This window comes from Artibeus jamaicensis, unplaced genomic scaffold (genome assembly GCF_021234435.1).
Source record: "Artibeus jamaicensis isolate MK-2021 breed Jamaican fruit bat unplaced genomic scaffold, CSHL_Jam_final contig_466, whole genome shotgun sequence".
Lineage (NCBI taxonomy): Eukaryota > Metazoa > Chordata > Mammalia > Chiroptera > Phyllostomidae > Artibeus > Artibeus jamaicensis.
This window is the reverse complement of record NW_026521844.1, coordinates 13323996-13396084: the sequence shown is the minus strand read 5'-3', so window position 1 is coordinate 13396084 and position 72089 is coordinate 13323996. Positions and strand designations below refer to the sequence as shown.

Below are 72089 nucleotides of genomic sequence, written 5' to 3'. Positions count from 1 at the left end.
TCTGGCCTAAAGCTGAAACACAACTGAGGCTTAGTTGTTATTGCTAGGGGTCGATGCTTAAGGGAGTGGCTGTGAAAGGGCCCTTGAAACGGCCCTTGAAAGGGCCTGCATGGGAGTCACATCAGGTCACTCTTCTGCCCCTCGTTCCTCCTCTGAGGGATTCTGACTAGCAACATGCCAGGGCAGGAAAGTCAGGGGAGGGTCTGAGCCATATGACTGGGGATATGAAAGGTGAGAGGGTCTAAACCACATGGCCATCAACATGCTATGGGAGATTACGGGTGAGGGCAGGGGGGCAAAGTCTGTTTTTTCCCAGTTTAGCTGTGGCTAGGTACCCAAGGCTTTCTGCCCAGGTAACCTTCTGTACTCGTCCCATCATCCTTGCTCTGCTCACGTTTGTCTAACTGTCTCCCACACTGTAACTCATACAAGGCAACTGGGGTCCTTCCCTGGATTTTATTTATGGACACTGAGAAAGACAAGCTCTTTTTCCTCTAGAGTTAGTAAGCTGAGATAAATAAATCATTTAAGTGAGAAATTGTTTGACACTGTGCATTCTGCCCACACACTGCCATATGAAGGAAGCTCATCTGCAGTAAAAGAAACATGGCCAATGTGCCAGGGGTTGCAGAGGCAGGAGATGAGAGGGAGCAGGAGAAAGAGAAGTATGTATACAAGATTGTTTGAGGTCTAGAGTCCCCTGAATTCATTGGTATTAGAGTTGAGTTTCTGTCATATTTAACTGAGAAATTCTCTGAGACCTTTTCTTCTGTATGGTATAAAAAGTGTATTTCATCTCTGTCCAAGATTCCAGGCACCCTTGGAATTTCCTTAGTGAGAGGAGTATCTTCTGTTATTCAAAATAAGCCCAATTCTGTTACACTTGAGTTTACGCTAACAAAGAGGCTTAGGGTGAGTCTCTTAGCCTCAGGATGGGGCTGGTCACCACAAAAACCAAATGATCCGCAGGTCACCTTTAGCCCTTCCCACTGACTTCCAGGAAGTGAAAGGCTAGAGATCAAGCTTTGTAGAAACTCTTGAACAAGATTCAGTGAGCTTCCAGGTTGGTAAATATATCAGAATGCTAGGAGGGTGGTACACCCCGCAGGGCATTAATGCTCTGTGACCACCCCCTGCACTTTGCCCTATGTGGCTGCTTCATTCTAATAAAAAACTGGTAAACATAAGTAAAAGGTTTTCTTGAATTCTGTGAGATATTCTAGCACATTTTAAGCCTGAAGAAAGGGGTCATGAGAACAACCAAATTACTCTGAAGTAGGTACAGTCTTATGGGACTGACCTCTTAAATCTGGAGAATTTGACACTAACTCCAGGTAGTTAGTTACAAAATTGAATTGTATTGTTGGACACCCAGCTGCTTCCAGAGAATAGAAAAATGGGTGGTCGGTGTGGGAAAACACCCATATTTTCTCACAACATGTCTATGCTGGGTTTCATTTGCTTGAGATTTTACTTTTACAAAAAGAACTACACAGCTACTCTGTGCAGGAAGTAAAGGTGTGAATGTGTCAAATCCCAGCCATCATATTTGCATTGCCTGCCTTCCCGAAACCCATGCTAAACACATAAATGGGTGCTGCCACTCTCCTTCAGATGGATAACAACCCCATCCTAGAAGTCTTCCATTGTATCCTTTTCTACACAACCCCCAACTTTCTTAGATGTAATCATTATTCTGATCTCTGGTAATCATTTCCTTACTTTTCTTCATAGTCTCATTATGCAGTGCATTTCAAAACACTATAACTTAGTTTTGCTTTTTCACTGGGTGTGAGGGGTATGTAGTATGTATAGTATCATACCAAAGAGGATTTTATGTGGGAAGTGTTTCTCGGACTTGAGTAAACATTGGCATCACTGAGAGCATGCATTAAAACACAGACGACTCACTGTGGCTCCACTTCCACATGGGCGTTTGGAGGGCTAGAGTGAGGGCTCAGAATCTGCATTTCAAACCATTTCTCAAATGATGCTGATGATGCTGGGCCAGGACCACACTTTAAGAACCATGGACTTGGGGTATGCAATACTATATCCAGGACTGCTTTAGATACATCTTTGAATAAAGCAGGCTTCTTACTTCTATTAATATTTTTGAAATCACCACCCAGAAATTTACATTGTATTTGTTTATTCTTCCTGCTGTTCTCGCAGGTGATAGTTTGTTTAGCTGGTTCCTTGTGCCTAACCAAGGAGCCTGGGTCAGTGATACCATGAGCTCTCATTACTACACCTCTCATGTGGTACCAACCACTGCTCTATATAGGTCACAGCACTAAGATGGCTGAGTTCTCTTGGGTGACTATTCTCTAGAGTGTGGATGCATTTCTGTCAAAAAGAGATCAGTAAAATTGACACAGATGCTGGCCCGCAGTGTCCGAGGCATTATGGATGAGATACGAGGCAAATTTACACGGACTACCGAGTCTTGTGGAAGAAAAGGGACGGCCTGACCACTCTCTCAAGGGCAGAGCTCACTGACCCTTGCCTTGACAAGCTTTTATTGAGTTTGTTTTGCACAAGAATACAGGTAAAGCTCATTAATCATTATCAGGCAGTAAGGATCAAACATACAAAGAACTCTCAGGGCCTATTTTGAGTCAGGGTCAGATGGGTAAAGAGCCATAAAACTTTGAGGAACAAACTCACTTCTTGCTTGGACCCTTATTATTTAATTGAGAACATTCTAGACAAAGCAGGTTTCACAGGATTTTACATATTCTTTCTTAGGCCTGATCACCGGGGGGAACCGCCGTTTCCAGCACAGGGCTGCACCGCCCTCTGTCATTGTTTCAGGCTAATTCACGCAGTGGAAATAAGGCAGCCAAGAGATTAAGAAAGCTCTTGCAGACAGAATGAGGACTCTGGCTATGTCAAAGCTGAGGGACGAGGGTCAATCACCCCCTTTTGCTATAACGCCCCAAGTCCTTCCTTGGGGTCTCCCCCATGATTGTGCCTATCTTAGGTCATTCCTCATTTGAGGAATCTTACCCGTCATTGGCTAACCAATCAAGCATTAGAGGCCAGTTATGGATAAAGTAAAAGGAGAGGAAGCAGCACTCCTGCCAGGGAGATAAGCTTTGTCTCCCTGGTGGCTTATGGTCCAAAGGTCGCTCACTCAGCCTTAGCCATGGGGGGGGTTACAGCTTCTGAAACCAGGCAGGGCAGTTCCCAACATAAAATCCTGATTTTCCATTTTGCACATAAACCGGAAGGAAAGCGTTCTATCTCCAGCTATACCAAATAGTCAAGCACAAAACTGCATGCCATTCTCACTATACCGCTATGCAAACTGAAACCATGAGTTGGATGGTGCTATAAACAAAAGTGCAGACTCAGTCTCTTCCAACAGAATTTATATGAGGTTAAAAAAATGTAGTATATGGAGGAAAAAACTAACATCTATTTCTTACCTTCTTTTTGTCACTTGGTGTGTTGGCTGCTGTGGTAATAAGTTTCCAAGATGGCCTCTGTCCTTCTTGTACCAGGGTTGGTCAGTGTGACCAGTAGAATGTGGTAGAAGAGATAGTATACAGCTTCCGAGATTAGGTAGAAAAGCACGCAGCTGCCAATCTTCTATCTTGGGTGATTGCACGTGTGCATGCTCTCTCTCACTGTCCCTCATCATGACCCTCAGAGAAGCCAGTGCCTTGTTGTCAGCAGCTCACTGTGAAGGGCTGCACTGCAGGGACTGAAGGCTCCTGCTGACAGGTACATGAGTGATCTGGAAAGAGCAGCCTTCACCCCCAGTCGAGTCTCAGCTGACAGAGGACCCAGTTGACATTTTGGCTGCTGCCTCATGGATAACCCTAACTTAGAACCTGACTTAAATTGTTCCTGAATTTCTGACCCCCAGAAACCATGAGAAAAACAAATTATTGCCTTAAGCTGCTGACTTTGGGGGTAACCTGCTGTGCAGCAGTAAATAATGAACACAAGTCATTTTCCAATGTTACTCCATTTAAACCTCAAACGACCCCAAGGGATTGCTGTATTTTCACCGAACCTAAAATATCATCAATTGCAAGATGCCCCATTTATTCTATGAACCAGTAAGAAAAGAAAAAAAATGCTGTTAATCAAACTCTGACATGACTCCAGTTGTAAGATGCACTCCAATTTTATGTATGTTATGTGTGGGAAAAATGTGCATCTTAGAATGAATGAAATGTGTTGTCTGCATCTTTGGAGCAGGGATTTCTTTTCATGGGCTGGGAAAATTAAAAAATTGGGGTTTTTTATCCCCATTATTCAGCTGGTTATGGAGCACACAGTATATGTCTCTAAGAGGTTCTGTCTTAAATAGAGAAGTCATCTGGATATAACCTGACTTCTAGGGCAAACCTGGATTCAGCATGGGTCTTCTTTTTAATTATACATTAATATGGGAAACCTTACAAATTTCTCGTGTTAGTCAAAGAAAGGCTCCTTTCTGTGTCCTTGACCACCAGTATCCTGTACCTCTCCTCTTCCTAAAGTGCAAATGTACTGCACAGATGGCCCTTTAAGTCAGCCCGAAGGTGTCCCCGGCTCCTTAGAGTAGCTGACATTGAGTGTCTACTACTCACCAGCATTCTCACATACATTATATGAGCCAGACATTATCATTTCCATATGGGAATATGAGGCAAGTGAAGCTGATAGACATTAAGAAACTTGTTTAAGATCACAAAACTAGGAAGTAACAAAGGCTTGAGCTCTGCACATCCCTGCTCCTCCCACACCTCTCTGCCTTCTCTGAAGAACGATGGTGCAGACTGTCTCCTGATTTAAATATATCTACAGCAAAGCAAAAAAGGCAGCCAACTCTTGTGAGTATTTTTGGTGGCCCCTAAATAAACCTTTCACATGAATGGCTTATTGTCTTTCATCCGGGGAATGCAGGGTGTTTTATCAACATTATCTCATTATTCCTCATCGTGTCAGATATTTTCAAACAAATGAGTTAATGTTTGTAGAAAGTCCTTGAGATTTGAAAACTATAGGCCTGGCATGAAGGTACAACATTGTCCTAGAGCCTGAACAGCTGTCATACTCTCACAGCCTTTGAGAAGTCTCCTGTGAAAGTGCCAGACTTTCTAAGTCATGGAGATAGAAATAGGAATGGGGAGAGGAAGTTCCAACAACACTGTCCCTGGTTTGGAGCTGGAGTAAATCTACAAACCAGAGATGCCAAAGAAAATTCCACTGGCAACTCTGATCAATTATTGATATCTGCCTGGTATGCTGACTGGAAAAGGATCCTATGGCCATATCTGGGCCTATTGGGAAGAGCTCTGGAAATGGTTAGTAATTCTGCCATGGGTGCAGGGCTGGAAAGTTCAACCCATACTCATGAATTTTACCTTCTTGCTACAGATCAGTGATTCTCAACCCTGGCTGCATATTACAACCATCAGAAAATCTTTTTAAAAATTTGAGTGCCATGGCCTCATTCTAGACAAACTGAATCAAAATTTCAAGGAGTGGGGCCTAGTCATCTACATATTTTTTAAAGAGCTGGGCAATCCTAATTGGCATCCAATTCTGAGACCCACTACTGTAAGCTCATATCCTTCTTAGAGCAGTGGTTCTCAGCCTTGACTGCACATTGGGATTACATGGGTTGTATTAAAATTTCATTGATGTCCAGGTTGCATTCTCATTTGTCCTGATTTAATTGATCTGGGGTGTGGCCTAGAAAGTGGGAATTTCAAAGGTTACCAAGTAATTTCTTTTTTTACAGACTTTACTTTTTAGAGCATTTTTATGTTCACAACAAACTTGAACAGAAGGTATAGTTTACTTTCCATATACCCTCTGGCCCTGTGCATACATAGCCTCCCCATATCATCAGCCCTCATAGAGTGAAACATGTTACAATTGGTGAACCTACACTGACACAACATTATCATCCAAAGTTCATAGTTTACAATAGGGTTCATCTTGGTGTTCTACATTTATGGGTTTAGGTAACTGCATAATGACATTATAGTATCATACAGAGTAGCTGCCCTGTTCTAACCATCCTCTGTTCTCTGCCTGTTTACCCATCTCTTCCCCACTCCCTGAACTAGGGCAACTATGAAAAGATCCCATTAGGGATATTTTTACTGTCTCCACAGTTTTGTCTTTTCCAGAATGTCATATAGTTGCAATCATACAGTATGTAGCCTTTTCAGATTGGTTTCTTTCACTTAATAATATGTATTTAACTTTCCTCCATTATTTATCATGGCTCAATAGCTCACTTATTTTTAACACTGAATAATATTCCGTTATCTAGAATATAGATGCACTAAGGTTTATCTTTCCATTCACCTTCTGAGGAACATCTTAGTTGCTCCCAAGTTTTGGCAATTATGCATAAAGCTACTGTAAACATCTATGTGTAGGTTTTTGTGAGAATATAAAATTTTAACTGATTTGGGGAAATACCAAAAAGCACAATTACTGGATCGTATGATAAAATCGTGTTCATTTTTCTTTTTTAAAAGATTTTATTTAGTTAGTTTTAGAGAGGCAGAGAGGAGACATAAAGAGAGAGAGAGAGAGAAGCATTAATGTGTGGGAGAAACATGGATTGGTTGCTTCTCGCACACCCCCAACTGGGGGGACCTGGCCGACAATCCAGGTGTGTGCCTTCACCAGGAATTGAACTGGTGACCTTTCAGTGAGCAGGCCAGTGCTCAATCCACTGAGCCACACTAGCCAGGGCAAGTTTTAAAAAAACTGCTAAAGTATTGGTCAAAGTCTTATTCCCACCAGCAGTGAATAGAGTTCCTTTTGCTCCACATCCTTACCAGTGTTTGGTGTTGTTAGGGTTTTGATTTGGGCCATTCTAATAAGTATGTAGCAGTATCTCCTTTTAATTTGCAGTTCCTTAATGACTTCTGATGTTGAGCATCTTTTCCCATGCTTTTGCCATCTGTATATCTTTGGTGAGGTAGCTGGGCAGGTCTTTTGCTCATTTTAAAATCAGATTATTTTTCTGTTGTTGGGATTTGAGTTCTTCATATGTTTTGGATGAGTCCTTTATCAGATGTGTCTTTTGAATGTATTTTGATCCAGTCTGTTACTTGTCTTCTCATTGTCTTGATGGTCTTTCACAAGAAGTTTTTACTTTTCATAAAATCTAGATTATCAATGATTTCTTTCTTAGATTTTGCCTTTGGCGTTTTATCTAAAAAGTCACTGCCATAGCCAAGGCCGTCTAGGTTTTCTCCTATGTTTTCTTCTAGGAGCTTTACAGTTAGGCATTTTAGATTTAGGTCTGTGATGCATTTTGAGTTAATTTTTGTAAGGGGTGTAAAGTCTATAGTCTAAAGTCTAGCTAGGATTTTTTTTGCTTGTGTACATCTACTTTTTCCCATCACTATTTGTTGCTTTTGCTCCTTTATCAGAGATAAGTTGACTATATTTATGTGGTTTTATTTCTGGGCTCTCTATTTTGTTCTATTGATCTATTGGTCTATTTGTTTACCAATACCCCACTGTCTTGTTTATTATAGCTTTATAATAGGTCTCGAAGTCAAGTAACATCAGTTTTCCAACTTTGTTCTTTCTTTTCAATATCATATTGGCTATTCTGGGTCATTTGCTCTTCATATAAACTATGGAATCTGTTGGCTAGCCACAAAGTAACTTGCTATGATTTTGATTTTGAGTTGGATTCAATTCAATCAATTTGGGAAGAATTAACATCTTGATACTATTGAGTCTTTCTGTCCGTGAACATGAACTATTTCTCTATTTACTTCGTTTTTCTTTGATTTCTTTCATCAGCGTTTCATAGGTTTCCTTATATAAATCTTCCATGTATTTTGTTGGATTTATGCCTAAATCTTTATTTTATAGGTGCTAATGTACCTGGCATTGTGTTTTTAATTTTAAATTCCTCTTGTTCATTGGTGGTATGTAGAAAAGCAATTGACTTCTTTTTTCAACTAAATCAGAATTTTCATTTTACTGGTATCTATCTACACACAGATCTTGCTACTTAAAAAATATCATAACTGGTGGAAAATTTAAAAGCCTATACACATAGAGGTGAGCCTTGCATAACAATTATAACTTAACATGACTATCCCATTCACACATTCTTTAGTTCTTATAACAGATACCCCCTAAGAGAATCTCCCATAAATTAGAAATGACTTGTCTTGAAACACACCACAGCTTATTATAGCTGCTGTGGATGTTACTGGCAGCCACTGATACAACCAAGTTCTTACCCAATCTGAGCTCTACAAAGTTCCCGTACCCTGTCTTCTTGCCAACCTAAAGCTGGGTCCCACCATTAGAGCCCCAGAGGATGCTGAGGAACCAGAGAGTCAGGAACAGTGTGCACTCCTTCATGCTCTGGGTTTGTTGGTCAGTTGTCCTTCATCCTTCTCCCTACTAGGAAGGTCATGATCCTACGCAAGAGAGTGTCTACACAAAGAGTAGCTTCAGGCTTTAAACCTCTCTTCGACACTAAAGAATGCCCAAATTAACTATAGTCAGAGAAAGGTAAGCATCATGTTTATGTTTCTATTGTATCTCCAGAGAATGAAAAACCATAGGTCATTCTTGTAGTATTTGTAGCCTGTAGGTCTCAAGCATAAAAGGATATTTTGTAACCTGGTTCGGCAGTGCTCTGGGACTCAGAGGGGGCAGGTGTAATCCCCTCCCAGAAGCACGAGCTCTTTTCTACCCACCCAAGGAGCCAATGGGTGTCAGGAGCCTAAGTGGAGCCACTAGTGCTGGCCCCACCCTCGACCTGGCCCAAAGCAGCAATCGACTTGTATATCAACTTTGTATATTGCAAAATTACTATAATTGCTTATTAGTTCTGGGAGATTTTTGTTGATTCTTTTGGACTTTTACAATCATGTCATCTTTGAACAAAGCATTTTTTTCTTTTTTATAATCTTTATTATATTTTTTCTATTACCATTTATTCTCCTTTAAACTCCCCTCCCCTCTAAAAATCACCAGAACAAAGACATTTTATATTTCCTTTCCAATCTGTATACATTTATATCACTTTTTGGTTGTTTATTGTATTAGTACCTCCGGTATGATACTGAAAAAGAGTGGTTAGAGATACTTTCTTTTTTCTTGATTTTAGCAGAAAAACTTTTAGTTATTCACCATAAAGTATGATTTTAGCTGTAGACTTTTTGTAAATGCTCTTTATCAAGTTGAGAAACTTCTTAGTTTGATGAAAGTATTTTTTTGTTAGCATGAATGGGTGTTGGATATTGTGCATTTCTTGTTGACATGATCATGTGACTTTTTTTGTTTAGTCTGCTGATGTGATGAATTAGTTTATTTTTAAATGTTAAGTCAACCTCCCATACATGGCATAAATCCCATTTGGCTGTGATGTACAGTACTTTTCATACATTGTTGGATTGATTTGTTAATATATTTTTGAGGATTTTTGCATCTATGTTCATGAAAGATATCGGTCTAGTTACCAAGTGATCCCAACATGCAGATAGGGTTAAGAATCCCTGTTCTAAAGATTGAAAGGGAGAAGAAAGTATGTGAATTCTTCATATGTTAGGTTGCAGATGAATCCCAGAGTTCATGACTTGGGTGAGGAAGAAGGTGAGGCAAGAATTAATGAGAGTAATAATATAATAAAACTACTGTTCCAATATTTTTATTCAAGGACAGAATAATATATTTGACACAAAACTTTATATTTTACAATGAATTTTTGATATAGAATCTAATTTAATCATCCTAATCATGGTAGGTAGTTAGACTTATTATTATCCCTACTTTACAGGTTAGGAAATTAAATCTCGGAGAGAAAGACTGACTTGTCCAAGATCAACAACCATAACCCAAATGCAGGGTTCTTGAGTGAAACCCAGAACATTTTTTATGGTTCTTTTTTTCAAATTTCAATCATTCTTTAGTTACTCAATTGTACTTATTAAATAATAGTCCAGTAGTCATTTAATTCTCTGTGCCATTAAAGGAAAATGACTTCCAAAGGAGAGAGAAAAAAAAAAGGAGTCTTCAAAAAGGCAAATGGAGAGAAACACCCAGCTCTGGTCTATGGAAACTGTTTAGTTTGCTTTACCTTTAGAAACAGAGCTGATTGGAAGTATAATGAGTAGAGCCCTGTAAAGTATGGTGCTCAGGAAGGGTCAAGGGAGCCTCTGAGGCCCTCCTCATTCTTTCTCTCTAACTCCAACTTCATTCTCCCATCTGGCACAGCTCCACAAACCATCAATGTCTTCACCTACATAGGGAGCCCTGACAATGTGGACACAAATACTTCTCTCATAATATAAGATGAGACTTGCTATTACCTTTAGTGTGATACTTCCCAGGGCCAAAGAAACACACAGTCACTCACAGATTACTTGACTCACAGAGCACCCTGAACCTCTAGCTAAGATAAGGATGCTAATATTAAATCAACCAGCTTGTCTTTGTAGAGACTGGTTACTAATATGTCATTTTGCTTCTATCTCTTTCCAACCTCAAGCTTTGCCGGTCCCACACCCACCTTATGTCCTTGTCCCCCATACCTCATCATCTGTGCACAAGAGTATGCATAGGCAAGTGAGGGTGAAAGTTGCTTCTCAGACTTGGCAAGGGTTTTTAGTTTACATATACTACTGCTCAAACTCACATGATAAACACACTGGGACTCAGAAATGGAGTTGTGGGAGACTCGGCATAACACTAAATTATGGAGTGATGAAATGTCTTGTAATTGAGTAGTTATGTCTCTGAAATTCTGTTGTCTCTCCACTCAGAGAACTCTCCCACTTAGGGAATAAGAGAACTACAGTAAATTTTTTTCTTAACATTTTGACACTGGAAATCAGGACTTCCTCCCAAACCTAGGGAGCTAGACTGCTTAAAGGGCATATGGTGTTCCCTAGAGAATTGAAGAGAGGATCACAAAGGTGGTAACCCTGGATATCTATCTGAGAGCAGGACATATGGATGAAGCATATCTGAGTTCCTGTCCATTAAATAGGCAGCAGCTAATTATATTGAGAATTTTCTTCTCTCATCCTAAATTTCTGATTGTCATTGAAGGACCCTTCTGACATTTATCCTCTATTGTCACTTAATGAGTTTACCATGTTTCCAGCTCTGTGCTTTTCTTATCTGCTGATCACTTTCTTTCCATAGCTGCAGCCCCAGGGTCTGACAGTTAATTAATTCGGGAAGTTTTGAGTTAAACAGGTTTTTACAACAACATTTCTCAGGATGGAAATGTTATTGGAATGTTATGGAATAACATTTATGGAATGTTAATGTGTGTGGTTAATCTTCATGAAGATTCGTATTGTGTGTATTATTTTCCAAACTTTTCCAGAGGCACCTCACTGAGCATCCATTCAGTTTAGAACATGCTGATAAGTCTCAGACAGAGACACCATCTCTTCTGCTGCACGGGTTGCATTGTGTCCCCTCAAAAAAGGATGTGCTGAAGACCTGCTACCCAGCGACTCAGAATGTGGTCTTATTTGGAAACAGTCTTTATAGAGATAATTGAGTTAAAATGAGGTCATTAGGCTGGGCCCTAATGTGTTATGACTCGGTATTCTTGTAGAAAGGGGAAATCTGGGCACAGAGACAGATACGCAGAGAAATAAGCCCATGTGAGCAGACACAGGGAGAAGGTGGTCTTTTCCAGGCCAGAGAATGCCTGAGGCAGTCAGGGGCTAGGAGACAGGCCTGGAAGAAATCTTTCCCTGGCACTTTGTGGCCCTGCTGACATCTTGATACCAGATTTCTGGTCTCCAAAACTGTGAGACAGTAAGTTTCTGTTGTTCTCAGCTACCCAGTTTGTGGCATCTCATCACGGCATCCCTAGGAAACTAATATATCCCTGAGTATCTCTATCTCTAGCTGGACAGTAGGCCAATTAGGTTCACTTATTTTCCTATCTACTTCTGAAAAATACCTTGAAATTTTTATAATAATTAAAAAAATAACACAAATACCCTTTCTTCTGCTCTTCCACTGAAATAGAAGTATCAATTATTAACTAGAAAAGAGGCTAGTTAGACAAAAGATCATAAAACTTTCTATGAAGGGCCAGAAAATAAATATTTGAGGCCTTGTAGGACATATGCTCATTGTCACAACTATGCAATTCTGCCATTGCAGCAGGAAAGCAACCATAGACAATACGTAAACAATAAGAACGGATGCGTTCTATAAAATTTAATTTACAGAAACAAGCATCAGACCAATTCTGGCCCATGGCAATAGTTTGTCAACCTCTAATCACTGAGAAGCTCTTGCATGCCAGACACTGTTCTAGAAACTGGAGATGTCATACTGAGCAACATAGTCAAGGAGCTTGTGGAGCTTGAAAAATCTTGTTCATGGCTGAGTTCTAAGCACCTCATGTAGTGCAGGACACACAATGAGCAATCCAGAAATACTAAACCAGTAAGTAATTAATGGTCTTTGGGACTGGAAGAAATGAGTCAAGCCTTTTGGGTTAGAGGCCAAGGGAAAACTCTGAGCCCCCTGGGATGCTGACTAAAGCTCAAAAAAAGAATCTCTGTTGGCAGTTTGATTCGTTAGAAAGGCAAAAACAAACAAACCAATACCAGTCAGTTCTTATATACGCCACAGAAAAAAACCAAAACTGAAAAAAAAGAACAAGCCCACAAGAGTGATCACAGCATCATAGCACATATTTGCCAAGATGCAAAAACTGGAATCCAAGATATCCACTAATAAAATAGTGGGTAAATAAAGTAGTAACTTTTAACAACAGAATACTATACAGCAAAGAAAAAGATCAAAGTATGATTACATGAGATAACACAGATGAATCTCAAAAATATTGCACTGAAACCACCCACTCCCACATCCAGCTTGGACACTGAAGACTGAAACCATACACTGCCCCGCAGCTTTCTGTCCTCATTATCACAATTTTGTTATTCTGTAATCTTCATCAACATAGCTTTGCTATTTCAGAATACTTTTTTCTAGGCAAATAACTTTATTGTTCATTATAGGAAGCTCCTGAAAGACCCATCATCCCTTCAATAGAGAACATCAACAGTTTACATCTCAAGAGTCTTTGAACCTCTCTCCTCAAAATCCTTGCCTTGTTATTTCCACCAATGAGAAACGATATCATAATCTTCACCAATCCTATTCAAGCCCTCACATTGAAAGACTCACTTTAAACCAGAGTCAAAATCTCAAATTCAACTTGTTCCTTCCCCCTGCAACATACTACCACAGCTCTTTCAAGGTGGCGTCTTGATGACAGTAAGCAACACACAGCTTTCTCTTAGGAACAGATTGTTCTGGTGATATTTTGGGAGCCAGATTAATGTTTATTGAGAAATGTTTAGTGAGAAAAAAACAGACACAAAAGAGAACGTGCTTTATGAATCAATTTATGTAAAGTTCAAGAACAGGCAAAACAAATCCATGGTGATAGAAATTAGAACCAAGTTTACCCCGAGTGTGCATAGTGGTGAGGTGCATATTGATGGGAGAGGATGAGAGTTTTATGGATGCTAGAAATGTCCCGTATCTTGATCTAGATGATGGTTACATGGGCATAAACATGTAAAAGTTACTGAGCTGTACATTTTTGTGCACGTTATTGAGGTAAACCATGATTTAAACAAAAGTTTTCTAAAAATTTAAAGTTAAAAATTTAATGAGTGTCAGAGATTATCAGAAGAGCTGACTGTAACCCTGGCTGGTATGGCTCAACCTTGACTGAGCACTGGCCTGTGAACCAAAGGGTCACCAGTTCGATTCCCAATCAGGGCACATGGCTGGGTTGTGGGCCAGGTTCCCAGTAGGGAGTGCATGAGAGGCAGCCACACATTGATGTTTCTCTTCCTCTCTTTCTCTTTCCCTTCCCCTCTCTCTAAATATAAATAAATAAAATCTTTAGACAAAAAGAGCTGACTGTAGTTTCAGAACCTTGCTTTAGTCAAGGGCTTGCCTTAAACAATATAGAGTTAGGTAATTGGAGAGATCCCGGCTTGGCTACCTTGGTTTTGTTTTCAGACCCTTCCAGGCATTGTCTTCATCTGAGATGAGAGCAGCTGTTGCACGTGAGCCCTGCACCTGAATCAGTGATATCTGTACACATGTGACGGAGAAGGGTGTGGTGCTAATTAGTAAGTGGCATACTTGATATAGAGTCTAATTTCCACCGGCAGGATGGGACTTGTGCATCTAGAACGCTTGACACTGCCCTTCTTGGGGAGCTATTATAGTATTGCTCCGATTTAAAGAAGAACAGTGTGTGAAATGTTTCAGAAGGAGGTTCACCACCCCTTTCTCTCTTTTAAGGATTTAGCTACGTTAGTTGAGATTACATTTAGAATTCTGTCAAAATTGTGGGAAGGGACAGTGCAGATGGTTTCCATTCTCATTGTTTATAAGCTTCACCCAAATTGTCTCATGTAGTAATAGTTTGTGCTTTATGATTGCTGTATAGTTGGGAAAAGTGTGTATGTGTGTTTGTGTGCGAGAGAGAGAGAATTGATTAATTGCAGGAGTTAGCATGAAATTCACCTCCAGAAAGGCTTAACAATCTTCTTTAACTATAGTAATTAAAATATGTATCTACATTCACACACACACGCACACACACACACACACTCAGATATTTCATGTTAGAAGGGAAGAAGGAACAATGTGTGCTAGCCTAGGGTGGGTGACTCAGTTTCTGTACGTGTTAAAACACATTGGATCATCTTCACATACCAGGCCGGGCCAAGTCCTATAAACCCATGCTGTTGTTAACCCTCCCTTCATTTCAGAAGTGTAAAAGGAGAGAAATTCAGGTACAAAAAGCCTTGATAAAAGGCCAACGCTTAAAGGAATTTTGTTACTTTCATTTTTAAAAAGGAAAACAGATGAGGTAGTTGATATTTAAAAAATCTTATTTAATAGCTAAACTAAGTAGATACAATGAACTTACATTTCCCAACAAAGAGTGGGAATAATGACCTTCTCATAATAATGTTTTTAGCCTGTGGTTACTTTCTACCCCAACGGGCCCACCCTCCACCTAATCGCTGGCTCATTTACTCTTCACTGTTGACTGTAGAATGAATCCTCTGTTTGCCAATAAAACCAATGGTTTCTCATACATTTGGGATACTTTCTTTAAAGACTGTGGACTGCTCCCTGAATGATTTTAGAACTAAATCTTTCTTTTGTAATTTTTATATTCTTTCCAAAAGTAATATGTTTATTATAGAAACTTTAATAAGTACAGGTAAGCAAATTAAGACTGAAATCACTCAGCATCAGATTAAAATTACATTTTAGTTTATACATATTAAATATAGATATAATTTTATTGTGCTGACATTTTATCAAACTAGTTCTTTGCTGGACTTTTAGGTTCTTGTCATTTTTCTTGGTATAAACAATACTCCCAAAATTATTCCTGGAAACTGAGTATCCTTGATGATTCTCTTTAAAAGAATATCTAAAAATAAAAATATTATGTTAACAGATCTGCAGACTTTATAGATTATTGTTTTTCTAAAAAGTTGCATCAAATTCTATACCCATTCCCACAGAGGGTAAGCATCAGAGGGAACATAATCAAAGTATTCCCATACACATCTAAGAAACAAATTGTGATGAAGGTAATACCCCATCAATTTTCTTAGATTTCAGTTCAAGAGATTTCCTTTATGCAGGCAGTTATTTGTAAATTTGGTCACCATGGTAAATTTGGTTACTATTCCCTATGACCCTTAGATTGAAGTATCTAACCTTGAGGCCATGGGTATTATTCAAGTGATTCAGATTCTACAGCATTTTTATTAGTTTTATGCTGCCAGGTGATAATAAGCTGTTTTATTATCCCTGAGGGAATTTCCAGCCAAATTGAGGGGTTTAGAATATTACAGATTCAGAGTGTAAGCCATAAATATAAAAAAAACTAAGATAGCCTTTAACGTGGGTAAGCTATTTCCTCTTGGCAATGGCAGTGTCTATCACCAAAGAATTTACAGGGAAAAGTGAATCACTCAAACTGGGGCTCTGGGGTAGGGATGACTGAGTGCCACGGGGGCTTGTCAAAGTCCCCTTAGGCAAGAGAGGAGGCTGAGTGTGTGCTGGAGGAGGTACCAATCCCAGCACCTGGGCAGGGGCGACAGAGGTGGAGGCAGAATGAGAGAAAACGAGAAGCCTGGGTTTTTGGTTAGACCTGGATTGGAATCATAGTTTTATCTCTTGTAAAAGACATGGCCTCGGGCAGATTTCTTAGCCTCTCTGAGTTTTGACTACAAAATGGAGATAAGAACCATCCTCTAGGGCTGTTGAGGGATTTCAGTAAAATTATATGCATAGAAGCTAAGTGCTGCAACTGACATGGTTAATAATTATTACTGCCATTTCCTTTTAGGGAACTAAGACCATTATACCAGATCATTATGCCTCTTTTTGGATCTTCTATTGCATAGGTTCTTAACCGGGCCTAAGAACTCCCAAGATGCCCATGGATAGATCGCCCATGGATAGATACCTGTGAAAAAAACTATAAACTTAGATGGGAAAAAAGGTCATTATTTTTATTAACCTGTAATGAACATTTAGTGTTTCCTTTACTATGGTTGCATGCAGCAATTCAGAATGGCAGCAGCAATACTGATCCTGCTTTGATCAACAATCCCAAATTACATATTATTTTCATATCACATTAACATTCTTGCAGATATCTCGAAATTTCTTTTTAATTGGAATTGTGTTTTAAAAGTACAGTAGTTCTTAGTCCCACTCATTAGACCTCTGCTGGATCACATGTGATGACTGTTTTCCTTTCCACAGATATTGATGTGATGGAGCTGGCCATCAAGATAACTGTATTATAATTTTCAAAAATATTTTGATGAAATATTTCAGTACATTGATTTACTTTGCAATTTTATGTGCTTTCTTGTATTCACTTTTAAACAGTATCCTTCAAAGCAGTCTGTAGGCTTCACCAGACTGCCAGAGGGACAGAGGGATGACAAAGACAGAGCCCTTCAGTCGGGAAACCGCTGCTGGGGGCCCCGCAGGCAGCAGGAGCCCTGCTGTCCAACAGGCAGTGAAGCTTCTTTATTAACTGCTGTCCGTGGCCTAGGCAAAGAAACACCTGTGTAGCCATAAATGTGAACAAAACCAACTCCATCTCTATGCCCTGGGTATCATTTCGTTTTTTAAAATCCCCACCCATATACTTTAATCGTTTTTAAAGTATATGTTTATTGATTTTAGAAAGAGAGAAATGGGGAAAGAGAGAGACATTGATGTGAGAGAGAAACACCAATCAGTTGCTTCTCTTACGCTTTGTGACCGGCAATTGAACTGGGCAGCCTAGGTCTGTGCCCTGACTGGGAATCAGACCTGCAACCTAAGGGACAATTCTCCAACCAAGGGGCTCATTTCATTTTTTGTTTCATGCTGTGACCGCTGACCAAACTCACTGTTCTTGGCAAGCATATCAAAGATTTCTAGTTGACGATCATCTGTGTACCTTAAAATGTAGTCATAAATATTTTTGTTAGGAAGGCATGAAAACTAGAGATAAATATCAAACTGGCGATGGTATCGATTACAAAAATTAACTTATTGCCAGACGACTGGGAGGCATGGCCCCCATCCTGCTACTGCTTTCTTTGTCCCCCTGTCTTGTCAATTACTAGGACCTGTTATACTATTTTAAAAAGTATAGTTACCAGAGTCTGCAGCAGAGAATAATCTGTGCAGAATTGTTGGGTCGTCTGTTCTGCTCTGACTCAAATTTAATTTCCTGTAAGTAAATTACCCTGTCATAAATTCTGTTACGTTCTTTCTACTCTGCTTCACTTGTCGGTCTTAAGATACGTTCTTGTTTCAGTGGTCATTACAGCTTTGCTACATCGTCAGACAATTTTGAAATCAGAAGATTTCTGAAGACAATTCCCAATAAATAGATCGGGGGATCCTGTCACTTGAAAGAGACTAATTCTATACAACTGACATAAAATTTTGAGAGAAAAATGTCTGGTACTCCTTCCCTTCGTGAGCCCGATGCCTGCAGCACCTCACAGAAAGGAAGGTTACCTAACTGGGGCCAAGACCACAAGAGATAGCGTAGCAATGGCGATGCCAGAAGGTAGGAGAGGAGGGAGAGAAAGTGGGATAAAGGAACCAGGAAACAAAGGCCCTGGCAATAGGGGGGAAAAGGGGGGTAGGAAAAAGGAGAACCTTTAAACAAAAGACAATGAAACTAAACAAGAAAAAAATGGTACAGAATACTTTATTTGGTTGTATTTAATCAAGCAAGTTTTGGGTATTTCCTTGTGGTCCTCCTACCCCATCTCCCTCTTCCCCCATTTTCTTATGATGCTGATCAATTGCCGTATTCCGTTTCCCATCTTTCTTCCCGTCTAAGTATCCAGGCCTTTCTCTTCTTAAATATATGACCCTCCGTACTTGTCACTGAAGAACAAAAAGCTTTCCATGTATTAGGAAAATTTAGGAACTGATGATGCTCGCAGCAACTAGCAGCACTGCACATTTCGACGTGTTCAGTTGGCCTGGAGCATCGTCAGTCAGTCCTCCCACTCTGGGGGAGGGGCTCTCTCTCCCGGAAACCAAGACAGTTCAAAGAGGCCCGTGTTAGAGGTCTGCAGGTGTACGAATGGGAAACACCATATAGGCAGTGAAAAAACATCTTTTCAAGTTGTTGGACTTTCTCCTTCACGGTCTTAAAAAAAGCAACTAGAAATCTTTCCTTGAATAAACGTTAGCACACATACTCAACAATAATCGGGACATGATATTTATCTTTGTAATATTTCTCAAAAATATTACTTCAAGGCAAAGTTACCTCGGATATGTTGAGGACAGTCACTCAATCTGTAAATTACCTCCAGTGCACATTTTCTTTTCTCATTCCTTAAAAAAAATGTTTGTTTGCCAGGTGCAAACACTGACAGCACATGAAGATGCCAGTCTCTACGTACATTTTTAAAGGTAGAATATAAGAAATATGATACACTAATACAAAGTTTTACAAATTAATACAAGTAAAATATATAAATTACAGTGAAATGAAGATTGTGGTTTTTGTCTTGAAGTGGTTCTCTTAACAGTCATATTGCTGTAAAGAAAATGAAATATGCATAAGGTTACGATCTGGCTGAACAAACAACGGTGTCATTTCAGTCTTTTAAACTCCTGTTTTACGAAAACATAAAGCAGGCTGAGCTCGACTTCAGCAGAGCTTTGGCCAACAATACTGAGAGCTGAGACAATGCTCCCCAAATGTTTCCTAAACAAACCAGACAGACCCGTTGTCCTCTCTGAGCAAAAGCTGCAGAAAGGGGCCATGGAAACTGTAGCTTACCAAAGCTGAGTTGGCTTTGAGCGTAGTTGGCTTTGAGCGTGTTTGGGGCAGGTTTTTAATCTCGGGGATTTCAGAGATAATGCCCTGGGACTTGCACGCGGGAGTGGGCTCAGTGTGGGTAACCTTTCCAATTAAATGCTACCGAGTTACAAACTTGACTCATCTATGCTAAAAACCCTGCCCTTTGAAAGTCACTTTTGTCTGGTAACAAAGGTAACTAGATCTGCTGTGCAGTGTTTGAAAAGAAGCCTACTGTGATTCAGATGGGAAACCCAGTGGGACTATTTGCTCCCTCCCAGGAGAGAGTGTCACTCTGCTAAACCACTACAGTAACTTTGGTCATTGACATACTATGCCTGTTCCCAAAATGTACGAGAGCTGAAGTCCAGCGGGGCCTTGCCAAATTTAAACTTGCCTTAGATGAAGCTCCAGGCTAAAAGTAGGTTAAACTGTAGGAATCCTGAGAGAATTATTCCCTGCCTCTCCCAAACCCTGTTGCCAGGAAACAACTCCATGTTAAAGGTTTCCCACTCTTTTGTTTTCTTGGGAATTTGGAGAACTCCCAAAGAAATTATTAACCTTGCTGTATTTGCCTGATAAAGAAAACTAGATTTTCATTTTAATTTTCCCTCAAAAATTATAGAACGTTTCCTTTCATTTACAGCAAAGTTTTTTAATGGTAACAATGGGCTTCTAGTGTTCACTGGGTTTTGTCTTATTTTAAAAGTTATGAGACCTTGAACCAGAAAATTAAATGGTTAGGAAAATATCAATTAAATAAATTTCTGGTTACCTAATCCTGTTTTATAGAATAAGACATAAAACAACACCCCCCCCCAAACTAGACCACCGCTGAACTTCCATCAATTCAATAATATATGATTTCTAAGGGGGTTATAGAAACAAGGTCTTTTCCCACTACTAACAAATACATATTTCTCTCCAAAATCATATCACCAGGAAACAAGTGCTTCCTGGTTTTCTTTCACAGTGAAAGGCTATGGAAAGGCTACTAGAGATTTTCTATGCTTAGCTGTTTGGGCTTTTGTGACTCCTTATTAGGAAAGAATTATTAAAAGAAAAAACAGAACAGTGAGTATTGATTGCATACAGGTTAAGAGCAGGTGCTGTGACATAAAATGACCCAGGGTTTAAAGCCTGGTACTTCCTGCCTGACTAGGTGATTTTAGACATATTGCCTAACCTCTGAGTCACAGTCTCCTCTGAAATATGGGTTTAGCACAATGCCTGGTGCAATGAATGTTGGCTATTATTTGTCAAAATCAGTGGGGAACATGAGAGAAGCAAGAGAGGACATTTCTTTGTGTCTGCATCCAGAGCAGAGGTAGTAAAAGGGGCAGTGGGTTAGCTCCTGAAGGGGGCACTTTATCCATGGGTGGCATTTTCCTGTATTCACACAGCCAACTACACAGAACCAAGGTAACTCCGTGACTGTGACATTCATGGAAACTTATTATTAAGAGCAAAACTGAGTGCTGTAAATGCTTTGCCACAAAGACAATATAGGAATAAATGCAGAACAATATTTGATTTTGCCTTTTTCTCTATGGTGAAAACAATGGAGCATCATGGTAACTGAATCTAGGAGGGACGTGCTACGACCGTTTCACACAGGCTCTTACCTGATGGTGAGTGCAGCAGTAGCCACAGATGCCTCCAAGCATTCCGTTTATTACTTGGACGAGACACAAGATGAATTCAATTCCACCAAATGCCAAGAGGATAGAAAACAGAGAGATATTCCATTCCACAGCATGCTGGGGTTCAATGCACTGAGACCACGTGGCTTTATCTAGAAGGTATCTGTGGATAAGAATGGAAACTTCTGACACACAACCACATCTGAGGACATGTCTCAAAAGCTACTTTGTGTGTCATTCATTGGCCTATCTCAGATTCTTCGAATCCATGTCATTCCACAAAATGACAATTTAGCCCAGATTTTGTTGCAGTGATAAATATATTGAGTACTTAGTGTGAGTGAGACATTGAGCCAGGGCTGGGGATACAATAGTGAACACAGTTTAAGAGAGCAGACAGCGGGCAATCTCAATGCAACAAGTACACTAATCCAGTAAACCACGTGTGGAAGAAACACAGAGGAAAGTCACCCAAGGCAGGCCAGGGAGAACCTACTTATGTAGCTTTTCCGTAAGCCTGAGCTTCACGAAGGTAGAAACTAGACTTTTTATTATTGCATATCCGGCCTCTAGACCAGGAGTGTAAAACTCATTTTCACTGGGGGCCACATCAGCCTTGTGGTTGCCTTCAAAGGGCCAAATGTAATTTTAGGACTGGGTAACTGTAAGTGCTCCTTTTTAAAAAAAATATATTTTATTGATTATGTCATTACAGTTCTATTTCCCCCTTCGTTCCCCTCCACCCTGCACACTCCCTCCCCCACTGTTCCCCCCTTTAGTTTATGACCACCTGTCTCAAGTTCTTTAGATTCTATATTTCCCATACTATTCTTGCCCTCCACGCTATCTATTTTCTACCTACCATCTATGCTACTTATTTTCTGTACCTTCTCCCCCCTTCTCCTTCTCCCACTCCCCTGTTGCTAACCCTCCACATGATCTTCATTTCTATGGTTCTGCTCCTAATCTAGCTGTTCTCTTAGTTTGCTTTTGTTTTAGGTGTGGTTGTTACTAACTGTGAGTTTGCTGTCCTTTCACTGTTCATCTTTTTTATCTTCTTTTTCTTAGGTAAGTCCCTTTAATGTTTCATATAATAAGAGCTTGGTGATGATGAACTCCTTGAATTTGACCTTATCTGAGAAGCACTTTATCTGTCCTTCCATTCTAAATGAAAGTTTTGCTGGATAGAGCAATCTTGGATGTAGGTCTTTGGATTTCATGACTTGGAATACTTCTTTCCAGCCCCTTCTTGCCTGTAAGGTCTCTTTTGAGAAATCTGCTGACAGTCTGATGGGAACTCCTTTGTAGGTGACTGTCCCCTTATCTCTTGCTGTTTCTGGGATTCTCTCCTTCATTTTAATCTTGGCTAATATAATTATGATGTGCCTTGGTGTGTTCCTTCTTGGGTCCAACTTCTTTGGGACTCTCTGAGCTTCCTGGATTTCCTGGAAGTCTATTTCCTTTGCCAGATTGGGGAAGTTCTCCTTTATTATTTGTTCAAATAAGTTTTCCACTGGTGGCTGTTCCTCTTCCCCTTCTGGTACCCCTATAATTCAGATGTTGGAACATTTAAAGATGTCTTGGAGGTTCCTAAGCCTCTCCTCATTTTTTTAAATTCTTGTTTCTTCATCCTTTTCTGTTTGGTCATTTTTTCCCTCTTTCTGGTCCACTCCTTTGATTTGAGTCCCAGTTTCCTTTCCATTACTGTTGGTTCCCTGTGCATTTCCATTCATTTCAGTTAGTTTCGCCTTCATATGTTCCTCTAATTTGTGACTATAATCAACCAGTTCTGTGAGCATCCTGATCACCAGTGTTTTGAACTGTGCATCTGAAAGTTTGGCTATTTCTTCATTGCTTAGATTTATTGGCTCTGGGGCTCTGAGTTGTTCTTTAGCCATGTTTTGATCTGTTCCTGCCTGTTAGGTATGAGGAGCGGAGCCTTAGGTGTTCACCAGGGGGGGGCCACCCAGGTCGCTGATTTGTGATGCTGTATGTGGGGGCGGGGTCAGAGAGGGACAAAGGCGGTCCCCTCTGCCGCTTCCTGCCACTGGGGCCTGTGCGATCCGTCTCACCGCTTCACTCCTTCACCAGTTTATTTGCACTCAACTGTGTGACTTTGGTCAGCCCTCAGTGAGTCCACTGCCTTGTACCCTCAGTGGGTCCGCCTGCTACTCCACACTTGGGATCTGCCTACAGCTGCCGGTGTGCCTGGGTTGCGCATCCCGTCGGTCGGGTGGATCTTTCCTGCTGGACCCTGCTCTGCTGCTGGCTCTGCCCCTCTTACTGGTTTGGCTGAAAGGTTGGTTGTTGTCAGACTTCTGTGTAGTTCAATTTTCTGTGGTTTGGTTGTGTTTTTGTTGCTAAAACTTTGTTGTTTTTAAACCTGGTTGTGTGAGAAGGTACAGTGCTTCCACCTACACCTCCATCTTGGCGGAAGTCCCCTAAGTGCTCCTTAAGAGTTAAGCAAGAGCTCGGCACTGCCACCAGGTAGAAACAAGATGCCAGGCTGGATAAAACAAGGTGGAGGGCCGGATTCAGCCTGAGGGCCTTGTGTTTGCCACCTGTGCTCTAGACACATAGTAGGTTATCAACACATTTTTAAAGTAATTAAATGTTATATAACAATCCAAAGTCACTATGAGAAATGTTAGGAAATAATGTTAAGGTCGTATCTGAATGAATATGTGTATCTTAAGAGATTTTCCAACTAACTGGATATTCATACAGTCTGAAAAATTCTCTCATTTCTTGCCTTTAATTTTGACCTTTGCTATATCATAGAGTACTTTAATACTTAATGAACTAAGATTTAATACTGTGGGGAAATCTAGGATTGACTCAATTCCACAAAGAGGTCTGGTATGATTTGTTCCTTATCACTTCTTCCTACTACAGCAAGATAAAGGGGCTGGGAATTAGAGACCTAACTTGGGAATGGCTCACTGAGGCAATCAGAAATTCCATTTGTTTATTACAAAAAAGTATGTCCTTCTGGCCCTGCTTTTTTGCATGTCACTGAAACAAAAACCTGTAATCAGAACACAATGTAAAAAAATTCTCTGGGCCCACTTGGCCATTGAGCAACCAATCATTGGCTTGTGACCACTAGCTATTCCCCTGGTTGCAATTCCTGGAGGTGGTGAAGCAGAAGATTTCCTATAGGAGCTGAAGGGAATCATGGGTGGGAGTGGAATCAAACAGCCATAGAAAAACATTTAGTGATAGCTCTCACCTCTCCTTGCATTCCAGCCATGTTAGTCATAACTTTATTTTTTGGAGATGGGTTTCTGCAGTAGTTTTGTATGTCTGTGCATGCATGAGTAACCTATTTCTACTAGTACATTCAGTAAGTACTGAGCATAAAAAATCATAATTTTTGAACACTAAAATTTTATACTCCTGTAAGTGCTAATTTTCCTTCAAAGGCTAAGGTTGGGCTATATTCATTGTAAGCTAGGAGATGATATTAACAGCTAATGGTGGCAGTGCTCACAGTGTGTCCGCTCTGTGACATAGTTTACCTGTGGTATTTCATTAATAACTGCCAGTGGTTTTACTTTACAAATGAAGAAACTGAAACGCAGACAACTCAGTTCACCTTTTCCTGCCAACTTAGGGACTAAATGCAGAGCTGGGATCAGACTTAGGTTTGCCTAATTCCATACTTGACCTTATGACCTTACTCTATGCAATACAATTCATGGGGGACAGTCTTCATAATATGAAGGCAGTTAACATTCATTATTCATGTTATTTTTACTCTGTTCTCTCACCAGATATTCCTGCCAGCATTCTAAACCTTTCAAAATTCAAAAAGATGTCATTCATTTGTTATAATATATAATAAATAACAGTTTCTATCAGCTGTTTCTGTTCTTTTCTCAATAACAGAGAAGAAATGTCAACATAAAACAATGGAACATTTTAAATTATCCTGATGTTAAAATTGTGAAGAAGACCTGTCTTATGTAGCCTGATCACTTTAGGTAAGGGTGCAACTTACAGTTATTATGTTATATGTGGGTGTGTGTGTGTTGGGGTTTTCTATGATCTCCTTAGGTTTTGGTTAAGTTCACATAGTTTCCATCCATGTCAGGATTCCATAATATTGTTTAATAAAATCAGTCAATTGTTTTGAAATAGTGTACATACCATACATAAACACAAACTCTACAGCCAGACCGCTGGGGTTCAAATCCTGAATGCATGTCCCAGCAATGTGACTTTGGGAAATTACTTCATCCCCCTGTGTCTGTGTTTCCTCATCTTTAAAATGAGAGCGATCGTGACAGTCACCTTGTAGGGTTATCATGAAGACCGAATCAGTGTATTTGTTAAAGAGTCTTAGAGCTTCTCCAGGTCAGGGACTGAGCACCAGTCCTCAGCACCCTAACCCATGCCTGAGTCAGTGCCAGCAAACCTGGCTGAGTGGATGGATGAATGCATGAATGGTGCCTTTTTCGTGTGATGAGTTTGCCAATATACACATGTGGAGGGTAAGAATGTGTGGTCTGTTAAGGAACGATTACTCACTGTCCTTCAGTGTCCAAAAAGGTATAGTTCCACTGGTGGTTGGAATCGAGACACACTGGTCCTGCAGCCAAGCCCAGGGCTGCCACGATGACGCAGTAGCCAGAGCCCACGATCCCGATGAGAGCCGCCAGCACAGAAGACAGCATCTAAAGGGAGCGAAAACATGGAGAATGAGCGACGATGTCCCAGCGACGATGGGGAAACCATCCTCACCAGCAGAGCGGAAGGACCCACCGCGCATCTCTTGCCGCAGTCCTCACTGCCGCAGCAGCCGCAGCAGTCTTCCTGTTCCAGCCCGATGAAGACGAATGCCGGCAGGAATATCTGGTGAGAAAAACAGCAAGTCGGAGTCATCGTCCTTCCCCAAGCTCATAAGGATCAGGTTAAGGGTCTTTGGTGAAACATATTTCTTTCTGGCATTGTTGACTGGCTTTGGGTTAAATTGATCAAGTATCTCAAATAATGTGAAATGGTGAAGAGGGAAAAAACTCTTTAATGTAGTATCTTCTTGTTTTCATGTAATGTGTCAAATCATTCTTTAGGGTGAGGGTGTGGTTTGGGAGGGCTAAAATAATAACCTTTGAATGTGGTTATTCCACCAGAGCTCCTGACACAGTCCCAGCTGCAAACGCTGTTTTGGAACTATTAAACTTTGCCTTTAAATCTGTTTTTCATTGTAAAACATAGAAGATACCCACAATCTTTAAAAGAATAACTGAATTTTTTTGTGTGTGAAAATGGATCAATGAAAGCACTGTATAATAAAAGTGTGCTGCTTTTTTCCAGGCAGGATTGTATGCTTTTAGCTCTATGATAAAGCTTTTTAAATAAAGTAAGTATGAAATACTTTGAGATCAAAAGAAGCTTTAACAAGTGCACTATTAAGGACAAATGACTGCATTAACGTGATAGCAATGTTTAAATTCAAAGCAGATTTATCAAACCGTAATTAGTGGATCAAAGTTTAAATGTTTTAACACCATTTATTTGACTAAGGAAACTATTTTGTCCAGTGCTAGCAATTCCATAAAACTTCTTTTTAAAATTCTCAATCCCAGCATTTTAAAGTCGCAAACTCGAGTTTGTACACATTCTTTCCATGCTGTGGTTAAAGCTAATATTTTCAGCTCCAAAACTGGCAGACAAATTCCTCTCACTTCAATTAAAAATAAACCTTGGAAAAAACAACACATTCCACTACTTAGCTTCAGACACACACAGACCCGCTGTGCACGGTAGGGTTTTTCCTAAGCACCACACCCCGGGATTACAGAAAGGAGAAAATTTACAAATCTTTCTAAGTAGCTATGCACTCACAATTCATATTTTTTTCTATCACAGATGCCTGAGATCAAACAGCAGGGATTTTAGATCCCAAATTCTGTTAATGTAGACAGAAAACCAGCCCTACTTCTCCCAGCTCCCCAGAGCAAAAATGTTCCACGACTGCCGGCTTTAGGACTACAAACTCGTCACTCAAATCTGATTTAGAAGCTACTACCTATTTCTAGTTGTAACCTAAGAAAGTTTAGCAAAAAGGTGGTTCTTTTCGTCGAAAGAGGATTTTGAAAAACAACATCCAGTAAAACTAGTACATTATACTTATCTCAACTTTTGTATAATTTACTTTCAAGAGAAGAATCAACAAAAATCACTGGATTTGGAATTTTGCATTATAGAAAACTTCCCATGAAAACACAAGAAAGCATCATATTTAACAGGAGAGAATTTTTAAGGTTGTAATAATTTTAAATGACTTACCAGCAAGCCCCCTCCTAGGATGCCGGAAAAGAACCACACGAACTTGCTGAGGTGGTTTTCAGAGGCGTACTTTATTTCCCCATTGGGAAAGTAAAGCAAAATGTTAGCTACAATGCAGAGAACGGCGAGCCCCAGCAGAGAACATCCGATGCATCGTGCACACTTGCCGTAGCACATGGTGTCAGGGAGTCTGGGGATTTATTTCTTCCCCCTTCACTTGGCAGCTCAGTGATGGTCCAAATCAAAAGAGAGTGTGTCTGTCGGCACAGAAGGCAAAAGCTAATTTTCAGCCCATTCCCACAACCTCTTAAATACTCTGAGTTCTTAGTCACTGGGTGGATGAGATACTCTGTTTTCATTGGTCCTGACTGCAGGCTCCAGTAGGGGTTGGGAGAGGAATGTCCCGCCCTTCAAATGAAATCCTGGGAGAAGTGAAACCAGGGGCAGGACATGAGAAACAGTCATAGGCAAGAGAGAAAATGATTAATCCTCAACAAGGATTAACTCTGCAACTTCTTTCAGGGTAAAGAGTCAACAGGAAAGTCTGTTACCATTTAGCAGAAACTGTCAAGTATAAGTGTTCACACCGTGACTACCCTGCTTAAGGTTTTAAAAGACAGTAGGCTGTGATCCTGCTTTATGCAGCTGTCCGGACAGCTTTCAGTCTGAGAGCTCTGGGTGCACTTCCACCACTGCACTGATGTAATTGGAGACCCTGGGGCCAGTCTCCTGAGCTCTGAATTTCCTTGTCTGTTAATGGCAAGGTGTCCAAGCCATCGCCCACGGATCTGAGGAAGCTGCTGGGAAAACTACACAGCAGCCTTCTTTCTTCTGCCATACAGCGTGCTCTGCAGGCTGTGGCCACTGTCCAGCCTTCTTGGACAGCTGCCTCCAAGACAAATCCCACACCAGATAAAGATGGGATCAGTCAACACAAAGAGGTCAGGCAACTTTTTACTCCTCGGTATGTCTGTCAGGCAAAGCGATACCAAGGAGGGCCAATAAAGGTCTAGAGTATGGAGGAAGGGTAGAAAGAAGAGGAAGAAAAAAGGGAAAGGAATGGAAAAGGACTTGGCAAGCTGAGTGGGGACACAAGGTTGAGAGAACCTGGAATGAGCGGGAGAGTTACAGTCATTGATAAGAAGGCAGAGTGAACTGTGGTCTCCTCAGTCAGACTGTGAGATGAGGTGTCACAGTCTCGCATGTAAAGGCAGAGAAAGGGTGTCAGACAGACCAGCTTTCTCATGTGGTTATCTGGCGGGAGGAGTCAGACTCCGAATCTGTTCAGCTCTTGAGTAGCAGGTTATGCCAGCCTGCTGGGTGGCCTACTGGGGCCAGGGACGTAAGTTCCTTGTCACCAGGGCAGAATACAAAAAACAGAAAAGATGCCAGAAGCAAAGATGATAAGTTTTCAGTTCAGAAAAGTAAAGGGCACAGGGTTGGTGAACCCAGAAGCTAAGGCCCGAGTCTGAAGAATCTGGTCCTAAACTAGAGGGCAGAACACATACTAAATGTGAGGAGCCAGCTGGGGGGAGTGACATGGAGTCCAGATTAGGAGGAGGACCCAAGAGGACGTGTGACCTGAACATACTTGCAAGGGTGATGTCATGATCTAGACTGGCTGGAGGACACAGACAAATGGAAACTGAGTGCAGGCGGGTAAACTGGGCACCACCCGCCCGCTCAGGTGTAGTGAGGCAGACCCACACCAGTGCACTGCTCCGTCACCACCATGCATCTGACAACAGGGAACAGATGCCATCTGTCCTAGCCGGAAGTTCCGCTGGAGGCAGGATTCCACAGGTGTCAGGTCCTGGGGTGGCAGTAGAGGTGAGTGACTGGGTCCTTTGCTTAGGCATCCTCATTCTAACTCTACTGATCTGGCCCACCTGAAGCCAGATCCTTTGATGATTCAGCCCCCCGGGTACTTAACCCCCTTCCTGCTTCTCTCTACCACCCTTGCTATCAGCAGAGGAGGGAGAAGAGAAGGGGAGGCTTGAAAAGAGAAAGTTGGAAGAAAGAGCCCATGTCTGCTGTCTTCCCGCTGTGTGGATTGGCCCAGTTGCGTTCCCGGGACTCTCTTTCTGATTCTGTAAGACAAGGGGCAGGACTAGATCAGTGGTTCTTAGGTTGTCGAGAATCTTGTAATGATATGGACCTTCTCCCCAGGAAAAGAAATGTACATATATGCAAACACACACACTTTTCATTCCATCCCTAGGGGTTCACGGGCTTCCTGAGGCCTAATATTGGCTCCTTTGGCACGTTTCTCAAAGTGCGGCCTGACAGGAGAGCACTTGCATCACAGATGCAGGTTCCTGGTCTCATCCTTGACACAGATGAGTGGGGATCTCATATGTTTGCTAGATTTGAGGATCACCGACCTGGTCCACAGCACAGGGAGGTATCACTTGTACTAGATGTTCTCTGAAGCCACTCATCACTTACGGCTCCTCTGCTCTAGCCAGGCATACAACCCATGCACAGGTTGTGGGGGACACATTGCAATTCAATGCAAGGCACTTTCAAGCTTGATCTGAATTTTCTTGTAATAGAAAGGTCCCTGCCCTTTGCCCACCATTCTGTTGTTCCATGTGGCCCTTTCTGCTTTTACCCCTCAGCTGGTCAACTAAAACAGGGTCTTTCTGGTTTGGGCTCCAGGTTTAAAACCAGATACAGTTTTCTGGAAAATTTCTTTAACTACTTGGCTCTGGTCCTAGCTAGGCTTTGCCCAACAGATCACCATGGAGTTTCTCCTGTCTGTGAACTCTCAGCTTCCCACGTAGAGCTGCCATTTCCACTAACACTTTCTGTTCATTCACCAACCCCCACTTCAGATCCATCCCCGAATGCTGCCTCCCTATCTTTGTTCAGAGTCTTATTTTTTCCTGAAGCTTCACACTGCAGGAATATCCTTAATCATCAGCTCAGAGAGGTCCTCTCCAAGGTCCCTGTCTAACGATGCTATGCAGCCCATCTAGTTACTCTTTATCACATCACCCTGTTCTAATATCATTCCAGAATTTATCATCCCTGAAATTATTCTGTGTCTTCATTTATTTCCTAGTGTCTGCCTTTACCCACTCCCCTCTGAGTGCAGGTCACTTTCTGCTTTGTCCACCATTATTTTCCTGGTACCTGAAACAATGCCTAGCACATAGTAGGTGCTCAGTAAATATTTGCTGAATAGCTGAGTGAATAAATGAGTCGGGGATTTTTTTAAGCCTGTTCTTACTAGGCTGATGTTCCAGTCTCTCCACCCTCAGTTCTTTTATTCCTCTCTCTGAGATCACCATTTCAGTAAAGGCCCTCTTAGCCATTCACACCATTGCTCCCAGGTCTGCCACTCCCTGGCTGTTTGGTTTGGGGCAAGTTATAAACCATTCTGTACCTCAGTTCCTAGCACTCATTTATTCACCAATACTTAGTGAGTTCCCACTATATTTTCTAAGTGTTAGGGAAACAGGCAAAACAAACACATATCCCTGACTTTAAGGAGAGCCCATTCTAGCAGGAAGAGAGTGACAAATAAAAAGTACTAATAAATACTTTTTAAGTACCAATAAATACTTTTTAAGTACCAATAAATAAAGGTCCATTGTGTAGTAGGTGGTGAGAAGTGCAAGAAAGGGGAGTAAGCAAGGGAGGGAGAGAGCTTCGTGACTAGCAACCTACCTCACAGGGTTGTGATGTGTGAAGTGAGTCAAGGTGTGCAAAGCCTGAAGCACCTGGCATTTAGCAATCACGCAATAATGTTACTTATTATCACTTACTATTTCCATCAACCCAGTCTCCCAGGTAAGATGTCTCTACTCCATTTATAAGTCATTATATCTACTTCTCTGGGATCCCACTGCTCCAATATGCATCGGATCCTTTTATTATCTTTTGTGACTAATTTTTAAATACTGGAGTTTCTCCACAGTTGTACTAAAGGCTCACTTTTATCTTTCTCGTTCCCTCTGAATCAGCCTCGATCCATGAATGCCTTTGGAAAGAGTGGCTTTTATTTCATTACAGAACTGGACCCTGGTTCTCAACCGCATGTGTTAGATTCGCTGTCTCACTGCCGGAAGGGCCCCAGACCTTTCCTTCCTGCCCCAGACTGCCCCCGCCCCAGCTACGCTCCCCTGACTGAACTCATCTGTTTTTCCATGACACCTACCAGCGCACCCCTGCCTGCCTCCAAAATCTGCCTATAACTCCCACTTTGTCTTTGAACACACCCCCATCCAGCACCAACCAGACCATGGTGCCCTGATGTGTACCCTCATCAGCCACCAACTGCGCTAAGTTCCCAGAGAGCAGGTTATCTTCGAGGGCACAATAGCTAGCATAGTGTCAGGTATTTAGCTGGCTCTGAATAAATATTTGCTAAATCTTATTCAAATAAATAGGGGGGTTGAATATGTTCATTTCTTAGGTTATTTGCTTTCAAGCAAAACTAAAATGTCTTATGAAAAGTTAGGCAAGATTGACATTTCAATTTGAAAATTTTCAGTTTTGTCTGTCACTCACATGAGCAGCTGGTTTGTGGTTCTTATGGTTAGCTTTTCTATCATGTGGTTTCAAGAATAATTCCAGGGGAGATTCATTTTATTATTATCAAGTGCTGTATAAACATAGGTTTTAAAGTTGGAAGAAGCCTCAATAGAGTGAATGGTTCAATTCCTACTCCTTCACGGAATCTTTATGGCTATTTTGTAGTTAAGCACACAGGGTTAAAAGAGCATCCCCTACATCATGTAGCCAGTGAGCAGTGGCAGTGAGTTACCTTTAAGAACAAATGTCTGTGGTTCTATGTGGTTGTGGGATTCTAAAAGGAGGATCTCAGCTCAGATCAACTTCCTGATTGCTTTCTTTCACAAGTATTTTGTCTTCCTCTTTGGGAAAACATTAGTTTCTCACTTATTTGAACATGAACAATAGAGTGATTCACACATATTAGCTGTACTCATTAGAACTTTTTTTGATTAAAAGCAACGGAAGCCAGTTTCAGCACCTTAGTCAAAGGGGCATTAATTTTGAACACCATGGGTGAGGATTCAGATGGGACTCATGGATGAGAGGAGCCATGGCGTCCTCCTCACTCTCTATCTTGCACCTTTGACTTCTCGCCATAACTTCATTCTTCTTAATGCAGACTTGTTTTCTCTCTTTCACAGTCTACACAGAAGAATATGGCTACTGATAAGTCCCAAGTCTACCATTTTCTCTGTTCAAGAAAGGTCCATCCCAACCCCAAATGCTGAGGGGAGGGAGTTGGCACTGGGCAAAACTGTGCCCACTCCTGTCGGGGGATCGGGGCGGGCAAGATAAACGCCACTGCCAGGGCCATCTCTGCACCTAAGAAGATGGAGGAGCAGTCATTCCCAGATAAAGGTGAATGTAGGAGCAGGTGGAGAAGCCAGAAGCTGTCTTGTATTTGGAACCAAATGGTGGCATTCAGCCACAGGAGGAGGGCAGCAAAGGCAGCAGCAGTGGCAAGCCATTGTACTTACGGCTTCCTGGCTTTCCTCTCCCTTTTAGATCACAGCTCAACTTGTTCTTGGGTTCAAAGTAAGCGTCTTGGCCCAAGACTAAACCATAACTCTCTTCTCCCTCATCCCACTTGGTAGTTTTAGTTCAAAATCTCCCTCATCAAGACAGGGAACTTCCCAGGCCTCATTGCCACTGTCAGACAAGGCAGCCCCCAGGATACCTGCTCCATGGACCAAAACGCACAGTGGGGTCTGCCTTTCCTTTCCCAGGGACCTGCTGTTCAGAAGGACTGGCTAGCTTTTTTAAGGGATGGATAAGCTGACAAGCAGCACACAAATACTTTAAGGGAAAATGACTCTTGTTTTCCAGTATGAGTACCATTTCCTTAGGTTTTGTACCAGAGCCTGGCATGTGAGATGGTGGGGGGCTCCGATGACTATCTGAGTGTCAAACAAGAAATATTCTGTGGGTTTCTAAAACCACACACACTGACAAAGCCCAAGTGAAACGGGGCCTCTGTCAATGTGGGGCCAGGAATCTGCACTTTAAGAAAGCTCCCTAAGTGATTTTATGAACAACCAGAATTGAAATCCACTGGCGTAGATGGTCCAACTCTCTAGTTCCATAAATGAGGCCGCTGAGGTCCAAAGTGGTTAATTTCAGTTCAGAAGAAAAGCCACGAATTAATTTAAAACAAAAAGAAACTATAATCTTAAAAAAAACCCAAACAAAATATAATCAAGGACATTGAAATTAAGAACAATCTAACAATAACCAGAGGGGAGAGGGGAGGGGACAATGAGGGGAAGGGTTTTCAGAAACTACTATAAAGGACACATGGACAAAACCAAGGGGGAGGGTGGAAGCAAGGGAGGGAGGTGGGTTTGGCTGGGGTGGGGAGGAGTGGTGGGGGGGAAATGCAGACAACTGTAATAGAACAACAATAAAATAATTTTAAAAAAGGAACCTCGAAAAATTTAAAGTGATGAATTCATCTGTTGTATATTTTGATTCCCTCTGTGGCTCTCTTTTACTTTTCCAGATCCTAGTTGCCTTTGGGAAAGATGACAAAAACTGTCATCTCATTTCTCTAAATTTAGGGGAAAGAGGGAGGGACAATTAAACAGTGTGCAGAACAGACACATGCCAGTTCCTCTCCTGTTGCATTTGAATTTTATAGCTCTCCTGTGTGGAGCTGCTTCCAGGTAAGAAAAGAGATAATTATAGGTTAAATGCACAGGATAAAGCCACAAGGCTGGTGAGTTGTACACTCTGAATCTCTCCTCCTTAGGTCTCACTGACTCAGAAACTCATGCTCTACACATACTGGCTTGTTTATAATACTTCACAACACCTCCTCCAATGAAAAACATTGACCAGGTTTAAGCACTTTTTATTTGGCATTTATGAATAATATAATTTTAAGACATTAATCATTGGGGTGAGATACATTAGTTTAAAGTTAACCTGGTGTTTTCAAATGAGAACATTTTCTATCAATATGGGCTCAGTGGTCAGGACTCCAGTGGGAGTACAGTACTAAGGCTATGGACAATATTCAATAAACTTGGTTTTATTGTGGAAAAATAAAACTGTCAACAATCAAGACATATGCAGAATTAAAACTTGAAAATAGCAATTAATTTTCCTAAATTCAGTATAAGAGAGAAATAATAAAGCCTGTTTTCATTTTTTTTTTACCTGGTCAAATGTGTAAAAGAATTTTTCCACCTGGTCTTACATAAAAAAATATATTTGCCTTTTTTTTCCCAGAAAGGTTGGGGTGGACCTCTCCCCATCCTGTGTTCATGCCATTTAAAATTCAGCACAGTGGGGCTTCTCGGGGAGTTGAAGATCACACAAGGATGAGAATGAGTATGATTGGCTCAGAGCTGTTTTAAACACTACTTTCCAGGGACCCCCGATGAAAGGAGCTTTTCTTTGGTGGTTAAGTTCTGCATAAAAAATCTTCCTGCTGTACATTCGTTTAGTCATTTCTATGACTTCAGCACTCTGGGAGACTTAGATTGAAGCATAAATAAAAGGCTGTGTGAGCATTCTCCAAGTTATCATTCCAAGCTGGTGAGTTAATACTCCACCTAGACCTCATGGTCTCACCACTCTCAGTCAAACTGGTTTTTGTGGCTGTCAGTCAAACTCCAATGTGGCAAATTTCCCAATGATACTCCATGAGCTGAAAATTCCGGTCACTGTTGATTTTGCCCTAGGGAATTTTACCAAGGTCCATTATTAGCAGTGGAATAGTTGAGATTTGGTGTGTATATGTGAGGGGGAGGTGGACAGATACACAGAGAGACCAAGGAAACATGACAAATATGGGTTTGGCTGCAAAGCTTGGTTCTGACCAAGGTGGACAATTGACCTTACTTCTTACTTTCCTGATCATAATCTCTGCCTGACATTGATGGGAGAGAATTGTAGTCCGAGTAAGCGTTATCCTAGCATCTAACAAACACATGCTTCCCATTTCCTCTTCAGAGAGGGAACTGAGATTTTAACTTGCTGAATCATCTAGTGACAGCCACCTCATTGTGTTAGGTTACAAAACAGTCACGTACTATGGGAACTCTGATGGGAAGTCCATTCCATTTTTCAGTTAAACCGTTAGCCCGCCCTGTTTCAACTGACTGAAAGATTCTACAGAATCACGATTTTCAATAATGCCTTCGCAGTGATTTGGAAATTACTTCAGATTTAGAAGATGAGGATAACTTGGGCAAGAATTGCAAAGGGACTGAAATACCCATTTGAAATACAAAAATTATCTAGAACATTTCTAATGCATTCATTCCTTGTCCAACAGGAGACAAATAAGCTTTTCGGTGAGACCCTGTAGAGTAGCTGTCCCTGCAAGTAATTAAATCAGGAATGCGGTGTAGAGATGTCAGCTGTTGAAAAGATATTACTAGAAACAAGCTTGGGATAGGTCTCCCTGCTCTGCCTTGAATCTTTATTGAGATTCAGATCCTGGCAGCTCTCATGCCCCTCAAGAGAGCATCAGGGAGAATATTTATGGAGCCTTATTCTTCTCAACTTCCTCCTTCGATTTCCTCTTTTCTCAATGTTCTTGGTGTTTTCTGCGATGACTTAATGTTTTTAGGAATCAGAGTTCCAGACACAGAATCACATTTAGATTTGACACCAGGCTTGTATGGGTTTTCTTCTAATTTTTCTTTTCTTTTTTTAAATGAAGAACAAAGAACATGAACATAAACGAGTGGGAAAAATTTTTTTCTTGAATCACATATGTGACATTTCACAGAGATGTCATTAGCTTACAGTATATAACAATATATTAAAGACAATTTAAAATTATTGAATGAAATTCTTAAAAATATTTCTACAAGAGGATAAAAATCTCTGAAAAATTCATGTTTATTTATTTTCTGAAAAGAACATAGATCAGAGTTTTCCCCTGATTTTCATTCTTCTGTCAGCATTTCTAACTACCAGGAGGTTCATTCATTCTAAAAATATTTACTGAGCAATTATTGTGTGGCAGGCATGAGTCTAAGAAGTTTACATGTAAATCTAAATTCTCTCAACCTCCTTTTGAGGTTGGCACTATTGTAGTACTATCACACAGGTGATTAAAGTATGAGTGACTCTCCCAACAGTCACTTCAGTTTGTCCCTGGTGGCTAGGATGAGAATTCAGGCAGTTTGGATCCAGAGTCCACCTTCTTAATGACTACAGCATATTACCTCTGTCAACCTTAAGAAATGTCCAAACGTGTGAGCATTTTTGTGAGTTTATTTGAACCAAACTGATGACAATTGCTGGGAAGCAAATTCTCAACAGATTGATTTTGTACTTCAAAATCAAAGGGGAAGATATCAGAGGGTTACGTGAAACTCATTTGGTGATAGATTAGAGAGGTAGGAGAAAATGAAGAGGGGAACCCTCTGTGATTGGATAATTTCAAATTTACTGAAAAGTTGCAAGAATAGTGCCCTGTGAAAAGGACACAGGGGTCAGCTTTAAAGGTCTTTGACAGGCCATATCTGGAATAATCTGAGAACCAATAATGGATTATAAGTGGCTGAATAATTAGGAATTCACAAGTTCACAGAGCAATTAATTAAAAGTTTGATGAAGATGCAATATTGATCTTGTCTCAAGGTATATATCTCCCTACAAATTCTTACTATGTATAAAGAAGAAAAGAATAACTGGAGAAGACTGGTGGACACCAATTTTAATCAAGTGATCCAAGTTAACATCACAAGTAGTGAGACAAATGAATATCATGAACTACCTGATAGGATGCAAAGAGGAGGACTTTAACATGGCTCCCCATAATCCCACCTCCTGGTATTTATGTCCTTTAATAACCTCCTCATCATGAGTGTGAGCAGGGCCTGTCACTTCTCTCCAAGCAATTGAATAAGTCAAAGGTGATGGATGTCATTTTGTGATTATCTTTCCTTCTGTAAGTCTCTGTCTTGCTAGCATACTCACTCCAGAGTCTTGTTCTCCTGTTGACTTTGAAGAAGCACAAGTTCTATAACCACAATAAATCCTGACAACAACTGAGTGAATGTGGAAGCAGTTCCTTCCCCAGTAGAGTCCCGAGATGAGACCCCAGCTCTCAATTACTCATTGATTACAGCCCCAGAGAGCACTCAGTTACACTGTTCCCAAAGTTCTTACCCCCAGAAACTATGAGATAATAAATGTGTGTTGTTTTATGCTGCTAAATTTTTGGTAATTTATTGCATAGTATAGAAAACAAATATAGTCTCTTCTATAGTATTCTTGCCAAAGATACCGGCAATCTTCAAATGTGTCAAGGTGATGAAAGTAAGGAGAGTCTGAGAAAATAGGCTTGATCGAAAGAGTCTAAGGACACATCTCAACTATATACAAAATATGATCTTGGACTGGATCCTACACTTTAGAAAAAAACATCCCTATTAATGACATTATTGGAATGATTGGTGAAATTTTAATATGGGCTATGGCTTAGATCACCAATTTTCAACATTTATTATCTCATGGCACACATAAACTAATTACTAAAATTCTGTGGCACACCAAAAATATATACTTTTTACTGATCTGACCAAAAGATAGGTATGATTTTGATTCATTCACACCAGATGGCTATTTTGTGTTGGCTCTTGTGATTTGTTATTTAAAAATCTAAGGGAAAAGACAGAGTCCCTGACTAAATAATCAGGTACTGCATGTTTTTAAAATTCCTGCGGCACACCAGTGTGCCTGCCATGGCACACTGGTTGAAAATTGTTAGATTAGATAATAGCATTGTATAATTATTTCATTTCTTGATTTTAATCATTGTATGATAGTTATATAAGGAAATAATAAATGAATATGGCAAAATGTTAACAACTGATGAGTCTAGCTAAAAGATATATGGAAGCATTTGGCACTATTCTTGCAACTTTTTAGTAAATTTGAAATTATTTCAAAGTGAAAAGAATAAAAATTTCAATGTTATATTTTACTTTAAAATTATACTGGAAATAGTTCAGAGAGCACTATTGCCAATCTGGGAACCCCAAGGGACTTGGGGACCACTGTTATATAAGATACTCAAAGTATACATAGGTATAAAGAGTATGTAGTTTATAAAACCTTTTATCACTTTATGTGGGTTTGGAATGTTGTCAGGAATTTAATGTAAAGACTTGTCCTTTTGGTATTGATTCTTAACTGCTGCTCACCTAGGAGCAAAAACCCCTGGATTGTGTGCAGTAAAGTTGGCATAATGACATGTAGTGGAATCTGTGAGGCACTGCCCAGAGACCCTTCAGGCCTAAGACCCTCATTCCCCAATCCCTGAGAGTGTGCTGGGAGAGTAAGGCATCCACAGCTAAGGCTGGCTCTGGGAATTTTTCTCAGCCATGGAAGAAGCTGCCTCATAAAAGGTATGGCCCTTCCTGAGGGCAACCTCTTCTAATGACTGATGAGAAGAAATAGGTTTAGTTTCCTTACTTCAGCTGGGACAACTGGGAAGGGCTACCCTAGTTCCAGAGCTCCTCACGGGATCAGCAGAGGTCCCTGCTATAATTGCATCATAGCTCAACTTCTCTTGTTGCCCAGTACTGCTTCTCACTCCCCTCACCTTTAAAGGTGCTATCCGAAGAGCACTCTCTATGAAACTCCCTGCAAGCTAACCTCCACCTAGTCTATTTCCCAGGTAAGCTGGTCTTCAGCCCCTTCTCTAAAACCATCAGCCTGTTTCCTGAACACTAGATGCCCTGGTTCCATAGCTGCTCCTTCTTATGGAACACAACATTTCTGATCCATAAAAAAATATAAATTTCAAAATTCTGATTTAAAAAAATGATGCAGCAATAAAACCTACGAAAAATTAAAGATTTCTCAGCCCCTCTTCATGCCATGTTGTCCTCATTCAGAAAAAAATTGATTTTGTTTACTTTAAATTTTTAAACATGCGCAAAATTAGACAATAATATAATATTAGCCCCCCCATATTCTCTCACCTGCTCCAACAGTAATCTACCACCAATCTTGCTACATCAACACCTCAGCTACTCCCTCTCATCTATATTATTTGAAGCATATTTCAGACATTATAATAATTTATCTGTAATTTTTCAGTATGTATCTATAAGAGAATGGTGTTTTACAATGGTATTTTGTAAAGTGTTATAAATCAGCAACAATAATGCCTTAATAACATCAAGTATGCTTCTAATGTTCAGATTTCCAGTTGTCTTATAAGTGTTATAAAAGTTGTTAGCACGGGGCAGGGGAGGCTGGGTTGGGAGAAATAGACAAAAAACTGTACTTGAAAAATAACTAAATAAAATTAAAAAATATATATATCCATTTTATTAAATGTTGAACAATGTCATATTTTAATAAATATTTGCCTTGGTTTGGTAAAAAAAAGTTGTTTTGCTTTGTTTGTACAGTTTGCATGTTTGAATCAAGATCAGATGGGCTTCCAGTCAAGATAGCAACATAGGCAGACATGGTGAGCCTCTTTGCACAACCACATAAAAATTACAACTAAAATATACAACAATCTTCACTCAGAACTGTCAAAAATCAAGTTGAATGGAAGTCTGACAATGACAGAATTAAAGAAACTACATTCATTGAGACTGGTAGGAGGGGCCAGACACAGAACAGGAAGCTCTCTCACTTATGCAAAAATTTGGTGCATAAAAATTTGGGAGGAATATCTTGACAGTGAGGAGCCCCAGTCTGACACCAGACTTCCCAGCCCAGGATTCCAGAGCCAGGAAGATAAGTCCCCACAGCTCTGGATGCAAAAACCAGTGGCAATTGGGTCAGTGAAAGAAACTTCTGGAGCCCCAAGCAATTCCTCTTAAAGAATGCACACATGATCCCACCTACTTATACTCATTCCATCTGAGCTCCAGCACCAGGGTGGCAGCTTGAAAGGCGCCAGTGGCATAGTGGGAGAGGCTGAAGTCTCTGGCATTGGGGCAAGCAGAGGCCATTGTCCCTTTTCTGAGCCATCCCCCTGCAGAGCCATGGAACCAGCAGGCAGGTGCCATATTTGAGATCCCATCAGTCTGGCTAACACTGTTTGGCCCACCTTGGGGATTCCCAGAGACTCCACTCCGCCCAACTTACAGGCCTACCCAAGATGCTTTCCACATGAATGGCTAATCTTGGCCCATGTTTCACAATTTCCTAAAGCCTATCAAACAAGTAACAGTGAGCTCCAGGATAGTCACTAGGAGCGGAGCAGCCAGATTAGATTTGCAGCTTGTCATTGCCCGAAAAACTCCCAGCCTAGCACCAGTACTGCCACAAATGTTAAAGTTAAAGTGCTTGGTTTAAGAAGAAGAAGAAAAAGAGACAGGAAAAAAAATAGGAAAACAGTTTAACAATACAATGTTGCTATGTACATATCTATCAATAATCACCTTAAAGGTAAATGGCTTAAATGCTCTGACCAAAAAACAGAGGGTAGCTCACTGGATGAGAAAAAAACCCCATATATATGCTGCCTCCAAGAGACCCATCTCAAATAGAAAGATAAACACAGACTAAAAGTAAAGGGTTGGAAAAAAAATTTTATGCAAATGGGGAAGAAAAAAAAAGATGGGATAACAGTATTTATATATGACAAAATTGACTTTAAAACCAAGCCTATAGTTAAAAAGAAAGAAGGACACTACATAATGATAAAGGTAGCAATCCAAAAAGAAGATGTTACCTAATAAACATTTACACACCCAGCATAGGAGCACCTAAATAAGTAAAGCAAATCCCGATGGACATAAAAGGAGAGAATGACAGATATATGGTCACAGTTGGGGATTTTAACACCCCTTTGACTTCAATGGATAGCTCTTCCAGACAGAAAATCAACAAGGAGACAGCAGCCTTAAACAACACACTAGATCAGATGAATTTAATTGATATATTGAGAGCATTTCACCTCAAAGCAGCAGCATGTACAAATGTTTCATGTGCACATGGCATGTTTTATGGAAGAGACCACATGTTAGACACAAAACAAGTCTCAATAAATTTAAGAAGATTGAAATCACATTAATCATCTTCTCTGACCACAACGCTATGAAACTAGAAGTCAATCACAGGAAGAACACTGAAAAACACACAAAGACATGGAAGCTAAATAACATGTTACTAGACAATGAATGGTACAACAACGAGATCAAACAAGAAATCAAAAGATACCTTGAAACAAATGAAAGTGAGGACACAACAATCCAAAATCTGTGGGACACTGGGAAAGGAGTCCTAAGAGAGAAATTCATAGCATTTCATGCCTACCTTAAAAAACAAGAAAAAGCTCAAATAAAAAAATCTAATTTTATACTTAAAGGAACTTGAAAAGGAACAACAAACAAAGCTCAAAGTGAATAGAAGGAAGGAAATAATTAAGATCAGAGTAGAAATAAATGAGTCTAAAAAAATTATACAAAAGGTCAATGAATCAAAGAGTTGGTTCTTTGAAAGAGTAAACAAAGTGGAAAAACATTTAACCAGACTTATCAAGAAAAAAAGAGAAAAGACTCAAATACATAAAATCAGAAATGAAAAAGGAGAAATAACAACTGACACCAAAACAATTCAAAGGATTGCAATAAAATATTATGAACAATTATATGCCAACAAACTGGACAACTTGGACAAAATGAATAAATTCCTAGAAACATACAATCTTCCAAAAATATATCAGAAAGTATCAGAGTATCTGAATGGATAGATTACACGTAGTGGAATTGAGGCAGTAATAAAAAAATCTCCCAACAAACAAAAGCCCTGGACCAGATGGCTTCACAGGTGAATATTACCAAACATTCCAATAGGAACTACCACCTCTGCTTCTCAAACTATTTCATTAAATTCAAGAGGAGGGAAGGCTCCCAAACTCGTTTTATGATGCCAGCATTATCCTAATTCCAAAACTAGATAATGACACTGCAAAGAAAGAAAATTATAGGCCAATATCACTGATGAACATAGATGCTAAAACCCTCAACAAAATACTAACAAACCAACTACAGCAATGCATCAAAAAGATCATGTACCATGGTTAATTGGGATTTATTCTAGGAATGCAAGGATGGTACAACACTCATAAACTAATACATGTGATTCACCACATAAACAAAATGAAAGATAAAAAACACACGATCATATGAATAGATACAAAAAAAACCTTTCGATAAAATTCAGCACCATTTATGAGAAAAATTCTCAGGAAAATGGGAATAGAGCAAACATATCTAAACATTATAAAGGCCATATATGACAAACCTATTTCCAGTATCATACTCAATGGGCAAAAACTACTAGCATTCCCTTTAAGATTAGGAACAAGACAATGATCTCCACTTTCACTTTTCTTATTCAACATAGTCCTAGCCACAGCAATGAGATAAGAAGAAGAAATAAAAAGCAACCCCATTGGAAAGAAAAAATAAAACTCTCTTTATTTGCAGATGACATGATACTGTGCATAGAGAACCCAAAAGATTCCACCAAGAAACTACTGGAACTGATACATGTTCTCAGCAAATTAGAAAAATACAAAATTAATATTTGGAAATCAGTTTCATTTTTATGTGCCAATAACAAACTAAAAGAAAGGAAAATTAAGAAAACAATCCCATTCACAATTGCTACAAAACGAATAAAATACCTAGGAATAAATCTAACCAAGAATGTAAAATACCTGCACTCAGAAAATTATGACATTGATGGAAAAAATTGAAGAAGACACAAATAAGTGGGAGCACTACTGTGTTCATGGATAGAAAAAATTAACATCATTAAAATGTCCATGCTACCCCAAACAATATATGGTTTCAATGCAATTCCTATCAAGATTCCAATGATGTATTTTACAGAACTATAATGAATATTGCAAAAATTTGTATGGAACCACAAAAGGCCCTGCATAGCAATAGCAATCCTGAGAAAGAACAAAGTTGGAGGAATCACATTACCTAATATCAAACTATAGTATAAGGCCATAGTAATCAAAACAACATGGTACTGGCATAAAAACACACATACATCAATAGAACAAAATAAAGAGCCCAGAAATAAACCAACACCTTTATAGTCAATTAATATTTAACAAAGGAAAAGCAAGCACATACAATGGGCTAAGGATAGTTTATTCATTGATTAATTTCCCAACTGCATGTATCTGTCCAGTTGGGGAAACTAGATAGATATGTGCAGGAAAATGAAACTAGACCACCTTCTTACACCACACACATGAATAAATTCAAAGTGTATCAAAGACTTAAATGTTACATCTGAAACAATAAAAATTCTAGAAGAAAATATAGGCAGCAAAATCTCAGACATTGCTCACAGAAATTTTTTTATCAAATATATCTTCCCAGGCATGAAAACAAAAGAAAAATAAACACTTGGGGTTTCATTAAACTAAAATGTTTTTGCATAGCAATGGAAATCATCAACAAAATAAAAAGGCAACCCACAGAATGGGAGAACATATTTGCCAATACATCTGATAAGGGGTTAACATCCAAAATTCATAAAGTACTTACAAAACTCAACACCAAAAAAATAAACAATCCAGTTAAAAAATGGGCAGAGGACCTGAACAGACACTTCTTCCAAAGAACATACAGATGGCCAATAGACATATGAAAAGATGCTCAACATCACTGATCATCAGAGAAGTGCAAATAAAAAACACAATGAGATACCTTCTCACACTTGTCAGAATGGTTATCAACAATAATTACAAACAACAAGTGCTGGTAAGGATGTGGAGAAAGGGGAACCCTTTTGCACTGTTGGTGGGAATGCAGACTGGTGTATCCACTGTGGAAAGCAGTATGGAGATGACTCAAAGAATTAGAAATGAATCTGCCTTTTGACTCAGCAACCCCACTTCTGGGAATATATCTGAAAGAACCCAAAACACTAATTTGAAAAAAAAAAACATAAGCACTCCTATGTTCATCGCAGTGTTGTTTACAGTCTCCAAGATAGGGAAGCTGCCCAAGTGTCCATAAGTAGAGCAGTGGATAAAACCACTAGGGGACATTTACATAATGGAATTATACTTGGCCATAAAAAAGAAGAAAATTTTAGCCTTTGCAACAGTGTGGATGGACCTAGAGAATATTATACTAAGGGAAATAAGCCAGTCAGAGAAAAACAAATACCACATGATTTCTCTCATATGTGGAATCTAATGAACAAACTGAACTAACAAGAAAAACAGAGACAGACTCAGAGATGGAGAACAGATGACAGATTGTGGGGGCAGGGGAGTGAGGTTAGGGAGTGGAGGGGTGGAGCAAAAACGAGAAAGGACTCATGGACATGGACAACAGTGTGGTGATTGCTGGGAGATGGGGGTATATGGGGACTAAATGGCAATGGAAAAAATATAATAAAGGTAAAAACATGGGATAAAAGATCTAAATAAGGTCAGCATGTTATGATTGGTTGACATGGTGCTGAAGGTTCCCCTCCACCTTTTTTATTTTCTCCTTTTCAGTTTCTTTTTTGAAGAAGTTCCCCACCATCTGCAAACCTGTATTGTTTAACATGCTCATTTCTGTTTCCTATAAATAGGAACTGGGGACTTTATTGGATTCAAGTCTTTTAAATTAAGTACTACAGTTTTTGAGGGGGGAAGACTTTTTTTTACATGGGATTGTGTTTTATTCATTTAAAGGCTAAGGTCTGATTGTTCTCCTTTTAGTGGTGGTCATGGCTGTTGGTTAAATAAGTAATTTATTAGAACTTACATTCAGGAGCAACTATAAAAGACACATGGAAAAAAACAAGGGAGGGTGGAAGCAGGGGAGGGAGGTGGGGGTGGCTGGGGTGGGGGCGGAATGATGGGGGTAAATGCAGACAATTGTACCTGAACAACAATAAAATAATTTTAAAGAAATAGATGTTTAATTTTCAACTATGGACAAAAAAAGAACTCACAAAGTGGTGCATTCCATAATTAAATCTTCATTTATTAGGTGAACTACTTTTAAAAAAGAAAACTTCTTCCTAGTCTATTATTTGTGGCCCAATGGCACAGTTTGAATAAGAAAATTAGGGTAAATGTGAAATTTCTTCTCTTGCTTCATTACTGTTCAAAAGAATGAATTGGTTCCCCATCATCCTCTTGGGATGAACAATGAATTTTCATTTTATTTAATAACATTATGAACTTCCAGAGTCCATAATGTGCTGTTGACCATTGAGATTATTATCCTTACTGATGCTCAAGATGCTCTCTTGTCAGTGGGAGCCTCTTCAGGTTGGATCCTGAGTCCTTTGCCATGGCTCTAGTCATCTTTGGTAACTCCTTTTCTCCCTGGAATAACAAGATGTGCTCATCTCATCTCATGCATTTCTTATCCTCTAGACCTGGAATCAGTTATTTTTCCAAAAAGCTCTGGTTCTGTTAGTAGAAAAAGGTATTCCCCAAATACAGTATGGGCTTCAGCAGGGATCTCCAGTAATTTTTTTTTAAAAAAATAACTATGTTAGGAGAAAATTATAAAAAAAAGAATTCTTTTACTGTTCTATCTATACCCCTCTGTATTAAATTTTTTATCATGTGCATTCATTTTAGAAATTTCTTTCTGACACACAAATAATACATAAATGTGGAGTTGAAAAAGTCAAAGAAAAAAATTTCACATTCTTTCCATGTCTCTCTACCAGAGATAACTGCAGTTATCAATTTCTTGTGAATTCTTTCAGACTTTGTCTTAGAAAACATTCTTACCTAAGTAAGACTAGTGCTCTAAGGATTCCAGATTTTGCATTAATTTATTCAAAGGATTTAAAGAAACAGTAGTCGGAGGTAAAAACACGGTGAATAAAAATTGAAATCTTCACTGGGACCAACTACCAAGGCGCTGATGCTGCCAGCTGCAGAGGGCACTGTGTGCATCAGGTTTTGTGGCTGACACACCTTGGCATTCGCAGCACACAACACACCTGCCCTCAAACTAATATGACAAGAAACACAGAAGATGACTCTTAAAGATATGAACGGATGATCAAGTTTGATTTTAATGAGACAAATGCAACATAAAACTACACCAAGATACTATTTTTCATCTCTCAGGTTGGCAAAGTTTAAAATGCTTGCTAACACACCCTCATTTGATGCTGGTAGAAGCACTGTATTTCTGCCAGTTTGACAGTATGCATTCAATTAGAAATGTATTAGCACCTGCTAATTCAAAAGTAGGGATTTACACATATATACAAGTAGACTTGAATGTTAAGGAAATTATATGTACACAAGGTAGAATTTCTTAACAAGCGCTGCACCAAAAAATTAGGGGATTCATTAACTTGCATAAGGGAAAACTTGTGCTTTTTTTGGTATTAAACTCTTAACTAAAATTTATCATTTCTATAGGCAGGAAACCATGGTAGTATCAGCCTATGTCTTTGTTACCAATAAAAATCAATTTTTTATGTAATATTATTACAGTTGTTGCAGATACATTGAAATGTGATTTTATGTTCATTCATACTTTGAAATTGTAGTAGTTATTAGACCCATGGTTAGATCTTGTTATTTAATTTATTAATAAATATGCACATATGTTTTTAAAAATATTTTAGTAACTATGTTTTAGCATAATTGGTTTCTTTTTAATCCTAAGAATTTTACTTTATATACCTGAAAACTTTATGGGGAGAAGAAATTCACAGGCTCTACCATACCTCTGAAGGGGTGCATAGCAGAAAATATGTTAAGATGAGGGTAATTCACAGTATTGCATATATAATAGCAAATGCTTGGAAACAGACAAAAAGGTAAATTTAGCTAAAAAAATATTTGTACATTGCTATTGTGGAATACTCTGCATTTGCTAAAAGAGAATAAGGAATCTCTTTATCTAATAAAATGAAACATTATCTCAGATATTGTAAAGACAGTAAAACAGTGTGCAGAAGAATTTGTCTAGTGTGTTATAACTTGTATAAAAATACAAGGGGGGATATATAATACAAATGTCTATCTGCATTTATGCATGTAAAATACATCTGGAATATAGACAAGCAATTGCTGATATTTGTGACCTGTAGGAGTGAGAACTGGGGGGTTGGGGTCTGGAGTGTTAGGGAGACTTTTCCCAATAAAGCTGAAAGTTCATTTAAAATGTTGAACCCTGTTAATGTACAATCTACTAAAAGATTAAATTAAAAAAAATTAACATTTAAAAACTCCTTACTGGAGTCTGTCAAGGGAAATAATCCATAGCCCATGGCAACACTTCAAGTTGAGTCCCAAGTTTGACTGTGGAACAACAGTCTGACATACAGACAGCCCTGAAGACTCTATCATTTCAGCCACCTACTCATTCCCATCCCCCAGTAAAAATTTCCTAAGACTTCTGTGGCTCTTGTCTTTCCTAGCATGGGTGTCCAACATTTCGCTGTCTCTGTGCCATACTGGAAGCAGAAGAGTTGTCTTGGGCCACACATTAAATACATTGCAACATGTAATCACAAAAATATCTCATAACATTTTAAGTAAATTACAATATTGTGTTGAGTAGCATTCATAGCCATCCTGGGCTGCACATGGCCAGTGGGCCACAGGTTGGACACCCCTGTGTGAGTTATACCTTTAGCAGTTTATCCTCCAGAAGTAAAATTCAGTCTATACTAATGCAAAGTAAACACACTCCAGTACTGTCTCTATTTTTTAATCTTCACCTAAGGATATGTTTTTATTGGTTTTAGAGAGAGAGGAAGGAAGAGAGAGAGAAACATCTATTGGTTGAATCCATGCCCCCACACTGGGTATCAAACCTAAAACCTAGGTATGTGCCCTGACAGAGGATCAGACCTACAACCTATTGGTGCATGGGACAGCCCTCTAACCAATGGAGCCACCTGGCCAGGGTTTGTCTCTTGTTTTCTTACAGCACAAGTGCTCACAGACCAAGATGGTTCTAGCAGAATTATTCATAACAGGCAGTGAAAGGAAGAATGTGAATACTCACAAGGTAAGTATTTTTTGTCTTCAATGTTTTTATTTATGCTTTCAGAATATATTTATTTTAAAATGAAATCTTACTCATAGAATAGAGCAGATTTTTAGTTTTGTTCTTTACAAGTGGGGGCCTAATGACTACTATTTGTAAGAGAACAAAAATATTATGGGATTAGGTCACTAAAATATTTCTTCTTCCCCAAACTCCTCTCATGGATTTCCTACAGTTTTCAAAATGAAGCCAAGTTTCAGTACAATGCATTTATGACCATACTTGCCCAATACTTGGCAATATAGTATCCATCCACATTACCAAAGTAAAATATTTTGAAGAAAACATTAACGTGGAGTTCTCAGTGACAGTGTTAACATGAGTCATGACTGCCAAAGTTGTGCAAGTCCGAAAAACAATTGTAAGTGTATATAAATATTTGTTTGGAGCTTTATGTTAACAAATGCTGCTTCTTGTTGAGATTTGGATCAGCAGATGGAAGGCTGCTTTATTTTGGGGAAAATATTTTATTTAGAAGCAGACTTAAGGGTCTCTGTATGATAAACAAAACTATAGCAGGCTTTTGCCACAAGATCCCAAGCAGCTCATTTAAAATGATATGACCTTATTATTTTTATGATGGACTCTGGGAAAATATTTGAGGTCTCGACAGAAACCTTCAGCTTGTTTTTCAGTCCGAAATGTTTTCTTTGGAGTCATGAACAGGATGAAAAAAAAAAAAAGGGACAACTGCCAAGATTGTGCTTTGAGCTTTTCCATGCTGCAAAGTGAAATAATGGCTGCAACTGTGGGGAGATTCAGGGCTGCCCTTGGACTGGGGGTGGGGTGGGCTTTGGGAAGATAGAGATAAAACTTCCTGTTACTTCTTCAGACCTGTGTAACAAAATGAGTTGTAAAGAAAGGAATAACTGGTATTTCCATATTCTTTTCCCACCCATGAAATTCAGTACAGAAACTACCCTGGGATGGGTTCTCCAAAGGAGAGAGTGGAGGTTAGGGCTTTGGAGTGGTAGCCAAAAAGCTATCTAATCAAGGAAGAAGGTTTTTTTCCCCTCAGGCTGGGAGTGGGGCATGTGCCCAGACACCAGGCAGGTCTCCGGAAGGCCCTGTGGTTTGGGCTCCCTCTCATGGAAGTGCCAAGCAGGAATGATTACAGAGGGCCCATCAGAGACCAGAGGCTCCACACTTCCCTCCAAGTTCACAGGAGACTCTGAGGCCTTGAGGGTCTCTGTTGGTCTGTGTGTGGTAGAGAAGTGCACCACCAGGAGGGGCATTACTGGTCTTCCCAGTACTCGCTGCCTGACCAGTGGTTTCGAAAACTGGTGAGTCATAGCAGATGGAGTAGGCGATAGGGCTCTGCAGGCCACGGCATTCCAAATATCAGGATATCCTTGAATAAACCCCTAGAGGATAGGAGAGAACACAGCAAACATGACTGAGGTTGAATTTTCTACCAATCATGTGGGTGAAAGTACAGAATTATTTTTTGTGATTTAGAGAAATGTAGTATCTATACATCAAAAAATGGCAGAGTGACATTCTTTCTTGCTACACTGAAAGTATTTAAACATAGTTAGGTATAAACTCACCTTCCTTGTACTACCACAATTCCCATGCAAGCCTGCACACACACACTTCTATCAATGTCTTAGAAGTGAGATTACCTGGGGCCAATCTGCCTCTCCATTCTTCCTTATACACCTTTTGGTTATCTGTCACATTAGTCTTCTTTTATTGTTGGCTTCATTCATTTATTCATCCAACTAATTCTACAAAAAATCTTGAGGGCCTAATATTTGCCTGTAACTTAAAGATGTTCGTATCTCGCCTGTCTCAAGATGTTCATAGTCTAGCAGGGGTACCCAACCTGCTGCCCACAGGCTGCATACAGCTTAGGATGGCTATGAATGCCACCAACACAAAACCATACATTTACTTAAAACCTTATGAGATTTTTTTGTGATTACATGTCACAGTGTATTTAATGTGTGGCACAGAGACCCAGGAAGGCTAGACATCCCTGGGAACATGATGTGGAGTAATGGATCAGAATGTTTGGGGTGGGGGGAGAACGGAGAGCAGTTTATGAGCCAAGAAGGAGGACAGAAGATTTTAGCAGTACAGATGGGCAGTTCACCCAATCTGGAATGAGAGGAGGGGGTCCAGGCTAAGAAAATAGTGACTCAGCAGATTTTGAGATTGCAGAAAGTAAATGAAAACAGGGATGGACATTCCAGGGAGAGGAATCAGTCAGGATAAGTGCTCAGGAACATGAGAAGTACTGTCTGCTGACTTGGTTTTGCTAGAATATAAGCAGTAAGGGGAGCAACCATATGTTATTTCTGCCCATTGTTGTTTTTAAACATTATGCTCTACACACTGTCCCTGACGATCATCTAATTTCTCAAAGATTCAACCCAGTGTTGATAAAAATAAGAAGTAGCAAACCAAGCAAAATAATTTCTAACAGCAAAGTAAAAGACTAGCTTATTGTGACAGTTTTACCAAGCAAATCATATGGAAGTTCTAAATTCTCTCTGATATATATGAAGAATCAAAATATATTAGTCAAATGTTTAGGCCTCGTCATTTCTGTACCTAGATTAAGAATTATAATATAATGATTTTCTGAGAATAGCGCATATTAGCAGATGTTACTACAACAAATATCTTTCCTGATGTGAACAGACTTAACATATAATTTAGCGCTTGTCAACTGAAAATAAAATTATTAAATTATTTCATACATAATGTGATTACCTGTGGTTGAGAGGACACAGAAAGGTTAGTATGGGCAGGGTTTTCTGCATAAGACAAATGTTTTCAGACAAAATGCAGAATGTCTTCTTCAAGGTAAGAATTGTCCTTGGCTTGTTAGTCCAGGCAGAGATTCCTTCCCCTTCCACTTAACTCTCCATCTTAAGCCATCTCTCCTTTCAGGAAGTGTCCCATGAACCAAACTCTGTGTCTTTAGCAGCTTGCTCATTTTTCCAAGAATAAGAAGGAACATTACATTCTGTGAATGTTTATTGCACATGTGCTGTTTGTCAGTCCAAAGGACCAAGGAGAGAGATGGAAGAAATGATGAAATTGAGGAATTTGTGCTTCAAAGTAGTTCTTTCCTTTAAAAAAAAAGTTTTGAAAATTTTGTTCCTTGAAAATAATTTCATATTTTTGATGAGTGTTCCTCCAGAGCAAATTATTATACCTTTTACTTGTACCTATGGGCCCCTGTGACAGAGTAATGTTTTTAAATGCATAAAATAAAATACATAGTACAATTATAATAGACAATTATATAAAAATACAATTTGCAAAGTGGCTTTAAAACTTTATAATAACCAGCCCTGGCTGATGTGGCTTAGTGGATTGAGCGCGAGCCTGCAAACCAAAGGGTTGTGGTTCAATTCCCCGTCAGGGCACATGCCTGGGTTGCAGGCCCATTCCCAGAAGGGGATGCATGACAGGCAACCAAACACTGATCTTTCTCTCCCTCTCTCCTTTCCTTCCCTTCTAAAAATAAATAAATAAAATCTTTATGAAAACAAACAAAAAATTTTATAATAACCAGGAGAAAAACATGGTGGCAGAGTAGGAGGATATATCTTGCATCTCTTCCCAGAACCAAACTGAAAATAAAACTAAAGAGAGTACTGGACACCTGAAATAAACAGAAGACTACCTTAAAAACATGCTTTTAACCAAGGATGTGGGAAAAAATACCCATCAAGACCAGTAGGGAAAGTGAGGTCATTAAAGGGGCCGGTTGTTCCTAAGAACAGAGGGCCCAGGTAGCAGGGTGGCTGTGGGAGCTTCCCCTTGAAAGGAGAGAAGCAGAGAACACAAGTTGGGCTCCCAACACAGAGTGCCAGTGCCAGAATCAGGAGACCACATAGCACCCAGAGGCGAAAGGCCACAGGGTTTGTCTCTGCTGGGGAGACACAAAACATGCTGAAGACAAAGGTACTATTTTTTTTTCTTTCTTAATTCTTAAAGGGGCCAAAGCACAGGACTTATGTTCGCAAACACTTGCCTTGGACCCCAGCAAAGGGAAAGTGGAGTGCAGTCTCATGAAGAGAGTCTAGTGGGAGAGGCACAGGAGAGCAATGTGGGGGAGTGGCTATGGGACTTTCTGTGCCAGGAAATACCTGGATTCCACAGCAACCATCTTGCTTGAAAGACCAAGCTGCTCCCAGAGGAAAAGCAATTACCTTACCCTGTGGGATAACACTCACCCCACCCTCCCTCTGCAATCCTGCTCCTTCCACCCTCCATCTTTTTTTTTCCTTTTATGTGGTTTGTTCATTTATTTGTTTTGTTTTGTGTGGGCTTGTTTTCCTTTAATTCTTTCTTTTCTCCCATCCTACATCTTAACCCCTGCTGAGGAGGCAGCAGCACATGCAGACTCAGGGGGTGTCAGAGACTGGCTGTAGGGTGCAGCCATACCATGTACTCTCCCGGGAAATAGACTGGTGCTTGCCCCTCACAGGAGAGCCATAGAAACGCCCTCCTGGTTTCTGGCAGACCTAAACTCTGGACCCTATAGGCCTTACCCAATAGCCTACTGGGATCCAACCCTGCTGAGTACAGGGAGATAATCCTGAACAGACCCAGACCAGTGACTCAGGGGTAGGGGAATATAGCAATCATCTCCCCTGAAGTTTGAAAGGCACATGCCCCAGGAGACCCAGTAGTCCCATCCCCCTGATCCCACCAAAAGCCCTCTCAGAAAGAGTCAGGTTTATGACAATTCTAATGCTGACAGCAGACTGGCAGGCAGAGGCAGACAGAGGTAGATCTATAGGTGACTTGGGCCATTTGCTGACATACCCTTGAACCCAGTGCTATTAAAACTCAGCTGTGCAGAGCAGCTTGGTCCATCCTGGGCACAGCCAAGCCTGGAGGAATCACAACAAACTGTGGATTACTGGTAGCTCTGAAGAGGCTGCTGAGGGCTTATGGACAACGTCTGATTCGGACTACAGCAGAGGCTTATCCAAAGGGAGAATCTAGCAGCCAGCACTAAACTCTGCTGAGATGAACTCCAATTTGTTCTTTCTCATTATTTTTGTTATTTTTCTTTTTCATAGCCTTTGCATTACTTTTTTCTATTTTTCTCTTTCTTCTATTTTTATTGCTCTATTTTTTCTGTCATATCTCTTACTTTACTTTTACCATTGATTACCTCATTGTTCCCTTCTTCTTTCCTTTTCTTATTTTTGTTATTCTTTTCCTTTTTTGTCCTCTTTTTCTGTTTCCCTCCTTCAATTCATTATTCATATTAGTTCTCTCCACTTTTCTCCTCTTATTATCACTTTGCTATCCTTTGGTCTTCTTTTGTCATTGACAATCTTTTTTCATTGAAATTTCTGTTGTTAGGGGAGGTTGTTTGGTTTGTTTGTTTGTGTGTGTGTATGGGTGTGTATTGTTTTTGCTTTGATCTGCCAGCACTTACAAGAAATACAAGATGTGGAGGAGTTGAGTCTCTCAGTGAGCCAGCCAGAGGGGAAACTCTTCCAATGAATGAGTCAACAGCAATAGGCACCCAAATACAACAGGAAAGCCCACATAACCCACACGAAGGGCATTCCTAGAGCACCCAGATCAAGAGATGAAGGAGTCGGCACTACGGGGTACGACAAGACTCCTAACACATAAGGTTACTGACAGCACAGGAAGTTTAAGGAGGTCTATTAAATACAGAAACAAATACAAAGATATAGCTGAAATGGGGAGACAAAGAAGCAACCTCCAAATGAGAGAAAAAAAGGAATCCCCGGAAAAAGAGCTAAATGAATTTGAGGCAAGCAAATCATTACTCAATCAGATATTGAGTTCAAAGTAATGGTTATAAGGAGGATTGAGGAACTTAGCAGAAACCACATCAGCATGAAAAGATATACAAACTATGAATAAGAACCGGAAGGAAATGAAGAATGCAAACCCTGAAATAAAGAATACACTAGAAGGAATTACAAGCAGACTAGATGAACCAGAGAATGAAATCAACAGTTTGGAAGACAAAGTAGAAAAAAACCAGTCAGAGCAACAAAATGCTTACAAAGACTTAAAAAGAATGAAGAGATTTTAAGAAAGCTTTGGGACAACATGAAACATAACAACATTCACATCACGGGAATACCAGAAGGAGAAGAAAGGGAGCAAGGGATAGAAAACATGTTTGAAGAAATAACAACAGAAAATTTCCCTAACTTAATGAGGGAAAAAGTCACACAAGTTCAGAAAGCACAGAGAATCCCAATCAAGAAACCTACACTGACACATATCACAGTTAAAATGGAAAAAACTTAAAGACAAAGAGAGAATCTTAAAAGCAACAAGAGAGAAACAATTAGTTGTTTCTTTCTTGGAGTTCTTTACAAGGTAGCTCCAATAAGACTGTCAGCTGATTTCTCAACAAAAACAATCCAGACCAGAAAAGATTTGCATGAAACATTCTATGTAATGAAAAGCAAGGGCCTCCAACCAAGACTACCCTACCCAGCAAGGTTCTCATTTAAAATGTCAAGTGAAATAAAGAGCTTCCCAGACAGAAAAAGGCTGGAGGAGTTCATTTCCACCAAACCAGCATTGCAAAATATGCTAAAGAGACTGCTTTAAGAAGAAATAGAGGGAAAGAGGAACACATATACAATGGGAAAAAATGGTTGTGAATAAGTACCGTATCAATAATAACCTTAAATGTAAATAGATTAAATGTTCCAATCAAAAGACAGGGTAGCTGAATGGATAAGAAAACATGACCTGCATACATGATGTCTATGAGACTCTCCTCAGAACAAAAGATTTATACAAGCTGAAAGTAAAAGGATGGAAAAAATATTTCATGAAAATAAAAACAAAGCAAAAAAAAAAAGCTGGGGTAGCAATACTTCTGTCAGAATAAAGAGACTTCCTAACAAATGCCATAATAAGAGACAAAGAAGGACACTACATAACACTTAAGGGTTCAGTCCAACAAGAGGATATAACCCTTATAAACATATATGCATCCAGTACAGGAACACTTAAATATATAACAAAAATCTTGGAGGACTTTAAGAAAGAGATTGATAGAAATGCAGTCATAATAGATCTTAACACCCCACTATCAACAATAGACAGATCTTTCACACAAAAAATCAACAATGATATAGCAGCATTCTATGACACACTAGATCAAATTGATTTAATTGGTATCTACAGAGCAATTCACTCCAAAGAAGCAAAATATACATTCTTCTCAAATGTACAGGATGTTCATTCTCAAAAATAAACCACATGGCGGGTCACAAAATAAGCATTAAAAATTCAAGATAATTGGAATCATATCAAAAATTTTCTTGGATAACAATAACCTGAAACTAGAAATCAACCTCAAGGAAAAAAACAAAAATATTCAAATACATGGCGGCTAAATAAAATGTAATTAAATAATGAATGTGTTAACAATGAGATCAAGGAAGAAATAAAAAAGAACCTGAAAACCAATGAAAATGAACACACAACAACCAAAAACCTATTGGACACAGTGAAAGCAGTCCTGAGAGGGAATTTCATAGTAATACATGCCTACCTAAAAAGATGAAAAAATATCAAGTAAACAACTTAAACTTACTTCTAAAAGAACTAGAAAGATAACAACAACAAACAAAGTCCAGAGTAAAAGTAAGTATTAGAGCAGAAATAAAGGACATAGAAACTAAAAATAATAATTCAAAAAACCCAATGAATTTAGAGCTAGTTCTTTAAAAACATAAACAAAATTGACAAATCTTTAACCAGACTCATCAAGAAAAAAAGCAAGAAGACCCATATAAAGAAAATCAGAAATAAAAGGGAGAAATAACTGATACCACAGAAATACAAGGGATTGTAAGAAATTATTATGAGCAGCTATATGCCAAGAAATTGGACAACCTTGGTGAAATGGATAAATTTCTAGGAACATACCATCTTCCCAACCTGAATCAGGAAGAAGCAGAAAACTAATAGATCAGTAACAACTAGCAAAATTGAAGCAGCAGTCAAAAAATTACCAGCACACAAAAATCCTGGAGCAAATGGTTTCACAGGCAAATTTAACCAATCACTCAAAGAAGAAAAAACACCTATCCTTCTTAAACTATTTCAAAAAATTCAGTAAGAGGGAAGTCTTCCAAACTCTTTTTATAAGGCCAGTATTATTCTAATTCTAAAACCAGAAAATTACAGGCCAATATCTCTGATGAACATAGATGCTAAAGTCCTCAACATAATATTAGCAAACTTGATTCAGCAATACATAAAAAAGACCATGCATCATGATCAAGTGGGTTTTATTCCAGGATGCAAGGATGGTACAATATCTGCAAGGCAATAAATGTGATACACCACATAAACAAAATAAAAGACAAAAATCACACGATTACATCAACAGATGCAGAAAAAGCATTTGATAAAATCTAGCACCCATTTATGATAAAAACACTCAGTAAGGTGGGAATAAAGGGAGCATATGAACATAATAAAGGCCATTTACAAAAAAACCTACTGTCAACATCATATTCAATAGGCAAAAAATAAAAGCATTTTTCTTAAGATCAGGAACAACACAGGGGTGTTTGCTATCACCAGTGTTATTCAACTTAGTGCGGGAAATCCTAACCACAGTGGTCAGACAAGAAAAAGAAACAAAAGGCATCCAATTTTGAGAAGAGGAAGTAAAGCTGTCATTATTTGCAGATGATGTGATATTATATATAGAAAACTACGTAGGCTCCCCCCCCAAACTACTTGACCTAATAAATGAATTCAGCAAAGTAGTGCAATACAAAGTCAATATTCAGAAATCAATGGCATTTTTATACCCCAATAATGAACTATTATAAAGAGAAATAAAGAAAACAATTCCATGTACTATTGCAACCAAAAAAATGTACCTGGAAATACATTTAACCAAAGATGTAAAAGACCTGTACTCGGAACACTATAGGGCAGTGAAGAAAGAAACTGAGGAAGATACAAATAAGTGGAAGCATATACTGTGCTTGTGGATTAGAAGAATTAAAATCATTAAAATGTCCATACTACCCTAAGCAATCTATAGATTCAATACAATTTCTATACAAATGGCATATTTCACAGATCTAGAACACATCTTCCAAAAATTTATATTAAAAAAAAAAATGACCCCAAATAGCCTCAGCAATCTTGAGAAAGAAGAACAAAGTTGGAGGGGCCACAATACCTGATATCGAACTATACTATAAGGCCACTGTAATCAAAAGAGTTTGGTACTGTCATAAGAAGAGACACATAGATTAATAGAACAGAATAGAGAACACAGAAATATACCCATGTCTTTATGGTTAATTAATATTTGACAAAGGAGGCAAGAGCATAAAATGGAACAAAGACAGTCTCTTCAATAAATGGTGTTGGGAGAAATGGACTGGTACATGCGAAAAACAAAACACAAAAAAACATAGACTACCATCTTACACCATACAACAGAATAAACTCAAAGTGGATATGACTTAAATATAAATCATGATATTATAAAAACCCTGGAGGAAAACACAGGCAGTAAAACTTCAGATGTCTCATGTAACAATATCTTTACTGATATGTCTCCTAGGTCAAGGGAAATAGGAAAAAATAAACAAATGATACTACATCAAATTAAAAAGCTTCTGCACAGCTAAGGAAACCATCATCAAAATGAAAAGGGAACTGACTGTATAGGAGAACATATTGGCCAATGATACATGGAACAAGGGTTTAGTCTCTAAAATATATAAAGAACTTATACTACTCCATACCAGGAAGATAAATAATCCAACTAAAACTTGGGCAAAGGACCTGAATAGACAGTTCTACAAGAAGGACATATAGATAGCCCATAGACATTTGAAAAAATGATGAATATCACTAGCCGTCAGAGAAATGCAAATTAAAACCACAATGAGGTATCACCTCACACTGCAAAATGGTTATGATCAATAAATCAATAAACAAGTGCTAGAGAGGTTATGGAAAAAAGGGCTCTGTTGGTGGGAATGCTGTCTAGTGTAGCCACTGTGGAAAGCAGTATGGAGGTTCCTCAAAAAATTAAAAATGGAATTGCCTTTTGACCCCATTATTTCGCTGCTGGGAATATGTTCGAAGAATCCCGAAACACCAAATAAAAAGAATTTGTACACCCTCATGTTCATAGCAGCACTATTTACAGTAGCCAAAACTTTGAAACAGCCCCAGTGCCCATCAATAGATGAGTGGGTTAAAAAAACTGGTACATCTATACAATGGAATACTATACAGCAGAAAGAAAGAATTCCTACTTTTTGTGACAGCATGGATAGAAGTAGAGATTACAATGCTAAGTGAAATAAGCCAGTTGGTGAAAGACAAATATTGTATTATCTCACTTATCAGAGGAATCCAATGAACAAATAAACTAATAAGTAAAATAGAACCAGAGGCATAGAATCATGGAACAAGACTGACAGCTCTAAGAAGGGAGGTGGGAGGTAGGAACTGGGAACTGATTAACAGAGGGTGAAGAGATTAGTTAAAGAACATATATGAAGGACCCATGGACATGGACAATGTAAGTGGACTGATTATGGAATTGGGGGGCGGGCTGGGTAGAGGAGGGACAAAGGAAGAAAAAGTGGGACAACTGTAATAGCAGAAAAATAAAATATTTTAAAAATTAAACTTCAATAAAGATAAAACTAAAATAATAGAATAGGGCATACTGATTGCCTAAAATAACAACATATGCGTCTTTATAAAGACATCAGATAATAAGATCTAGGCTCAAGTCTAGTAGTTATTATGTATTGAACTAGTAATGGGTATGAAGGATATTTTCAAGATATCTATGACAATTGTAATGTGATAAGAAAACATCCTTTGTTTCTCTTGATGACACATGCACAAGAACAGTTAATAATTATTATGGTTTGAAATCTGGATTCATAATTGAGAGAAGTGCTAGAGTTTCCCAAACATTTTGTTTAAGAAATTTTTCTTCACTGAAGCCCATGAACTGCTGAAATCTACCTCCTGGACCCAGGCAAAGAACCCTTCTTCTACAGGGGCTTGGGATCAACACATTGATTCCATTTCTATAGTTAATGTAGAGAAAATCAAAATGAGACCCATTCCTCCTAGAGAAGACAAGGGTATCTTTATTCCCATTTAAGAGATATGAGAAGAAAGAGGAGGGCCACTGTTGCCTTGTTCCTTTAAGATGCTCCACTGTAAAACCATTCCATACTTCTTTCTTCTTTCTGTATAATTTCAGATTTTTTAAATAAAGCTTTAGTTCAGAGAGAGTCCAGAAAAACAAAACAACCATGAGTATGCCAAAGGACCCTTGGGTCCCAGCTTCACCTCCTACATGATCGTCATAAATCCCTTAGTGTGGTGGATCCTGGCCAGCAGGATCTGTGTATGTTGTGGCTGCTCATGAACAAATACACAAGGACTACAGGAATCCTGTGGAAAAAAAGGGGTGGCACGGCTGCTCTCTAAGTCAGAGAGAGAGGGCCCTGACTCCTGCCTGGACAGGCTTTTATTATTTTCCTGAGGACATTACAAAGAGGGTAGTCCTCATTTACTATGCACAGGTTCACATTAGGTGGTTACCTTTTACAGACAACAAAGGAGAGGATGTTGCTAATCACATCAGAGAAGAAGGATATTTGCAAATGTAAAGGGGAAAGTGGTTGGATTTGTTCACACTCCATACTTGGGATGTTTAGCTCAGATTTTAGGAAGTTGTAGTAAGCCCTTTCAGGGTGAGGGAGTTTTAGCAAAAGCAAGCCTCATGACGGCCTAGGTACAATGCAGGTCTGAGTCCCCACAGGAAAACCTTTCTGTGGTCCTGTGTGCTGACATGCACCCCACTGGTTTTCCATGGGAAGGCTGAGCTACATTTCCACGGAATTCGAAACAGTTTCCCACACCTTAGCTTTGATCTTTGGCTCAGTGACCATAAGATAGGCACAATAATACCTATCTAGCAGTGTTATGGTAAAGGTTAAATGTGACAACATCTATGAAAATACTTGGTAAGCTATGAAGAACTGTGCAAACACTCTATATATTGATATAATACTGCATCTCCTCTATGCATTTTTCTCATTGTTGTATAGGACCCTAGGGCAGAGAAAGACAAAGTCGATGGCAACAATGTAAGGAAGAAGTGTCCCTGGCTAGAGACTAAAAAGGAGCCTGTGAAAAGTTTCATCAGCACCTGGAGGATATCAGAGCATCTTTTCTACTACTTTCTGGCTATATAAACCCATCTTGCCCCACTAGCCTCAATTAGAAGAACACAAAAAGTTTTCCAAGTTTGCTTTAACCAGTAGCGTATTCATGCATCCACCCACATATAGTTATGAAAGAATGTTAGAAATGGCTTGGCAGGTTCCAACCAATTGGAACTGTAGAAGCCATCAAGGAATACAATGACTCTTCTGTTTTGAAATAAGTATTTAAACCTATAACCACATGTGAGCATAATTGTTAAGTCCCAGGGCACATGTTTTTTTACTCTTCAGCCTATACTCTGCAAAGCTCTTCTAACACCAAAACCATAACCCATACTGTGTGAATGGTTATTATTTTAAGATTTATATGTATCTTTTGGAGAAACATGTTGAAGTATTTCAGGATGAAATTATATAAAGTATAGACTAAATGACATTGTCGTGTGAAGACTCTGGCCAAGATGGAGGCATAGGTAGATACTCTTTGCCTCCTCACACAACCAAAATAAGGACAGCAACACATTTAAAAACAAAAAACAACCAGAACTGCAAAAAAAATCAAACTGTGTGGAAGTCCCACAACCACAAAGTTAGAGAAGAAACATTCATCCAGACTGGGAGAAGGGGCAGAGATGGGAAGCAGGGGCTCAGAGGATCATTGGCAAGGCAGCGGCTGGCAGACCAGGAGGTCCCCCATTCATGTGCAGCTAAATCGGGAGACACAACTGGGGAGCAAGATAGACTGTGCAACCCAGGGTTCCACTGCAGGGAAATAAAGCCTCAAAACCTCTGGCTGTAAAATCCTGTGGGAATTGTGGCAGTGAGAGAAACTCCCACCCTCACAGGCGAGTTCCTTGGAGAAATTGTCAGGCTCCTAGAACATACACAATCCCACACACATGGGAATCAGCACCAGAAGGGCCCATTTTGTTTGTGGGAAGTGGGGAAAATGACTGAAAGCTGACCAAGAGCCAAGCAAGTAGTGTTGTTCCCTCTTGGCCCCCTCCTCATGTACAGAGCCACAACACAGCAAAGTGGATTGCCCTGCCCTGGTGAATACCTAAGGCTCCATCCTGTACTACATGAGAGGCATGCCAAGACAAAAAAACAGAAAAACAAAACATAAAAAAACCCTCTATGTCCCAAATGAAAGAGCAGAGCAAAGCTCCAAAAATAGAACTAAGCTATGAAAAAATAGCCAATATATGAGCCAACCTATACAGAGTTCAAAACACTGGTAATCAGGATGCTCACAGAAATGGTTGTGTATGGTCACAAAATAGAGGGAGATGTAAATGCTATGCAAAGTGAAATAAAGAAAAATATATAGTGAGCCAAAGTGAAGGGAAGAAAAATGGGAATCAAATAAATAATTTAGAGAAGAAGGAATAAATAAACATTCAACCAGAACAGAATGAAGAAACAAGAACTCAGAAAAATGAGGAGAGTCTTAGCAACCTCCAGGACAATTTTAAATGTTCCAACATCTGAATCATAAAGATGCCAGAAGAAGAAGAGAAAGAGCAAGAAATTGAAAACTTAATTGAAAAAATAATGGAGAACTTCCCCAATCTGGCAAAGGAAATAGACTTCCAGGAAGTCCAGGAAGCTCAGAGAGTCCCAAAGAATTTGGACCCAAGGAGGAACACACCAAAGCACATCATCATTACGTTACTCAAAATTAAAGATAAGGAGAGAATCTTAAAAGCAGCAAGAGAAAAGGAGACACTTACCTACAAAGGAGTTCCCTTAAAACTATCAGCTGATTTTTCAAAAGAAACCTTACAGCAAGAAGGGGCTGGAAAGAAATAATCAAACTTATGATAGGCAAGGATCTACATCCAAGATTACTCCATCCAGCAAAGCTATCATTTATAATGGAAGGGCAGATAAAGTGCTTCCCGGATAAGGTCAAGTTAAAGGGGTTCATTATCATATAGCCCTTATCATATAAAATGTTAAAGAGACTTATCTAAGAAGCATAAGTGATTGGTGCAAAATAGACAGCAGGGAAGTTAAGAATAGTGTAGAAAATGTAGAAGCCAAAGAACTTATATGTACAACCCATGGACATGAACTAAGGGGGAAGTGTTGGTAGGAGGGGGTGCAGGGTGGAGGGGAATAAAGGGGAGAAAAAAATGGGACAACTTTAATAGCACAATCAATAAAATATATACATGATATTGTCCACATGTTAATATTTGTTGAAGCTTCATGACAAGTGCAATAAATTTTATTATACTCTTCATTCTACCTTTGTATATTATTGAATTTTTCCATCATAAAAATACTAGAAGCTTTATTTGTCCAAAGGAAAAAACAAAGGTTAATGACAGCACATTAAGGAAAAAATGTTCCTGACTAAGAACACATTCATGTTAAATAAGTGCAAATAAATTAAAGTGAATTAATATATCAGAAAATTTAGATTCTTTCTGGTGAGATGAATGCTATGGACTCAAGTTTTCCCTCAAATTCCTTTTACTGATACCGATGCTATCATGTAATAGATGATCACATAGATATTACATTAAACAGGAAAACATATAAGACATTATTATTATTTTTTTGCTCTTTCTGCATCTTTTTCAACTAGATTGATCTGACTGCCAGTGAGGATATTCTGTAGTTGTATTTGTTCAAATATTTGCTGGTCTTTTATGATAGAAGACTAAAATAACTGTTTATTCTGAAAATGCATGCGGGTGATTAACAAGCTGATCAATTTAGGGTTGTATGTCAAAAATATTAAGTATGTATTTAAAATAAAATTAAAATTCATAATGGAGGCACAGTATTATTCACTGAGTATTTTAGGGAGTCATCACATCTGTGATACGTTATGTGTATACATAGCCTCATAGCCTCAGTGCTATGAAGATATGCTTCAACAGCAAGTTCCGAGTGAATCCCAGTATCTTCATGTACATAATTCACCACCGTAATATGATCCTGTAGCTGAAATTTGAAGAAGTTTTAAAAATGCTTCTCTGGAGGCTGTTTCTTTTCTACTTCCTTCAGTATCATTAAATTTCGCTAGGACAAATATATCATAATTTGGAGTGATTGTTAAAATCAAAAGGAAATGAAACAGTTGTTAGTCAAGTATGTTATTCTGTATGTTGTTATTCAAGTTACAAAAAGAAATAGTTATTTCTTCCATCACATTTATAAATATCTCTATGAATATATGTTTATAAATTTTATTCTATACATCTATGAAACTGGTCCTAATATTACATTGTTATGCCATACAATAAAAACTAAAAAGTGAATGTCATGTTAACTTTTTCTCCTGTGCTGCATCAAAACACACAACCTTGGATCATAGCAAAGTGACCAGCTACCACAAAGACCAGCTCCCTGTGTAATCAGTTTCTCATCTCGGAATTGGGAAAAGTCTTTCTCTGCCACCCAGAGAGCTGATTCATGACAGAAAATGTGCTAGACAGTCATTCTTTATCTTGCTCAGGGTCTTATTGGGGCAAATTGGGTCAAGGGTAGTTGCCCAAATTTAAACTCTTTTAAGAAAATCTAATGCATTGGAAAGAAATGACAATTTCTATACTTTTCATCAAATGCTGATTTGATTGGCTTTTTATTGCTGTGGTCCAGCTTATCTCCATATGTCTAAAAACTAAGTCAGTGTTGCCATGACTTAAATATTCCAGTCATGAAATATTTCAACCGTAGTATGCAAGGATGCATTTGCTTGATTTTTAAACTGACATTTTCCTCAGCATGATACAGGGTGCAGCCAGGGGGCCCCCAAAAAAAAGATTTAGAAAGGTGTCCAGAATTCAAAGTGTATAGAAATATTGGAGAGACATATAAGATGTCCTCACCGCCGCCCCCCCCCAGGGGGAAGGGATGAATGGAGCCAGGCCATTGAGAGCTGTTTTGCATAGCAACAGTTTTGCAGCTAACCTCTGGAATGGTTATTTAACATATCTATAACCTTTAACTGGTTTCATAGATATGTTAAATAGGAGTGGCCAAGTTTGGAGGCAGAAGGGAGAAGGTTGTGGCAGGGACTCAAGATGGAAACTAGGGGCTGCGCTCCTGAGTGAGATGGCCTAGGTGAGAGCTTGGAAAAGACTGGCTCCGAGACATGAAGGGTCCCCGCTTGGCCAGATGGGGGAGAGCCATGCGGTTTCAGCAGAGTGAGGACCCCCTCTTGGTGAGGTGAAAGAGGGAGCCACGTGGTTTTGGCAGGGTACGGACCCCCTTTCCCAGGTGAAAGGGAAAAACCACGCAGCTTTGCTAGAATGGAGATCCCTGCAGCCAGGTGAAGAAGAAAGCCACATGCTTTTGGAGTACGGACTCCTGCAACTTTGGTAGAAGAGGACCATGCGGCTTTGGGGTACCCCCTTTGCCCGCGGGGCCTGAAAAGCAGCAGAGACTTTGACTGGAACTGGGTACAAAGGACTCTTGCCAGTGGACCATGAGAGGGTACCACAGTACTTTGGATTAACTCAAGATCCTGCCTGCATGGTGACACAGCTGATGGTGCCAGCAGCCTGCAATACAGACGTGTGCCCTTTTCCTGATTTACGGTACCCGGAGTTGGGACAGTGGGAGAAGGGAGCGCTGTGTGGGTGTAGGTGTATACATAAAGGACTTTGATATTTTAGTGGTGGCATTAGGCCTGAATAGCATTAAATAAACATTTTGTTTCCTTTTCACAAATCTCTGGCATTAAGAGATGTCTTTCCAATTGGCGGCGGACAGAAGGGCCCAGTAGATTCTAATATTTTGTTTTTGGGAGGGCCCCTGTTGTATAGCAGTTTTGGGCATCCCTAGGTGGGCCAAATATTGTATTGCCCCTCCCTCGGACCTCCTCTTGTTTGGTAACAAGCACACACACAAAAAAGAAGAAGCAAAAACTCAAGAAGTATGCAGTGTGTACATGGCTTACTAATAACACCTCCATTTATGTAGACCTTTATTGTCTTCAAGGCCCTTCTAAATTTATAACCGAAATATTGATAAAAGGGCTGGCAGATTGTTGCATTTATTGACCAGAATTGAGCTATGTGATTGGATGCTCAGAACAATGTTATGATACAGGCAAAGCATGTATCCTTGTTACTATTTTATAAGTGGGAAATCTAAGAGTCAGAGATGTCAAATGATTTGCCAAGGATCACAGGAAAAGAGGCAAATCTAGAGGCAAACGTCTGTCTCCTGGTTCCCAGCACGGTTTGCCTCCTGACATGCCATATAGCTTCTAAGATGGTTACAAATGATGATTGGCCATAAATCACTTGTTTATCTTGGGAAACATTTTTCTCCCTAGATCGCCAGCTGCCTGGCACCAGCCCTCTGTCCAGGCTCTTGGAGTCATGATTAATAGAAAGGGAACAGGTGGCTGCTTGGCCATCTGCCATACAGAGAGACTGGGATGCTTCCTTTTGTAAAAGGTTCCCAAGGTCAGATTTGCCAGGCATTTTAAAAAGGAGAGAAAAACAAATTCACCTCTGTAGCAAGTGGAAAAATAAATGCCAAAGTCAATAGTTTGTATTCCAGAGGAAATTTTCTTTCTAAAGAAAATTTGTTGTTATTTTTAGGAAGAGAAATAAAATTTAAACTCTGTGTACCAAAACTGTGGCCTCATCCCTTAGGGACACTGATACAGAAAGAAGTGGAAACTACCCAAAGTCTGCAGTTCCTATAGGACTAGGCGATGCTTAAATAAAGAATTGGTTCCCATCATACAACTCAGTGTTTAATCAAGTCCAAACAGACTGCTGCCAGCATTTTTAAGTCAACATTGATATCTAAAATAAACATAAGCTCACTAACACACACTAGTACTTTAATAAAAATATATTGTGAAACAACTCTTAGCCAAGACAAGTTGGGCTTTTTATATGGGTAACTATTCATTAGTCAGAAGAATGATGAGTCCCCTAAACATTTTGAAAATTATTCATTCAACAAAACTGTTTTTGACTACTCACACTAAAGAACTGTGAAGTGTGATATTTTACCTTTCTTTCAGCTGAACAATTTGGTTTGTTACAGTTATGTAGAAGCTGGCAGAAGTCCTGAGGCTGCCGAGTCAGAGACAAAAGACATGACTGCCTGCAGCAGTAGCAGTAGCCAGTGTCAGCATTTGAGAGGAACAGTGAGCTTAAGGAAACCACGTCTTTTATTCTGAACAGAAAGCATGACTGCTTATTGCCGTTGAGATAGACACTTCCTCCCTCTTCCAAAGCAGTTTGCTATACAGACATCCTTGGAAAACTGTCTAGAACAAAAGCAGTCAGTGGCTCTACTTGGAAAGATGTGTGTGTGTACTGCGAGAAATGCATGTAGAATTGTCTCCCAATACTTATTCTTTACCAGACACTCTGAGAAATGCTAAGGACATAAAGATTAAAAGAAGGAACATGCTATCTTGTTCCTGACAAATCTAATACTGTTAATAAATTCAACACAATATTGAACTCACAAATTCTGTCTGTAGAAAATGTGGGATGTTCAGTATCCATCCTTAAATTGATTATTATAATCAGAAAAATGGCGGAGGATCCACAAGCAGAAATCCCGTTCTTCAGTTGCAAACTTGTTTTTTAGTGAGGTGTTAAAGTGGTGAGTGCCAGCAAAATGGAACTAACACATTGCAATTACATTAGTGTTCTATGTTGCATCATTTCCAAAGCATCCAGTCTGGCATAATGATCTAAATTACATAGAGATAAAGGTCATTGGCAGGGGAAGTAGATAGAAGAGCTTAAAGGCAGAAGTGAAAGCTGATAGAAAAATATTATGAGGAAAACCTCTCGTAATTGTACTGATAGGACTTTGCTATAAAAGAAACCAGAGTCAAGCCACACCAAACAAAGCTCAGATGAAAATAGTTGGCTCTAGTAAATGAATCAGTGACAAATGACCTTTAAAATATAATTTAAAGATTGGTTTTTTCATGGGGACTTGAACATTATCACTAGAATATATTTTAAAAAAGAAGTTTTAAAGTTCTAATGGAATACACAGTCTGAGCCTCAAAAAAGACATAAACATTTTATTCAAATCATTTCAACTTCAGTTGATTCTTTATAATGACAATTCTCACTAAGATTATCCAGATCCCTTTACTCTGACTTTGTTTTTATGAAGTAACTTTTCTTTCCTTTTTAAGTATATTTTATTGATTATGCTATTATAGTTGTCCCAGTTTTACCTTTTTGCCCCCTTCACCTGGTACCTGCCTTCCTGTCGGTAATCTCCACCTTAGTTCATGTACGTGGGTCATGCATATAAGGTCTTTGGCTTCCCCATTTCCTATACTGTACTTAACCTCCTCTGTCTATTTTGTACCTACCATTTATGCTTCTTAATCCCTGTAAATTTCCCCCATTCACCCTCTTTCCATTCCCCCCTGATAACCCTCCATGTGATCTCCATTTCTGTGACTGTTTCTGTTCTAGTTGTTTGCTTAGTTTGTTTTTGTTTGTTTAGATTCAGTTATTGATATTGTCAGTTTGTTGTCATTTTACTGTTTATAGAGGTGATCTTCTTTTTCTTAAATAAGTACCTTTAACATTTCACATATTAAGAGCTTGGTGATGATGAACTCCTTTAGCTTTATCTGAGATGTAGAGTTCTAAACACTGGTAATCAGTATGCTCACAGAAATGGGTGAGTATGGTTGCAAAATAGAGGGAAAAGTGAAGGCTATGAAAAGTGAAATAAAAGAAGTGTACAGGAAATTAACAGCAATAGGAAGGGACTCAAATCAATGGTTTGGAGAAGAAGAAAGAAACATTCAACCAGAACAGAATGAAGAAACAAGCATTCAAAAAATGAGGAGAGGCTTAGGAACCTCTGGGACATCTTAAACATTCACATCCAAATCATAGGGGTACCAGAAGGAGAAGAGGAAGAGCAAGAAATTGAAAACTTTTTTGAAAAAATAATGAAGGAGAACTTCCCCAATCTAGCAAAAGAAATAGACTTCCAGGAACTCCAGGAAGCTCAGAGTCCCAGGGAAGTTGGACCCAAGGAAGAATACACCAAGGCACATCATAATTCCATTAGCCAAGATTAAAGATAAGAAGAGAATCTTAAAAGCAGCAAAGGAAAATGAGATAGTTATCTGCAAAGGAGTTCTCATAAGGCTATCAGCTGATTTCTCAAAAGGAACATTGCAGGTAAAAGGGGCTGGAAAGAAGTATTCAAAGTCATAAAAGGCAAGAATCTACATCCAAGATTACTCTATCCAGCAAAGTTATCATTTAGAAGGGCAGGTAAAGTGCTTCCCAGACAAGGGAAAGCTAAAGGAGTTCAGCATCACCAAACCCTTATTATATGAAATGTTAAAGGGACTTACCTAAGAAAGAGAAGGTGATCAAAAATATAAACAACAAAATGACAACAAACTCACAATTATCAATGACTGAACCCAAGACAAAAACAATAACAAACTAAGCAAACAACAAGAATAGAATCATAGAAATGAAGATCATGTGGAGGGTTATCAGCAGGGAAGAGATGGGGAATAAATGGGGAAAAAGGTACAGAGAATAAGAAATATAAGTGGTTGGTATAAACTACACAGGGAGAGGTAAGAATAATATAGGAAATGGAGAAAGCAAAGAACAATGGACATAAACTAAGCAGGGCAGGAGGGGTGGGCAGGGATGCAGGTGAGAGGGAGGGTGCAGGGCAGAGGGGAAAAGTGTGGGGAAATGGGACAACTGTAATAGCATGATCAATAAAATGTGTTTTAAAAAGAAGAAAGTAAAACAAACAATGTAAATAAGTAAAAATAAAAGTAAAGCTTGCAAATAAGGAAATAATGAAATTAAGCCACACCAAAGAAAGCAAGAAAGAAACTGAAAAAAACAAAAACAAAAACAAAACAAAAAAACAATGAGAATTTAAATGGTTTACAAGATTTAATTTTAAAACTTTATAATTGTGTTTTGGATTATTCTGACTTACATAAGGAAATGTTTGATGGACCTCTTATTTTTTTTATGCTAAGTGAAATAGGCCAGGTGGTGAGGGACCAATACCATATGATCTCACCTTTAACTGGAACATAATCAACAAAAGAAAAAAGCAAACAAAATATAACCAAAGATATTGAAATTAAGAATAATCTACACTTCCACCAGAATAGAGGCATAGGTGGAAGCACTGCACCTTCTCACATAACCAAGTTTAAAAACAACAAAGTTTTAGCAACAAAAACACAGCCAAACCACAGAAAATTGAACTATACAGAAGTCTGACAACAATGAACCCTTCAGCCAAACTGGTGAGAGGGGCAGAGCCAGCACCAGAGTGGGGTCGGGCAGGAAAGATCCATCTGACCGACCTGGGTGCACAACCCAGGCACGTCAGCATCCGTAGGCAGATCCCAGGTGTGGAATAGTGGGTGGACCCACTGAGGATGCAAGGTGGTGGACTCACTGAAGGCTGACCACAGTCACACATTCGAGCACAGATAAACCAGTGAAGGAGCAAGCGGTGAGACAAACTGTGCAGGCCCCAGTGGCAGAAAGTGGCAGAGGGGACCGCCATTGTCCCTCTCTGACCCTGCCCCCACATACAGCATCACAAACCAGCGACCTGGGTGGCCCCACCCTGGTGAACACCTCCTCCTACATAACAGGCAGGAACAGATCAAAACAAGGCTCAAGAACAACTCAGAGCCCCAGAGCCAATAAATCTAAACGATGAAGAAATAGCCAAATTTTCAGATGCACAGTTCAAAATACTAGTGATCAGGATGCTCATAGAACTGGTTGATTTTAGTCACAAATTAGAGGAACATATGAAGGCTAAACTAATTGAAATGAATGGAAATGCACAGAAAACCAATAGTAGTGGAAAGGAAACTGGGACTCAAATCAAAGGAGTGGACCAGAAAGAGGAAAAAAATGACCAAAGAGAAAAGGATGAAGAAACAAGAATTCAAAAAAATGAGGAGAGACTTAGGAACCTCCAGGACATCTTTAAACATTCCAACATCTAAATTATAGGGGTACCAGAAGGGGAAGAGGAACAGCCATAAGTGGAAAACTTATTGAATAGATAATAAAGGAGAACTTCCCCAATCTGGCAAAGGAAATAGACTTCTAGGAAATCCAGGAAGCTCAGAGAGTCCCAAAGAAGTTGGACCCAAGAAGGAACACACCAAGGCACATCATCATTACATTAGCCAAGATTAAAATGAAGGAGAGAATCCTAGAAGCAGCAAGAGATAAGGGGACAGTCACCTACAAAGGAGTTCCCATCAGACTGTCAGTGGATTTCTCAAAAGAGACCTTACAGGCAAGAAGGGGCTGGAAAGATCATGCAATCCAAAGACCTACAACCAAGATTGCTCTATCCAGCAAAGCTTTCATTTAGAATGGAAGGGCAGATAAAGTGCTTCTCAGATAAGATCAAATTCAAGGAGTTCATCATCACCAAGCCCTTATTATATGAAATGTTAAAGGGGCTTACCTAAGAAAAAGAAGATAAAAAAGATGAACAGTGAAAGGACAGCAAGCTCACAGTTATTAAGAACCACACCTAAAACAAAAGCAAACTAAGAGGACAGCTAGATTAGGAGCAGAACCATAGAAATGAAGATCTCATGGAGGGTTAGCAACAGAAGAGTGGGAAGAGGAGAAGGGGGGGAGAAGGTACAGAAAATAAGTAGCATTAGATGGTAGGTAGAAAATAGATAGGGGGAGGGCAAAAATAGTAGAGGAAATATAGAATCTAAAAAACTTGAGACACGTGGTCATGAACTAAAGGGGGGAATGGTGGGGGAGGGGTGTGCAGGGTGGAGGTGAATGAAGGGGGAAATAGAACTGTAATGGCATAATCAATAAAATATATTTTAAAAAAAGAAATTAAGAATAATCTAACAATAGTCAGAGGGGAGCGGAGAGGGGACAGTGAGGAGAAGGGTTTTTAGGAATTTACTATAAAGGACACATGCACAAAACCAAGGGGGAGGGTGGAAGCAAGGGAGGGAGGTGGGTTTGGCTGGTTTGGGGGCAGAGTGGTGGGGAGAAAATGCATACAACTGTAATTAAGCAACAATACAGTTATTTAGAAATGTCTTTGTATGATACATTCATTATACAGTCACCTTAGTTAAGGCAATGTGTTTCTGTAGGGATAAGTCTAAGGCTCAGAGACTGAAATTCCAGGGTGCCCAAGCCAGATGGGAGCCCTCACTGGAAGTCAGGCCACAGGAGCACAATTGCCCAGCTCCCGCCTTTCCTAAGGTGGTTTGTATTTAAAGTATCTCCTGACTAAGGCTTCCCATGACACATGGCTCTATCACAAGAGGACCTTGAGAAATACTGATCTACCTTTGTCTCTCCCCAGCTGGACTCTTAGTCTACAGTAGTTGTAGGTCACTTACTCCTAAGTACTCCATTAATTGAAGGCAGGTGGTGGGCAGGTCTCCTACGAAAGGCAGGAAGGATGGGAGAAAACACGCTAATGAAAAACAGGCAAGAATCCCACAAAAGCCCTTTCTTGTAAACACTGGCAATAAAAAAAAAGAAAAGTC

The 72089-nt window shown here is 39.4% G+C and overlaps 1 protein-coding gene across 1 annotated transcript; it reads right to left on the bottom strand.

Moving 5' to 3' along the window:
- Window positions 1-18249: 18249 nt before the first annotated feature.
- Window positions 18250-27620, bottom strand: TM4SF1 (transmembrane 4 L six family member 1). The gene is made up of 5 exons (XM_053667268.1): window positions 27313-27620; window positions 25786-25875; window positions 25552-25697; window positions 21001-21181; window positions 18250-19111 (listed from the first exon to the last, which is right to left on the bottom strand). Exons 1-5 carry the CDS (start codon window positions 27487-27489, stop codon window positions 19097-19099), a joined length of 609 nt encoding a protein of 202 aa, XP_053523243.1. The 5' UTR covers window positions 27490-27620; the 3' UTR covers window positions 18250-19096.
- Between the last annotated feature and the right edge of the window lie 44469 nt (window positions 27621-72089).

Excerpts from the sequence above, each read along its gene's own strand:
- TM4SF1 (XM_053667268.1), bottom strand. The coding sequence starts at position 27,489 with ATGTGCTACGGCAAGTGTGCACGATGCATCGGATGTTCTCTGCTGGGG. Across the intron at positions 25,876-27,312 it reads TCCTAGGAGGGGGCTTGCTG|ATATTCCTGCCGGCATTCGT; the intron begins GTAAGTCATTTA and ends TTTTCTCACCAG. Across the intron at positions 21,182-25,551 it reads TTTTTGGACACTGAAGGACA|ATACCTTCTAGATAAAGCCA; the intron begins GTGAGTAATCGT and ends TCTTATCCACAG.